Source organism: Ranitomeya variabilis, chromosome 2, assembly GCF_051348905.1.
Source record: "Ranitomeya variabilis isolate aRanVar5 chromosome 2, aRanVar5.hap1, whole genome shotgun sequence".
Taxonomy (NCBI): Eukaryota; Metazoa; Chordata; class Amphibia; order Anura; family Dendrobatidae; genus Ranitomeya; species Ranitomeya variabilis.
This window is the reverse complement of record NC_135233.1, coordinates 688381893-688453981: the sequence shown is the minus strand read 5'-3', so window position 1 is coordinate 688453981 and position 72089 is coordinate 688381893.

The window sequence follows — 72089 nt, the reverse complement described above, 5'->3', positions numbered from 1 at the left end:
TGGATCCTCACTACCATGACAACCTACAAACCCTGATAACACCGCTGAACCGGGATCATAAAATGCAAGAGTTCCAAGACACATTGGTACATTCGATGATGTCCTCATTTTCACCTGAGAGGACTACTTCGAGTGTTTCACATGGCAGCTCAGTGCCTCCAGGATGGGGAGGAAGCCATCCACAGAGCAGGAGCAGCACCTCTGCAGAAGGCCAGTTCAGTCTTGACAAAATGTGGCAAAGTTTTGTTTGCCCGCAAACACGTCATGCACCATCCCATACGGTTCCATTCAGCAGGACACAGCATTACCGTCAGATGGTGGCAGACTACATGTGCAGCCATGCCAGTGTGTCCCAGGATGGTTCTGCCCCCTTTAAGTTTTGGGTCTCCAAGCTTGATATATGGCCAGAGCTTAGCCAGTATGCCTTGGAGGTGATGACCTGCCCCACTGCCAGTGTGTTATCAGTGCGTGTCTTTAGCTCCGCTGGTGGAGTCCTAACAGACCAACGCATGCGCCTATCCACCGATAATGTTGACCACCTAACTTTTATAAAGATGAACCAGGCCTGGATCTCGCAGGAATTTGCCTCTCCTCTTCCTGATTAAATAATTGGGTGACTGTCTACAGTATCCAGGTCTCCTGTTGTGTTCATCTTTCTACCACCTGAACTGTAATTCCTGGGCTCCAACAACGCCAGTTGAGGCTCAGAAGTGCTGTCTGCACAGTCAAAACATACGACCCAGTGTTATTGGGTGTCAGTAACGTCAGCTGATCCCCAGCTGTGTAGTCGGCAATGTGTCCTGCGACCGCCACGCTGACACAACAACTGAAATTTAAGGGAACCTGTCCCCCCCCCAGGCATTTGTTACTGAAAGAGCCACCTTGTGCAGCAGTAATGCTGCACAAGGAAAAGGTAGCTATTTTTGTTTAGCTCCTTGCACACGCAGAACTTAACACTTATAAAATGTGTTCACTGATACCGTAAAACCGTCCCGGAGGTGGGACTTTCCTTCGTAATGTGACGCAGCACAGCCGTCATTCCTACCCCCTTGGTGCCGTGCGCCGCCTCCTCAGCATTGTTTGATTCTGTCCCGGAGCCTGCGCTGTTATGTTATCCCTTGGCCAGGCACACTTAGCGCTGCCCGTCTTCTGACATCATTTGGTGTCAGGCTGACTGCGCCTGTGCGACCGCGCTGGCCAAGATCCCACCTCGCAGTGTCTTCTGATTTAATCATACTGCAGGCCTGGGATCCATGGCCATGCGCAGTGCATATCTTCACCTCAGGCTGTCACTCATCTCCCTCCGCCTTCTTCAGACTGTGCGCCATCAGCTGATCCCTAATAGCATGCCATGGCCGTGACAGCACACAGTCTGAAGAAGCCGGAGGGAGGGGAGTGAGAGGCGAGGATAAGCACTGCGCATGGCCACGGATCCCAGGCCCGCAGTGGGATTACAATAGACGACACTGCGATGCGGGATCTTGGCCAGCGCGGCCGCACAGGCGCAGCCAGCCTGACACCAAATGATGTCAGAAGACGGGCAGCGCTAAGTGCGCCTGGCCAAGGGATAACATAACAGCGCAGGCTCTGGGACAGAATCAAACAACGCTGAGGAGGCGGCGCACGCCACCAAGGGGGTAGGAATGACGGCTGTGCTGCGTCCCATTACGAAGGAAAGTCCCACCTCCGGGACGGTCTAACGGTATCAGGGGACACATTTTAAAAGTGTTTAGTTCTGTGTTTGCAAGGAGCATAATTAAAAGAGCCACCTTTTCCTTTTGCATCCTTTGTGCTGCACAAGCTGGCTCTTTCAGCTACAAATGCCTTGGGGGGGGTTAAAGGTTCCCTTTCGACTTGCTCCAATCAGGCTTCGGCCTACACGGTGTTCCTCTGCTCCTCCTGCTGTCCCTGGGCTGTAACACCACTAGTTGGTGCCTGGAAGTGCTGTCCGCACAGTCAACAGTCCCTCCTCTGTTATTGGGGTTCAGTAATGTCAGCTGCTCCCCAGCTGTGTGTGCGGCAATACCTCCAATCTGCTCCTCCTGCTGTCCCTGGGCTCTAACACCACTAGTTGGTGCCTGGAAGTGCTGTCCGCACAGTCAACAGTTGCTCCTCTGTTATTGGGGTTCAGTAACGTCAGCTGCTCCCCAGCTGTGTGTGCGGCAATACCTCCAATCTGCTCCTTCTGCTGTCCCTGGGCTCTAACACCGCTAGTTGGTGCCTGGAAGTGCTGTCCGCACAGTCAACAGTCGCTCCTCTGTTATTGGGGTTCAGTAACATCAGCTGCTCCCCAGCTGTGTTTGCGGCAACGTGTCATGCGACCACCACGCTGGCACACTAACAGACATTTACATGCCTCCAGTGCAGGCTTCGGCCTACACTCTGCTCTTCCTGCTGTCCCTGGGCTCCAACACTGCTGGTTGTTGCCCGGAAGTGCTGTTTCTACAGAGCCAAACACCTCGCCAATGTTTTAGTGGGATTCAGTAACGTCAGCTGCTCCCCTGCTGTGTATCCGGCAACGTGTCATGCGACTGCCACGCTGGCACACTAACAGACATTTACATGCCTCCAGTGCAGGCTTCGGCCTACACTCTGCTCCTCCTGCTGTCCCTGGGCTCCAACACTGCTGGTTGTTGCCCGGAAGTGCTGTTTGCACAGAGCCAAACACCTCGCCAATGTGTTAGTGGGGTTCAGTAACGTCAGCTGCTCCCCTGCTGTGTATCCGGCAACGTGTCATGCGACCGCCACGCTGACACAACAAAAATTTAAGGGAACCTGTCCCCCCCCCAGGCGTTTGTTACTGAAAGAGCCACCTTGTGCAGCAGTAATGCTGCACAAGGAAAAGGTAGCTCTGTTAGTTTAGCTCCTTGCATACGCAGAACTTAACACTTATAAAATGTGTCCACTGATACCGTAAAACCGTCCCGGAGGTGGGACTTTCCTTTGTAATGTGACGCAGCACAGCCATCATTCCTACCCCCTTGGTGCCATGCGCCGCCTCCTCAGCATTGTTTGATTCTGTCCCGGAGCCTGCGCTGTTATGTTGTCCCTTGGCCATGCACACCTAGCGCTGCCCGTCTTCTGACATCATTTGGTGTCAGGCTGACTGCAGATGTGCGGTGGCGCTGGCCGAGATCCCGCCTCGCAGTGTCTTCTGATTTAATCACACTGCAGGCCTGGGATCCATGGGCATGCGCAGTTCATATCTTCACCTCAGGCTCTCACTCATCTCCCTCTGCCTTCGTCAGACTGTGCGCCGTAAGCTGATCCCTAATAGCATGCCACGTCCGTGACACTGCACAGTCTGAAGAAGCCGGAGGGAGGGGAGTGAGAGGCGAGGATATGCAATGCGCATGCCCATGGTTCCCAGGCCCGCAGTGGGATTACATTAGACAACACTGCGAGGTGGGATCTCGGGCAGCGTGGCCACACAGGCACTGCCAGCCTGATACCTGAATGATGTCAGAAGACGGGCAGCGATAAGTGTGCCTGGACATAACAGCGCAGGCTCCGGGACAGATTCAAACAACGCTGAGGAGGCGGCGCATGCCACCAAGGGGGTAGGAATGACGGCTGAGCTGCATCCCATTACGAAGGAAAGTCCCACCTCCGGGACGGTCTCACGGTATCAGGGGACACATTTTATAAGTGTTTAGTTCTGTGTTTGCAAGGAGCATAATTAAAAGAGCCACCTTTTCCTTTTGCATCCTTAGTGCTGCACAAGATGGCTCTTTCAGCTACAAATGCCTTGGGGGGGTTAAAGGTTCCCTTTCGACTTGCTACAATCAGGCTTTGGCCTACACTGTGTTCCTCTGCTCCTCCTGCTGTCCCTGGGCTCTAACACCGCCAGTTGGTGCCTGGAAGTGCTGGCTGCACAGTTAACACTTGCTGCCATGTTATTGGGTTTCAGTAATGTCAGCTTATTCCCAGCTGTGTATCTGGCAAAACAAATCTGCACCTCCTGCTGTCCCTGGGCTTCAACACCACCAATTGCTGCCCAGAAGTGCTGTCTGCACAGTCAACAGTCGCTCCTCTGTTATTGGGGTTCAGTAACGCTAGCTGCTCCCCTGCTGTGTTGCGGCAATACCTCCAGCCTGCTCCTCCTACTGTCCCTGGGCTCTAACACCGCCAGTTGGCACCCGGAAGTGCTGGCTGCACAGAGAAAAACACCCGCCAATGTGTCAGTGGGGTTAAGCAACGCCAGCTCTTCCCCTGCTGTGTAGTCGTCATCGTGTCCTGCAAACGCCACGCAGACACAAGAACTGAAATTGAGGGGAAACTGTCCCCCCCCCAGGCGTTGGCATGTATAACAGCCACCTTGTACAGCAGTAATGCTGCATTTGTACAAGGTGGCTCATTAAGTTATTCTCCTTGCACACGCCGAATGCAACACGTCTAAAATGTGTCCCCTGATACCAATAAAACGTCCCTGAGGTGTGACTTTCCTTTGTAATGACACGCTGCAACCCCCTTGATAGTGCTGCCCATCTTCTGACATCATTGGTTGGCTGGCTGCGCCTCTGCAGCCGCCCTGCCTGACACAACGCCCCTCGGTGTCGTATTTATTTTGACTGCGAGGCTGTGATTGCTGGGCATGAGCAGTGCATATGTTCACCTGTCACTCATCTCCTTCCGCCTTCTCCAGACTGTGCGGCTTCATGGCCATGGCATGCGATAAGGGATCAGCTGACGCCGCACAGTCTGAAGCAGGTATAAGGACATGAGTGAGAGGCGAACATATTTACTGCGCAAGGCCATGAATCCCAGCCTGGGATTCATGGGCATCGCGAACCGCTCCGGCCGAAATGAAATGATGTCAGAAGACGGGCAGCGCTAACAGCACAGGGCCAAGGGATAACACAACAGCGCTGACTCCTGTACAGCAAAATGCGATGCTCAGGAGGCCGCGCCAAGCACCAAGGTGTTTTTTTTTACAGCTGAGCTGCGTCTCATTAAGAAGGGAACTCACGCCTCCAAGACAGTTTTGACTGTATAAGGGGCTAAATTTTATATGTGTTTCATTCAGCGTGTGCAAGGAACAAAATTAAAAGAGCAACCTTTCACTTAAGCAGCATTACTGTTGCCCAAGGTGTGGCTCTTCTAGTTTGTAACACCTGAGGGGGGGTTAAAGGTTACCTTTAAAATTGGTTCAATTAGGCTTCGGCCTACACTCTGCTCCTCCTGCAGACCCTGGGCTCTAACACCGCCAGTTGGTGCCCGGAAGTGCTGGCTGCACAGAGAAAAACACCCACCAATGTGTCAGTGGGGTTCAGCAACGCCAGCTGTTCCCCTGCTGTGTAGCCGGCAACGTGTCCTGCAAATGCCACGCAGACACAACAGACCTAAAACTGCCGCCAGTGCAGGCTTCGGCCTACACTCTGCTCCCTCTGCTCCTCCTGCTGACCCTGGTTTCTAACACCGCCAGTTGGCACCCGGAAGTGCTGGCTGCACAGAGAAAAACACCCGCCAATGTGTCAGTGGTGTTTAGCAACGCCAGCTGTTCCCCTGCTGTGTAGCCGGCAATGTGTCCTGCAAATGCCACGCAGACACAACAGACCTAAAACTGCCGCCAGTGCAGGCTTCGGCCTACACTCTGCTCCCTCTGCTCCTCCTGCTGACCCTGGGCTCTAACACCGCCAGTTGGTGCCCAGAAGTGCTGGCTGCACAGAGAAAAACACCCGCCAATGTGTCAGTGGGGTTCAGCAACGCCAGCTGTTCCCCTGCTGTGTAGCCGGCAACGTGTCCTGCAAATGCCACGCAGACACAACAGACCTAAAACTGCCACCAGTGCAGGCTTCGGCCTACACTCTGCTCCCTCTGCTCCTCCTGCAGACCCTGGGCTCTAACAACGCCAGTTGGCACCCGGAAGTGTTGGCTGCACAGAGAAAAACACCCGCCAATGTGTCAGTGGGGTTCAGCAACACCAGCTGTTCCCCTGCTGTGTAGCCGGCAACGTGTCCTGCAAACGCCACGCAGACACAACAGACCTCCAAATGCCTCTAGTGCAGGCTTCGGCCTACACTCTGCTCCCCCTGCTGACCCTTTGCTCCAACACCACTAGTTGGGGCTCTAGGAAGACAAGCTTGAATAGGTCCCCATCCTGGTTCCAGTACCATCAGCTGGTTCCGAGTAGAGCCTTTGGCTTAGGTGCCTCCATCTGGGTATCCGAGTTCCACCAACGTCAGGTGGTCCTTGGTAGTGCTTTCAGGCACGGGTACCTCCTGCTTAGTAACCGGGTTCCAGTAACGTCAGCTGGTCCTCGGTAGTTCCATTGGCTCTTGGACCTTCGGCTACCCATCCGGGTTCCAGCACCGTCAGCTGGTTCTCGGCAGTGTCTTTTGCTCTTGTACCTTCTGCTCCCCATCCTGGTTCCAGTACCGTCAGCTGGTTCCGGGCAGAGCCTTTGGCTTAGGTGCCTCCTTCTGGGTATCTGAGTTAAACCAACGTCAGGTGGTCCTTGGTAGTGCTTTCAGGCACGGGTACCTCCTGCTTAGTAACTGGGTTCCAGTAACGTCAGCTGGTCCTCGGTAGTTCCATTGGCTCTTGGACCTTCGGGTAGCCATCCGAGTTCCAGTTCCATCAGCTGTTTCTCTGCATTTTCTCAGCCTTCTTGTACCTTCTGCTACATTTCCAAGTTCAAGACCCTAAAGACGACGACCCGGAAGACCACCCCTAAGATGACGACGACACCAGAGACGACAACCACTGAGATGACGACGACCCTGGAGACGATGACCCTGAAGACCACCCCGATGACGACGACCCCGGAGACGACGACCCTGGAGACGATGACGACATGGGAGACCGAGAAGCAGAAGAACAAGAGGCTGCAGAACAAAGAGCAGAAGAACACTAAGCATAACACTAAATATCAGAGCAAAAGATATTATCTAAATTATAAGCAGAAGAAGACTAAGCAGTGTATGGGGGTGAGTCCGTTCCTCCTCGTGGTGCCCCTGGATAAAGCCTGATGCTGCAGGCCAAACTGAATGCGGACAAATGTAACTCTTTTGTGACAGGCAGAATGGAAGGTGTAATCTTCAAACTTTTATAGATAACTACGGGAATGCCTGTCACAAATAAGAATATGATGAAGAAGTTGAATATGAAGAAGAATGATAGTTAAATAAAAAGAATATGAACAATGTAACAAAAAAAATAATAGGTAGAAGATGAATAAGGTGAAGAAGAAGTTGATGTCAAAGATGCTGATGATGATGAAGAAGAAAGTGTGGGAGAAGTAAAAAAGAGGGTGAAGGGCGTGGAAGTAGTGAAACATCAATATCTGACAAAATAAAAAAAATCTTAACATAGTCAATATCTTTGTAACTCCGAACGTATTAAAAAAAAAAAAAAATCCTGCTATTCTATGTGATTGGGCTAAACCTCTATGCCTTTAATGTCTCCGCCACCTCCCCCAATACATCCTACATTATTCTTAGCTGTTTTCCTTCATGTAGAATGAACCTACAAGGAAAGAAAGGGTTTATTTTAATTCCAATATTTACGTCCCATTGACTTGCATTGGTATCGGGTATCGGTATCGGCAAGATCCGATATTTTGCCGGTATCGGCCGATACTTTCCGATACCGATACTTTCTGATATCAGAAGGTATCGCTCAACACTACCTACTAACTGTGTCTGCCACTCATTACAGTTTTCGTCCACTGAACAAAGCAAAGCCGCCAGTTTAGTCCTGTTACCACATTTGAACTGCATTTAGCCTACTTTATTATTTGGGCCTATATCTGTTTTTTCCTACTCATCCTGCCCATTGCCCAGCCACTGCTAGATGAGTCTGCTGGTACATTGACCCAGACCACTACATTCCCCTTGCACTCTACACAGCCAGAATCTGACCCTGCTGAAAGTCAGGTTCCCCTTTCTGCATACTATACCACCTTACACGGGGACAAAGAGGAAGGTGCAGGTTCCTTCATCAGGTGGGGGGGCATACTCGTTGGCGAAGTCACTGGCACAGGGCCCCTCATAGTATGCAAAAGTGTTTCTGCCAGTGGGAGGTGCCACCCGCCGTCAAACACACCGCCGTACTATGAGGGGCCCTGTGCCAGTGCCAACAAGTGGGCCCCCCTGCTTGCTCAGGATCACAGCACTTGCAAAGTTGAAATACTTACCTCTCCCTGCTCCACCGCCGTGACGTATTCTGCGTTTCCTGGGCCCACGGAAATCTTGAGCCAGCCCTACCCCCCCACAACTTTAGCCAAATGACCCCAATTTCCAATGCCTAACTATTATTATAAAGTAAATTAAGATTGACAAGCTTCAGTAACAAGAATGGATGTTTTTGCCATTAAAATGGGCACTGTAGGTGTTTTCCTGGCCTCCACTCACTGCCGACTGCTTCCCCATTGACTTGCATTGGGTTTCGTGTTTCGGTCGATCCCCGACTTTTGGCAATAATCGGACGATATCACTCGACTCGACTTTTGACAAAGTCGGGTTTCGCAAAACCCGACTCGATCCGAGAAAAGTAAAAGTCGCTCAACTCTAGTAGGGGCTATTGAGACATTTTACATCAAGTGACAAGATTTTAATATCCATCCTTTACCATAGGAAGAAAGCTGAATTTAAACACTTGAACATCAAATGGGGGTTGTTCTTAATTAAAAAAAGAAGGTGAACACATTAAAATGTGCAAATGAAAATAAACTTCATGTCATGCAAGACACAACTAAGCAATACAGAAACAAAGTCCAATAAGAACCTTTTGTTGTGTGTCATAAATGAAAGTTCAGTCCATGGATTAATGGGGGAGAAAAGTTCAACAAACCAGTCAGGAAGGGAAAATTTCAACTTGGAAAATCTGTGGAGAAGAAGATATTACAGCCAGTAAAGGATTTCAGAGCATAGAGTATCTGAACAAGGTGTCAATAGCAAAAAATCCTATTAGATGGAAGAGAGGTTGTTACCGTAGGTGAAGGGCATTGAGAATCAATGTCAGTGTGGATGTTGAGTTGTTGCAGAACTTTCAGTCTATTTCTAGCCAAAAAAGCAGGGCTTGTTTAGCTTACAAAAAAATGCCTGTGGTGATCTCTTTTATGTGTAGAAATACATGTGTGGTCAATACTATGCTCGGATGATTGTTTTACTCAAGTAACGAGTAAATGGGAGTCAATGGGAAATTCGAGAATTTTTCTGACAGACACTACAAGGAGGTCTAGGGGCAGTGTGAAAATGTTGAAATGGATGGGGAAAGTGCTGAATGGAAAGAGAACAGCATTGGGAAGAGCCCTGGAAGCATTTCTGACTCCCAGATTGCTGCTAAGAACAATGGTGTCACACTTTTACTCCACTTTAAAGACTGACAATAAGGCTACTTTCACACTAGCGTCGATTGCAATATGTCGCAATGCGTCGTTTAGGAGAAAAAACGCATCCTGCAAAGATGTGTTTTTTTACCATAGACTTACATTGCCGACGCTTTGCGACTTATCGCCACACGTCGCAACTGTCATGCGACGGTTGCGTCGTGTTTTGGCGGACTGTCGGCACAAAAAACGTTACATGTAACTTTTTTTGTGCGTCGATTTTCCATTTTCGACCACGCATGCGGGGCCGAAACTCGGCCCCTTCCCCCCGGACCTTACAATAGGGCAGCGGAAGCGTCGTAAGACTGATTACGCTGCCCACATCGGGCATTTCTTTCACAACGCGCGTCGGCACAACCCGTGCCGACGCTAGTGTGAAAGCAGCCTAAAACATTCAAAATCGATGAGAAATTGGAGGTTACAGGAAAAAAAAATGTTAAGAAACATTTTTTACTGTATAATGACTTGTATACAAGGCAAAATTTCAAAAGCAATTTAAAAAAACAAATATAATTTAAGTAAAGCTACATTTAATTTTGAATTAAAAATTTTTAACTTGTAGTGTAATTTATGAAAGAAGCAAGAAGTGCCAAAAATTACAGACTCAGATACATCCCATATATATATATATATATATATATATATATATATATATATATATATATATATATATATATATATATATATATATATATATATATATTGTAGCATGGCTAAGGGGTGTGTAGTCGACGGGAGATATGTGTGGAGGTGAAACCCTCCTGAGTGTGTTAAGGCTACGGGACTGAGCCTGGTGGACTGGACACTTTGTATTTCTTTTCCTGAACTAAAGGCTATTTGCTTGCTGTTATTTTGCCATGTGGTTTATGAAGTAATAAACCCTGTGAACTTTTAAAGGAACGTGCCTCCTGAGTGTCAGCCGTCGCACCTGAGTGAGTGAAATCCCTACAATTGGTGGAGAATGCGGACAGCGTTCCCAGCGGAGACGAAAAGTCTGTTATTGAATGTCCTGGGTCAAGTCTGTTGTAAGCCAGCCGGGGAAAATGGAGGAACTGCTGAAACACTTGGTCCAGTTGCAGTCACAGCAGCAAGAGACCAACAGGCAGTCGCAGTCACAGCAGCAAGAGGCTAACAGGCTGTTTATGCAGCAGTTGCAACAGAACCAGCAAGAGACCAACAAGCTGTTGATGCAGCAAATACAACAGAGCCAGCAGGAGCAACGGCAGAGCCAGCAGGAGCAACGGCAGCAGATGCAGCTTCTGGCAACCGCCATCCAGGGCAAGACGAGTGCCCCAACCCCAGGTCTGGTTGATGACACCCACGTCCGGAAGACGGTAAGACGCGCATTGCAGAAGATGACCCCCGGGGATGATTTTGAGGCCTTCCTGACGGTGTTTGAGAGGGTCGTTGAGAGGGAAAAACTCCTGCCAGAGCAGTGGGCAGAGGTACTGGCGCCATACCTGATGGGAGAACCCCAAAAGGCGTACTATGATTTGACCTTGCAGGATGCCAAAGAGTATCACAAATTGAAAGTCGAGATTTTCGCACGTTTGGGGGTGACACTGACTGTCAGGGCACAGCGAGTTCACAGCTGGGCCTATCACCGGGACAAACCGCCGTGCTCTCAAATGTTTGATCTGTTGCACCTGGTCCAGAAATGGCTGCAGCCAGAGTCATGTACACCTGCACAGATGGTGGAGCGAGTGATGATGGATCGGTTTGTGCATTCCCTCCCGAGGTCCATACAGACTTGGGTTGCCCAGGGTGATCCCCAGAATGCCGATGAACTGATCGGACTGGTCGAGAGATACCAAGGGTTGGAAGGCTCCTCTGGGAGACAACCCATGCAGTACTGGGGGTCCCAGAAGGGAGCGGAGTCCCAAAAAGGGGTGGCGCGTCCAAGGTCACAAAGGGCGGGGGAGGTGGTGTCCAAGGTCCCTACGGGTGATATTATTTGTTGGAGGTGCCACGGGCCAGGACATATAGCTGCCCGTTGTTCCCAGACCACTGAGCAGATGGACTGCAGCATGGGACGCCGTTGTTGATACTATGCATATCCAGCCTGCAGTGTGAACTCTCCGCCCAACGAGGGACCTCAAGCGTGTCCCGTAAAGGTGAACGGTCGAGCAGTCACGGCACTGTTAGACTCGGAGAGCCTAGTGACCCTGGTGAGGGCCACTTTTCCTCTCCACCTGCTCCAAGGAAAGAAGGTCGGAGTGCGGTGTGTCATGAATCCCCAATGGCTAGGGATAGCACAGGACAAGCAAAGTATAATAAATATCGGACGAGCTCTAGGGTGATGGAACCTGGGCTGACCGCTGCCCTACGCCTGACAAACGCAACTAGAGATAGCCAGGGAGCGTGCCTACGTTGGTTCTAGACGCCACGCACCAGCCTAAGAGCTAACTAGTACTGCAGAGAAAACAAAGACCTCACTTGCCTCCAGAGGAATTAACCCCAAAGATATAGTTGCCCCCCACATGTATTGACGGTGAAATGAGAGGAAGGCACACACATAGAGATGATGTATATAGCTTTAGCAAATAGAGGCCCGCTGAAAACTAGAAAGCAGAATGACACAAAAGGGGACTGAGCGGTCAGCAAAAAACCCTAATCAAAAAAACCATCCTGAGATTACAAGAACCCATGTGCCAACTCATGGCACATGGGGAGAACCTCAGTCCACTAGAGCAACCAGCTAACAAAGAGACATTCTAAGCAAGCTGGACAAAAAACCAAACAACTGAAAATCAGCACTTAGCTTATCCTGAAAGATCTGGGAGCAGGTAGGCAGGAACCAAACAGAGCACATCTGAACACATTGATAGCCGGCAAGGGAAATGACAGAAAGGCCAGGTAAAATAGGAAACACCCAGCCTCTGATGGACAGATGGAAACCAAAGGCCGCAACCCACCAAAGTCACCCAGTACCAGCAGTAACCACCAGAGGGAGCCCGCAAACAGAATCCACAACAGCGGTGCATACATGGTGATGCAAAGGACTACCCTTTGGCCAGGGTGGACATCGAAACGGCATGTGGCACTGAGTCCCACATTGTCGGCGTCGTGCAGGACTTGTTTCACCCTATAATTATTGGCCGGGATTTCTGTTTGTTTTGGGATTTGTGGGGAAAAGGTTCTGAGCTCCCTAGCAAGAGTAGGGAACCAATGAACCCTGGAAGGTTGTCGCCACACTCAGAGACAGACAGGTTTCCTTTTTGTGTTCTGGTTGGAGATGAGGAGGAAGTGTCCCCTGCATCTGACATTATGGAGTTAGAGGTAACCGGTGAAAATTTTGGGACTGCCAAACATAGGGACCCCACTCCGAGGGAAGCCTTTAATAATGTCACAGTTATTGACGGGGTGGTACAGGAGCCGGGGGCAGACACAAGATTTCCCCATCTTCTGATGAGTGGGGAGTTGTTGTACCAAGTCATGAAAATAAGGGAGGAGTTGGTAGAGCAGTTGGTAGTGCCGGGTCCATATAGACGGAAGGTGTTGGACATGGCCCATTCACACATCTTGGGTGGACACCTAGGGGTGGAAAAAACGCAGGAACGGGCTGTGCAGAGGTTCTATTGGCCTGGGTGTCACCGGGAAATAGTGAACTATTGCAGGTCCTGCCCTACATGTCAGCTAACTGCTCCCACTCCTCATTTCCAGAACCCCCTTGTGCCACTGCCCATTATTGAGGTGCCGTTCGAGAGAATTGCCATGGACTTGGTTGGTCCCTTAGTTAAATCAGCCCGGGGTCATCAGTATATATTAGTCATCCTGGACTATGCCACACGCTATCCTGAGGCAATTCCCTTGAGAAATTCTTCCTCGAAGAGTATAGCCCGCGAGTTGGTCCATGTCTTTTCCCGGACAGGCCTGCCGAAGGAGATCCTGACTGACCAGGGGACACCTTTCATGAGCAAGGTGATGAGGGAGTTATGCAAAGCCCTGAAAATCACCCAGTTGAGGACCTCGGTGTACCATCCCCAGTCAGATGGCCTTGTTGAGAGATTTAACAAGACGCTGAAGAGCATGCTGAGAAAAGCTATAGAGAAAGACGGTAGAGACTGGGATTGTCTCTTACCCTATCTGATGTTTTCCATTTGTGAAGTTCCACAGGCCTCCACAGGGTTCTCACCGTTTGAGCTTCTATATGGCTGACATCCGCGAGGACTCCTGGATATAGCCAAGGAAACCTGGGAAGCCGAAGTCACGCCCCACAGAAGCGTCATTGAGCATGTGGCCCTGATGCAGCAGAGGATTGCAAAGGTGATGCCTATCGTGAAAGAACACCTCCTCCAGGCACAAGAAGCTCAGGCCAGAGTCTACAACCGGTCTGCAAGAGTGAGGCAGTTCAATCCGGGAGACCGTGTTCTTGTGTTAGTTCCGACGGTGGAAAGCAAGTTCTTGGCCAAATGGCAAGGGCCATATGAGGTTGTCGAGAAACTTGGTGAAGTAAATTATAAAATTCACCAACCAGGATGACGGAAACCATTCCAAGTCTACCATGTCAACCTCATCAAGCCGTGGCAAGATAGAGAGCCGACAGTAACTCCATCGTTGTTAAGCAACCCAGAAGGTGAGGTTGGAGCGGTTACTATAGCGGAGACGCTATCGAAGACCCAGAAACAGCAGTGCCGGGAGTTACTCCAGAAAAACAGGGACCTGTTTTCAGAGTTGCCAGGACACACGAAGGTCATAGAGCACGAGGTCCTAACAGAGCCACATGTGCGGGTGAACGTGAAGCCCTATCGTATTCCTGAGGCTCGTCAAGAAGTTATCTCCAAGGAAGTGGAGCGTATGTTGAAGCTTGGAGTCATTGAGGAATCCAAGAGCGGTTGGTCGAGCCCAATTGTCCTGGTCCCAAAACCTGTTGGAGAGTGGAGGTTTTGCAACGACTATCGGAAGTTGAATGAGGTCTCCAAGTTTGATGCTTATCCCATGCCCCGCGTTGATGAGCTCATCGAAAGGCTTGGGCACGCCAGATATATATCCACCTTGGATTTGACCAAGGGGTATTGGCAGATCCCCATGGCACAGGAAGCCAAGGAGAAGACGGCCTTTTCGACACCTAATGGATGCTTCCAGTATGTCCGGATGCCGTTTGGCCTACAGGGAGCTCCGGCGACCTTCCAGAGGGCTATGGATAGAGTCCTTGCACCCCATAAGGCCTACACTGCTTCGTACCTAGATGATATCGTCATCTTTAGCCCGGACTGGGAGAGTCATCTGGAGAAAGTCCAAGTGGTGTTTGATGCTCTAAGAGAGGCGGGGTTTACAATAAACCCGAAGAAGTGTGCCTTGGGTAAGGAAGAAGCTAAATACCTAGGCTATATAGTGGGTCGTGGAGAAATAAAGCCCCAAATCAGGAAAGTGGAGGCAATCCAAACATGGCCGAAACCACTCTCCAAAAAGCAGGAGGTTCATCCAGAACTTCGCCACAGTGGCTGCGCCTCTGACTGATCTGCTAAAGGGGACAAAATCGGTGATGGTTAAATGGTCCGAAGAGACAGAGTCAGCCTTCCAAGAGTTGAAAGGGGCTCAATGTAAGCAGCCCATTCTGATGGCCCTGGACTTCAAGAAAGAATTTATTCTTCAGACAGATGCCTCAGATGTTGGGGTAGGAGCAGTCCTTTCCCAAGAGCTACATGGGGAGGAGCATCCTGTTCTCTATCTGAGTAGAAAGCTGTCCTCATCTGAGAAGAACTACTCAGTCGTAGAAAAAGAGTGTTTGGCCATAAAATGGGCGGTGGACACGTTACGGTACTATCTGCTGGGTTGTAAATTCAGACTAATATCTGACCATGCCCCACTTAGATGGATGAGGGAAACAAAAGGTAGAAATGCTATGGTCACCCGTTGGTTCTTACCCTTGCAGGACTTCAGTTTCCATGTGGAACATAGGGCCGGAAAGCTGCATGGTAATGCAGATGCCCTATCAAGAATCCCTTGTTTAGTGGGGGAAAGTGCCAAGCCCCACGGCTTTAGGCAGAGGGGGGGGGTATGTAGCATGGCTAAAGGGTGTGTAGTTGATGGGAGATATGTGTGGAGGTGAAACCCTCCTGAGTGTGTTAAGGCTACAGGACTGAGCCTGGTGGACTGGACACTTTATTTTTCTTTTCCTGAACTAAAGGCTATTTGCTTGCTGTTATTTTGCCATGTGGTTTATGAAGTAATAAACCCTGTGAACTTTTAAAGGAACGTGCCTCCTGAGTGTCAGCCGTCGCACCTGAGTGAGTGAAATCCCTACAATATATATATATATATATATATATATATATATATGAGTAAATGTGTGTGTGTGTGTGTATCGCTGATGATGTCATAATGGTTGCCATGGCGAGGATTATGTCATAATGGTTGCCATGGCGACGATGATGTCACAATAGGTTGCAATGGTAACGGTGATGTCATAATGGTTGCCATGGTGATGATGTCATAATAGGCTGTAATGGTGATGGTTATGTCATACGATGATACGATGATGTCATAATAAGTTGCCATGGCGACAATGAAGTCAGAATGGTTGCCATGGCGAAGATGATGTCATAATGGGTATATGGGAATGGAACTATGGGATGGAGGATGTGTGATAGGTATATGGGCATGGGACTATGGGATGGAGGATATGTATGATGGGTATATGGGCACGGGACTATGGGATGGAGGATTTGTGATGAGTATATGGGCATGGGACTATGGGATGGAGGATATGTATGATGGGTATATGGACACAGAACTATGGGATGGAGAATGTGTATGATGGGTATATGGGCATGGGACTATGGTATGGACGATGTGTATGATGGGTATATGGGCATGGGACTATGGGATTGAGGACAATCGTTATATTTTTGTTACAACTATTTGTTACTATGCCTGGGCAACTCCGGGCTCTTACGCTAGTTAGACATAAAGGAGGACCTCATTCACATTCTGTTCAATTTGTAATGTAGAGGTACTCCTAGACTCATAAAGGCTATGCACTAACTATGCACTAAGTGCAAACCCTGTCCAACAAGGAGGGTCATCTATACATCATTAAGGGCACCAACTGAACTGCAGTGCCTCATAAAAAAAATTAAGAAAGTGTAGTTGTGAATTGATACTTCTACACTCTGTGCAAAGCCAGAAAAAAATTATAAGTAGGGTCATACCGTCATCCATAGATAATAGAAGGCAACAATTGGTGGGCCTCATTCAAATAATGAGCATTAAATCACTTTATGTGCTGCTGTAATATGGGGTGGTAAAACGTTGTTTCTAATCTAGGCTTTGCTCATTGTTATCAGAGTAAGCCTATCAGCACTTTCTGTTGACAGGCAAAAGCGCCTGTCTTTTATGACTCCCTGGTGACACTAAATACCTGCTCAGACAAGATGCTAGCGGCAGGGCAGCACAACCCTTGCAAGGCATAGAAACACAGCTCATGCCAGGTGTCCATCTTTGAGACAATAAGCTGAAGATCGCAGAGGAATCAGGGAGTATTGTGTTTTTTCAGAGAAATATTGCTTGACTACCTTTAAAACCTTTTCCCTCCTTGTTAAAAATACTTAGTCATCAGGACATAGATGCTGAGAGAGTTTAATGAAATTGTCCCAGGCCTTTGACAGTGTACTTCGGCAGCTGCTGTGTGTCTCCCTCACCTCTCCTCATTGGTTGGCGGAGGAAATTTGCCCCATGCCACTAGCGTTGTCTGATGGGAATATTTTTACCATGTTTTTCACAATGGCCTTCGGATATAGCACCATTTTAGAAGACCTCTCCGCCTAAGGAAGAAGAGATGCAAATTTCTACTTGTAGCATGGGTCTATCAGGACTAATAACCAGTACTCTTTTTTGGCCAAGATGAAAGTGGATCTCGGGAAAGGCAGCAGTACATACAGTCTGCCATATGTGCCAAGGCCCCTACAGCCAACACTTCCCTTTCTCTACCATGATGAATACTCTCCTGTTGTGAATTTGGATTCTGGGCTCCCCCGGTGGCCGCTTGTGGAATTGGACTTGTCATCCTCTTTCCTGTTTCACCTGGTTCCATCAGTAGTGGGTGTCGCTATTTAAGCTCATTTCTCTGGTGGTTTCTTGCCGGTCAACAATGTTATCTGATGCCTCTCAGTGCTTGTTCCTGTTTCTGACAACTACTAGATAAGTTGGACTTTTGTCCATGTTTCTTTTTGCCTATTTGTTCCAGTTCACAGCTGAAGTTTTGTTACTGTGTCTGGAAAGCTCTCGTTGATCAGGGATTGCTACTCTGGCGTTATGAGTTAATGCCAGAGTTTAAGGTAATCTCTGGATGGTGTTTTGTTAGTGTTTTTCTGCTGACCATGAAAGTATACTATCTGTCTTCTGCTATCTAGTAAGCGGACCTCAAATTTGCTAAGACTATTTTCCTGCTGCGTTTGTTGTTTCATCTGAACTCACCGTCATTATATGTGGGGGGCTACTGTCTGCTTTGGAGTATTTCTCTAGAGGTGAGCCAGGTCTTATATTTCCCTCTGCTAGCTATTTAGGTCTTAGGCCAGAGCTGGGCATCTAGCAATAAATAGGAAATGCTACCTGGCTATTTCTAGTTGCGCGGCAGGCTTAGTTCATGGTCAGTGTAGTTCCATCTTCCGAGAGCTTGTCCCTCTATAGGCTTGCTATGATCTCTGCCTGCAGAGATCATGACAGTTTGACCGGCCCATAAAGTGTTAAAGACCCAGGTTGAGAAAGGAGAGTTATAAGAAGTCTGCTGGAATTTTTTTTTTTTTTTTTTTTTTTTTTTTTTTTCCTCCAGTTTGCCTTGCTGCAGTCTTTTTCTCTCTCTCCTCCTAATCTCTGTATTGCTCTGTGTGCACCTGACAATAATGGATCTTCAGAGTGTAACTGCGGGTTTGAATAATCTCATCACGAAAGTACAAAATTTGCAAGATTTTGTGGTACATGCTCCAGTATCTGAGCCGAGAATTCCTTTGCCGGAGTTCTTCACAGGGAATAGAGCTAGCTTCCAGAATTTCCGAAATAATTGTAAGCTTTATTTGTCCCTGAAGTCTCGTTCAGCTGGAGACCCTGCTCAGCAGGTTAGGATTGTGATTTCCTTGCTCAGGGGTGACCCTCAAGATTGGGCCTTCTCATTGCCAGCAGGGGATCCTGCGTTGTGCGATGTGGATGCGTTTTTTCTGGCCTTGGGCTTGCTTTATGAGGAACCTCATTTGGAACTTCAGGCAGAAAAAACTTTGATGGCACTATCTCAGGGGCAAGACGAAGCTGAGGTTTATTGCCAAAAATTCCGTAAATGGTCTGTGCTTACTCAGTGGAATGAGTGCGCCTTGGCGGCAACTTTCAGAGAAGGTCTCTCTGATGCCGTTAAGGATGTTATGGTGGGGTTCCCTGTGCCTGCAGGTCTGAATGAGTCCATGACAATGGCTATTCAGATTGATAGGCGTCTGCGGGAGCGCAAACCGGTGCACCATCTGGCGGTGTCTATGGAAAAGACGCCAGAAAGTATGCAGTGTGATAGAATTCTGTCCAGGAGCGAGCGACAGAATTTTAGACGGAAGAATGGATTGTGCTTCTATTGTGGGGATTCTACTCATGTTATATCAGCATGCTCTAGGCGTACAAAGAAGCTTGATAAGTCTGTTTCCATTGGCACCATTCAGTCTAAGTTTATTTTGTCTGTAACCCTGATTTGCTCTTTGTCATCCATTGCCACGGACGCCTATGTTGACTCTGGCGCCGCTCTGAGTCTTATGGATTGGTCCTTTGCCAATCGTTGTGGTTTTGATTTAGAGCCTTTGGAGACTCTTATTCCTCTGAAGGGGATTGACTCCACCCCATTGGCTAATAATAAACCACAGTACTGGACACAAGTAACCATGCGTATCAATCCGGATCACCAGGAGATTATTCGTTTCCTGGTGCTGTATAATTTACATGACGATTTGGTACTGGGATTGCCATGGTTGCAGTCTCACAATCCAGTCTTGGACTGGAGAGCAATGTCTGTGTTGAGCTGGGGATGTAAGGGTATTCATGGGGACTTACCTTTGGTTTCTATTTCGTCGTCCATTCCCTCTGAAGTCCCTGAGTTCCTCTCTGATTATCAAGACGTCTTTGACGAACCCAAGCTTGGGTCGTTACCTCCGCACCGTGAGTGCGATTGTGCCATAGATTTGATACCGGGTTGCAAATATCCAAAGGGTCGTTTGTTTAATCTGTCTGTGCCGGAACATGCTGCTATGCGGGAATATATAAAGGAGTCTTTGGAAAAGGGACATATTCGTCCATCTTCTTCTCCCTTGGGAGCTGGGTTTTTCTTTGTCTCAAAAAAGGACGGCTCTTTGAGACCATGTATTGATTATCGGCTTCTGAATAAGATCACTGTTAAGTACCAATACCCATTGCCATTGCTTACTGATTTGTTTGCTCGTATAGAGGGTGCTAAGTGGTTCTCTAAAATTGATCTTCGTGGGGCGTATAATTTGGTGCGGATCAGGCAGGGGGATGAGTGGAAGACCGCATTTAATACGCCCGAGGGCCACTTTGAGTATTTGGTCATGCCTTTTGGTCTTTCTAATGCCCCTTCAGTTTTCCAGTCTTTTATGCATGATATTTTCCGCGATTTTCTGGATAAATTTATGATAATATATCTGGATGATATTCTGATTTTTTCTGATGACTGGGACTCTCATGTCCAGCAGGTCAGGAGAGTTTTTCAGGTTCTGCGGTCTAATTCTTTATGTGTGAAGGGGTCTAAGTGCGTTTTTGGGGTCCAGAAAATTTCCTTTTTGGGGTATATTTTTTCTCCCTCTTCCATTGAGATGGATCCCGTCAAGGTGCAAGCTATTTGTGACTGGACTCAGCCCTCCTCTCTTAAGGGTCTTCAGAGATTTTTGGGCTTTGCCAACTTTTACCGCCGATTTATTGCTGGTTTTTCGGATGTCGTTAAACCACTGACTGATTTGACCAGACATGGCGCTGATGTTGCTAATTGGTCCCCTCATGCTGTAGAGGCCTTTCAGGAGCTTAAGCACCGTTTTGCCTCTGCCCCTGTGTTACGTCAGCCTGATGTGAATCTGCCTTTTCAGGTTGAGGTTGACGCTTCGGAGATCGGAGCTGGGGCAGTGTTGTCGCAGAAAGGTTCCGACTGCTCCGTCATTAGGCCTTGTGCTTTCTTTTCTCGCAAATTTTCGCCTGCAGAGCGGAATTATGATGTTGGGAATAGGGAGCTTTTGGCCATGAAGTGGGCGTTTGAGGAGTGGCGCCATTGGCTAGAGGGGGCTAAGCATCAGGTGGTGGTATTGACTGACCACAAAAATTTGATTTATCTTGAGACTGCCAGGCGCCTGAATCCTAGACAGGCGCGCTGGTCTTTATTTTTTTCTCGCTTTAATTTTGTGGTGTCATACCTACCGGGTTCTAAGAATGTTAAGGCAGATGCCCTTTCTAGGAGTTTTGACCCGGACTCTCCTGGTAATGCTGAACCCACAGGTATCCTTAGGGAGGGAGTAATTTTGTCGGCCGTTTCTCCTGATCTGCGGCGGTCCTTGCAAGAGTTTCAGGCGGATAGACCGGATCGTTGTCCGCCTGATAGACTGTTTGTTCCGGAGGATTGGACCAGTAGAGTCATCTCTGAGGTACATTCTTCTGCATTGGCAGGTCATCCCGGAATTTTTGGTACCAGGGATTTGGTGGCAAGATCCTTCTGGTGGCCTTCCCTGTCACGAGATGTGCGAGTCTTTGTGCAGTCATGTGACATTTGTGCTCGGGCCAAGTCTTGTAGTTCTCGGGCTAGCGGACTGCTGTTGCCCTTGCCTATTCCTAAGAGGCCTTGGACACACATCTCGATGGATTTTATTTCAGATCTGCCTGTTTCCCAGAAGATGTCTGTCATCTGGGTGGTCTGTGACCGTTTCTCTAAAATGGTCCATTTGGTTCCTCTGCCCAAGTTGCCTTCTTCTTCTGAGTTGGTTCCTCTGTTTTTTCAGAATGTTGTCCGATTGCACGGTATTCCTGAGAATATTGTTTCTGACAGAGGTACCCAATTTGTGTCTAGATTTTGGCGGGCATTCTGTGCTAGGATGGGCATAGATTTGTCTTTTTCATCTGCTTTTCACCCTCAGACTAATGGCCAGACCGAGCGGACTAATCAGACCCTGGAGACATATCTGAGGTGTTTTGTCTCTGCTGACCAGGATGATTGGGTTGCTTTTTTGCCATTGGCAGAGTTCGCCCTCAATAATCGGGCCAGCTCTTCCACCTTGGTGTCCCCGTTTTTCTGTAATTCGGGGTTTCACCCTCGATTTTCCTCCGGTCAGGTGGAATCCTCGGATTGTCCTGGAGTGGATGCGGTGGTGGAGAGATTGCATCACATCTGGGGGCAGGTTATGGACAATTTGAAGTTGTCCCAGGAGAAGACTCAGCGTTTTGCCAACCGTCATCGTCGTGTTGGTTCTCGGCTTTGTGTTGGAGATTTGGTGTGGTTGTCTTCTCGTTTTGTCCCTATGAGGGTCTCTTCTCCTAAGTTTAAACCTCGGTTCATCGGCCCTTATAGAATATTGGAGATTCTTAATCCTGTTTCTTTCCGTTTGGACCTCCCTGCGTCCTTTTCCATTCATAACGTTTTTCATCGGTCGTTATTGCGCAGGTATGAGGTACCTGTTGTACCTTCAGTTGAGCCTCCTGCTCCGGTGTTGGTTGAGGGTGAGTTGGAGTACGTTGTGGAGAAAATTTTGGACTCTCGTGTTTCCAGACGGAGACTCCAGTATCTGGTCAACTGGAAGGGTTACGGCCAGGAGGATAATTCTTGGGTCAATGCATCTGATGTTCATGCTTCTGATCTTGTTCGTGCCTTCCATAGGGCTCATCCTGGTCGCCCTGGTGGATCTGGTGAGGGTTCGGTGCCCCCTCCTTGAGGGGGGGGTACTGTTGTGAATTTGGATTCTGGGCTCCCCCGGTGGCCGCTTGTGGAATTGGACTTGTCATCCTCTTTCCTGTTTCACCTGGTTCCATCAGTAGTGGGTGTCGCTATTTAAGCTCATTTCTCTGGTGGTTTCTTGCCGGTCAACAATGTTATCTGATGCCTCTCAGTGCTTGTTCCTGTTTCTGACAACTACTAGATAAGTTGGACTTTTGTCCATGTTTCTTTTTGCCTATTTGTTCCAGTTCACAGCTGAAGTTTTGTTACTGTGTCTGGAAAGCTCTCGTTGATCAGGGATTGCTACTCTGGCGTTATGAGTTAATGCCAGAGTTTAAGGTAATCTCTGGATGGTGTTTTGTTAGTGTTTTTCTGCTGACCATGAAAGTATACTATCTGTCTTCTGCTATCTAGTAAGCGGACCTCAAATTTGCTAAGACTATTTTCCTGCTGCGTTTGTTGTTTCATCTGAACTCACCGTCATTATATGTGGGGGGCTACTGTCTGCTTTGGAGTATTTCTCTAGAGGTGAGCCAGGTCTTATATTTCCCTCTGCTAGCTATTTAGGTCTTAGGCCAGAGCTGGGCATCTAGCAATAAATAGGAAATGCTACCTGGCTATTTCTAGTTGCGCGGCAGGCTTAGTTCATGGTCAGTGTAGTTCCATCTTCCGAGAGCTTGTCCCTCTATAGGCTTGCTATGATCTCTGCCTGCAGAGATCATGACACTCTCCATCTCCTCTTCCCTCATCTCTTCTTCCTCATTCCCTTCTTTAACCCATCCACATAGCTGGGACGATGCTGTGTGGGTACTAGCCTTTTTAGCTCTATCAGCCAGCTCCCGTTTCTCTGCCTCTTCTTCTGCCTTCATCTCCTCATTGTTACCAAATCTGCACTGAGCAGATGAAATTTAGTGAGATGAGACTGGGCAATATCTCCCTGTTTCATGTCTTCCTTTGTCTTCACCTGGTTCGCATGCAAAGCTTCATGTTTGTCAACAGCGACTGTTTAAGTACCCACAGTAACAGGATTATTGTGCTAATGATGGCATCAATGCTGCTCACCATGTTTCTGGAGTCCTCAAAGTCTTTGAGAGCAGTACAAATACAAATAACAGATATCTATGCCCACTCTTCAGTTGTTATGTGCGGAGGCTGACCAGAATACTGACGGCTTGTTTCAGCTGGTATTCCACAACTGGCCTCTGCTGCTTGCAAAGCCTTACCAGCATATGCAGTTTTAAGTTCCATGTCACTCACCAGTCAGTGACTGAACACTTGCATGCACTGCTGCAGCACTGCCAGAGCAATGGCAGCTGTAGGCAACTTGAGGAAATTGGAATTGAAGAGGCATACTTTGACCAGTAGCTCTGGAAAATCTGGGTAGGTTTCCAGAAACTGCTGAACTACCAAGTTGAGCACATGGGACAAGCATGGTACGCATGTGAGCCGCCACCAAGTTAAGCTCATTATCACACACAACTATGCTTGGTCCGAGGTTCAGCAACGAGAGTCAGAGATTTGTTTGTTCTGTTATTCCCTTCAATAACTCTGCCGCAGTGTGCAGATTGTCTCTTAAACAAATTGACTTCAGCAAAGCCTGTTGCCGCTTCGCTGAGGCAGTGCTGCAGAGCTTCCGACTGATGTGGATGATGTGCTCTGAGATAGCACATAGGGGATGGAGGATAAGGAGAAGAAGAAGGGGGTGCAAGAACTGGTGTACAAGGTGAAAGAAGCCCTGATAGAATTAGGGACAGCAATCCTAGGCATCGGTAGCACATGTGCCATGCCAGGGTGTTAATTTACCCTGGCCATCACAATGTTCACCCAGTGTGCCCTCAGGGAATGTTTGATATGTTGCACCTGCTCCAGAAAAGGCTGCAGCCAGAGTTATGTACACCTGCACAGATGGTGGAACGAGTGATGATGGATCGGTTTGTGCATTCCCTCCCGAGGTCCATACAGACTTGGGTTGCCCAGGGTGATCCCCAGAATGCAGACGAACTGATCGGACTGGTCGAGATATGCCAAGGGTTGGAAGGCTCCTCCGGGAGACAACCCATGCAGTACTGGGGGTCCCAGAAGGGAGCGGAGTCCCAAAAAGGGGTGGCGCGTCCAAGGTCACAAAGGGCGGGGGAGGTAGTGTCCAAGGTCCCTACGGGTGATATTATTTGTTGGAGGTGCCACGGGCCAGGACATATAGCTGCCCGTTGTTCCCAGACCACTGAGCAGATGGACTGCAGCATGGGACGCCGTTGTTCATACTATGCATATCCAGCCTGCAGTGTGAACTCTCCGCCCAACGAGGGACCTCAAGCGTGTCCCGTAAAGGTGAACGGTCGAGCAGTCACGGCACTGTTAGACTCGGGGAGCCTAGTGACCCTGGTGAGGGCCACTTTTCCTCTCCACCTGCTCCCAGGAAAGAAGGTCGGAGTGCGGTACATACATGGTGATGCAAAGGACTACCCTTTGGCCAGGGTGGACATCGAAACGGCATGTGGCACTGAGTCCCACATTGTCGGCGTCGTGCAGGACTTGTTTCACCCTATAATTATTGGCCGGGATTTCTGTTTGTTTTGGGATTTGTGGGGAAAAGGTTCTGAGCTCCCTAGCAAGAGTAGGGAACCAATGAACCCTGGAAGGTTGTCGCCACACTCAGAGACAGACAGGTTTCCTTTTTGTGTTCTGGTTGGAGATGAGGAGGAAGTGTCCCCTGCATCTGACATTATGGAGTTAGAGGTAACCGGTGAAAATTTTGGGACTGCCAAACATAGGGACCCCACTCCGAGGGAAGCCTTTAATAATGTCACAGTTATTGACGGGGTGGTACAGGAGCCGGGGGCAGACACAAGATTTCCCCATTTTCTGATGAGTGGGGAGTTGTTGTACCGAGTCACGAAAATAAGGGAGGAGTTGGTAGAGCAGTTGGTAGTGCCGGGTCCATATAGATGGAAGGTGTTGGACATGGCCCATTCACACATCTTGGGTGGACACCTAGGGGTGGAAAAAACGCAGGAACGGGTTGTGCAGAGGTTCTATTGGCCTGGGTGTCACCGGGAAATAGTGAACTATTGCAGGTCCTGCCCTACATGTCAGCTAACTGCTCCCACTCCTCATTTCCGGAACCCCCTTGTGCCACTGCCCATTATTGAGGTGCCGTTCGAGAGAATTGCCATGGACTTGGTTGGTCCCTTAGTTAAATAAGCCCGGGGCCATCAGTATATATTAGTCATCCTGGACTATGCCACACGCTATCCTGAGGCAATTCCCTTGAGAAATTCTTCCTCGAAGAGTATAGCCAGCGAGTTGGTCCATGTCTTTTCCCGGACAGGTCTGCCGAAGGAGATCCTGACTGACCAGGGGACACCTTTCATGAGCAAGGTGATGAGGGAGTTATGCAAAGCCCTGAAAATCTCCCAGTTGAGGACCTCGGTGTACCATCCCCAGTCAGATGGCCTTGTTGAGAGATTTAACAAGACACTGAAGAGCATGCTGAGAAAAGCTATAGAGAAAGACGGTAGAGACTGGGATTGTCTCTTACCCTATCTGATGTTTTCCATTTGTGAAGTTCCACAGGCCTCCACAGGGTTCTCACCGTTTGAGCTTCTATATGGCTGACATCCGCGAGGACTCCTGGATATAGCCAAGGAAACCTGGGAAGCCGAAGTCACGCCCCACAGAAGCGTCATTGAGCATGTGGCCCTGATGCAGCAGAGGATTGCAAAGGTGATGCCTATCGTGAAAGAACACCTCCTCCAGGCACAAGAAGCTCAGGCCAGAGTCTACAACCGGTCTGCAAGAGTGAGGCAGTTCAATCCGGGAGACCGTGTTCTTGTGTTAGTTCCGACGGTGGAAAGCAAGTTCTTGGCCAAATGGCAAGGGCCATATGAGGTTGTCGAGAAACTTGGTGAAGTAAATTATAAAATTCACCAACCAGGAAGACGGAAACCATTCCAAGTCTACCATGTCAACCTCATCAAGCCGTGGCAAGATAGAGAGCCGACAGTAACTCCATCGTTGTTAAGCAACCCAGAAGGTGAGGTTGGAGCGGTTACTATAGCGGAGACGCTATCGAAGACCCAGAAACAGCAGTGCCGGGAGTTACTCCAGAAAAACAGGGACCTGTTTTCAGAGTTGCCAGGACACACGAAGGTCATAGAGCACGAGGTCCTAACAGAGCCACATGTGCGGGTGAACGTGAAGCCCTATCGTATTCCTGAGGCTCATCAAGAAGTTATCTCCAAGGAAGTGGAGCGTATGTTGAAGCTTGGAGTCATTGAGGAATCCAAGAGCGGTTGGTCGAGCCCAATTGTCCTGGTCCCAAAACCTGATGGAGAGTGGAGGTTTTGCAATGACTATCGGAAGTTGAATGAGGTCTCCAAGTTTGATGCTTATCCCATGCCCCGCGTTGATGAGCTCATCGAAAGGCTTGGGCACGCCAGATATATATCCACCTTGGATTTGACCAAGGGGTATTGGCAGATCCCCATGGCACAGGAAGCCAAGGAGAAGACGGCCTTTTCGACACCTAATGGATGCTTCCAGTATGTCCGGATGCCGTTTGGCCTACAGGGAGCTCCGGCGACCTTCCAGAGGGCTATGGATAGAGTCCTTGCACCCCATAAGGCCTACACTGCTGCGTACCTAGATGATATCGTCATCTTTAGCCCGGACTGGGAGAGTCATCTGGAGAAAGTCCAAGTGGTGTTTGATGCTCTAAGAGAGGCGGGGTTTACAATAAACCCGAAGAAGTGTGCCTTGGGTAAGGAAGAAGCTAAATACCTAGGCTATATAGTGGGTCGTGGAGAAATAAAGCCCCAAATCAGGAAAGTGGAGGCAATCCAAACATGGCCGAAACCACTCTCCAAAAAGCAGGAGGTTCATCCAGAACTTCGCCACAGTGGCTGCGCCTCTGACTGATCTGCTAAAGGGGACAAAATCGGTGATGGTTAAATGGTCCGAAGAGACAGAGTCAGCCTTCCAAGAGTTGAAAGGGGCTCTATGTAAGCAGCCCATTCTGATGGCCCTGGACTTCAAGAAAGAATTTATTCTTCAGACAGATGCCTCAGATGTTGGGGTAGGAGCAGTCCTTTCCCAAGAGCTACATGGGGAGGAGCATCCTGTTCTCTATCTGAGTAGAAAGCTGTCCTCATCTGAGAAGAACTACTCAGTCGTAGAAAAAGAGTGTTTGGCCATAAAATGTGCGGTGGACACGTTACGGTACTATCTGCTGGGTTGTAAATTCAGACTAATATCTGACCATGCCCCACTTAGATGGATGAGGGAAACAAAAGGTAGAAATGCTAGGGTCACCCGTTGGTTCTTACCCTTGCAGGACTTCAGTTTCCATGTGGAACATAGGGCCGGAAAGCTGCATGGTAATGCAGATGCCCTATCAAGAATCCCTTGTTTAGTGGGGGAAAGTGCCAAGCCCCATGGCTTTAGGCAGAGGGGGGGTATGTAGCATGGCTAAAGGGTGTGTAGTTGATGGGAGATATGTGTGGAGGTGAAACCCTCCTGAGTGTGTTAAGGCTACAGGACTGAGCCTGGTGGACTGGACACTTTGTTTTTCTTTTCCTGAACTAAAGGCTATTTGCTTGCTGTTATTTTGCCATGTTGTTTATGAAGTAATAAACCCTGTGAACTTTTAAAGGAACGTGCCTCCTGAGTGTCAGCCGTCGCACCTGAGTGAGTGAAATCCCTACAATATATATATATATATATATATATATATATATATATATATATATATATATATACACTCACCGGCCACTTTATTAGGTACACCTGTCCAACTTCTTGTTAACACTTAATTTCTAATCAGCCAATCACATGGCGGCAACTCAGTGCATTTAGGCATGTAGACATGGTCAAGACAATCTCCTGCAGTTCAAACCGAGCATCAGTATGGGGAAGAAAGGTGATTTGAGTGCCTTTGAACGTGGCATGGTTGTTGGTGCCAGAAGGGCTGGTCTGAGTATTTCAGAAACTGCTGATCTACTGGGATTTTCACGCACAACCATCTCTAGGGTTTACAGAGAATGGTCCGAAAAAGAAAAAAAATCCAGTGAGCGGCAGTTCTGTGGGCGGAAATGCCTTGTTGATGCCAGAGGTCAGAGGAGAATGGGCAGACTGGTTCGAGCTGATAGAAAGGCAACAGTGACTCAAATCGCCACCCGTTACAACCAAGGTAGGCCTAAGAGCATCTCTGAACGCACAGTGCGTCGAACTTTGAGGCAGATGGGCTACAGCAGCAGAAGACCACACCGGGTACCACTCCTTTCAGCTAAGAACAGGAAACTGAGGCTACAATTTGTACAAGCTCATCGAAATTGGACAGTAGAAGATTGGAAAAACGTTGCTTGGTCTGATGAGTCTCGATTTCTGCTGCGACATTCGGATGGTAGGGTCAGAATTTGGCGTAAACAACATGAAAGCATGGATCCATCCTGCCTTGTATGGAGCATCTTTGGGATGTGCAGCCGACAAATCTGCGGCAACTGTGTGATGCCATCATGTCAATATGGACCAAAATCACTGAGGAATGCTTCCAGCACCTTGTTGAATCTATGCCACGAAGAATTGAGGCAGTTCTGAAGGCAAAAGGGGGTCCAACCCGTTACTAGCATGGTGTACCTAATAAAGTGGCCGGTGAGTGTATATATATATACGAGTAAATGTGTGTGTGTGTGTGTATCGCTGATGATGTCATAATGGTTGCCATGGCGAAGATTATGTCATAATGGTTGCCATGGCGACGATGATGTCACAATAGGTTGCAATGGTAACGGTGATGTCATAATGGTTGCCATGGTGATGATGTCATAATAGGCTGTAATGGTGATGGTTATGTCATACGATGATACGATGATGTCATAATAAGTTGCCATGGCGACAATGAAGTCAGAATGGTTGCCATGGCGAAGATGATGTCATAATGGGTATATGGGAATGGAACTATGGGATGGAGGATGTGTGATAGGTATATGGGCATGGGACTATGGGATGGAGGATATGTATGATGGGTATATGGGCACGGGACTATGGGATGGAGGATTTGTGATGAGTATATGGGCATGGGACTATGGGATGGAGGATATGTATGATGGGTATATGGACACAGAACTATGGGAAGGAGAATGTGTATGATGGGTATATGGGCATGGGACTATGGTATGGACGATGTGTATGATGGGTATATGGGCATGGGACTATGGGATTGAGGACAATCATTATATTTTTGTTACAACTAGCCACAGTTAGTTACTATGCCTGGGCAACTCTGGGCTCTTACGCTAGTTAGACATAAAGGAGGACCTCATTCACATTCTGTTCAATTTGTAATGTAGAGGTACTCCTAGACTCATAAAGGCTATGCACTAACTATGCACTAAGTGCAAACCCTGTCCAACAAGGAGGGTCATCTATACATCATTAAGGGCACCAACTGAACTGCAGTGCCTCATAAAAAAAATTAAGAAAGTGTAGTTGTGAATTGATACTTCTACACTCTGTGCAAAGCCAGAAAAAAATTATAAGTAGGGTCATACCGTCATCCATAGATAATAGAAGGCAACAATTGGTGGGCCTCATTCAAATAATGAGCATTAAATCACTTTATGTGCTGCTGTAATATGGGGTGGTAAAACGTTGTTTCTAATCTAGGCTTTGCTCATTGTTATCAGAGTAAGCCTATCAGCACTTTCTGTTGACAGGCAAAAGCGCCTGTCTTTTATGACTCCCTGGTGACACTAAATACCTGCTCAGACAAGATGCTAGCGGCAGGGCAGCACAACCCTTGCAAGGCATAGAAACACAGCTCATGTCAGGTGTCCATCTTTGAGACAATAAGCTGAAGATCGCAGAGGAATCAGGGAGTATTGTGTTTTTTCAGAGAAATATTGCTTGACTACCTTTAAAACCTTTTCCCTCCTTGTTAAAAATACTTAGTCATCAGGACATAGATGCTGAGAGAGTTTAATGAAATTGTCCCAGGCCTTTGACAGTGTACTTCGGCAGCTGCTGTGTGTCTCCCTCACCTCTCCTCATTGGTTGGCGGAGGAAATTTGCCCCATGCCACTAGCGTTGTCTGATGGGAATATTTTTACCATGTTTTTCACAATGGCCTTCGGATATAGCACCATTTTAGAAGACCTCTCCGCCTAAGGAAGAAGAGATGCAAATTTCTACTTGTAGCATGGGTCTATCAGGATTAATAACCAGTACTCTTTTTTGGCCAAGATGAAAGTGGATCTCGGGAAAGGCAGCAGTACATACAGTCTGCCATATGTGCCAAGGCCCCTACAGCCAACACTTCCCTTTCTCTACCATGATGAATACTCTCCATCTCCTCTTCCCTCATCTCTTCTTCCTCATTCCCTTCTTTAACCCATCCACGTAGCTGGGACAATGCTGTGTGGGTACTAGCCTTTTTTGCTCTATCAGCCAGCTCCCGTTTCTCTGCCTCTTCTTCTGCCTTCATCTCCTCATTGTTACCAAATCTGCACTGAGCAGATGAAATTTAGTGAGATGAGACTGGGCAATATCTCCCTGTTTCATGTCTTCCTTTGTCTTCACCTGGTTCGCATGCAAAGCTTCATGTTTGTCAACAGCGACTGTTTAAGTACCCACAGTAACAGGATTATTGTGCTAATGATGGCATCAATGCTGCTCACCATCTTTCTGGAGTCCTCAAAGTCTTTGAGAGCAGTACAAATACAAATAACAGATATCTATGCCCACTCTTCAGTTGTTATGTGCGGAGGCTGACCAGAATACTGACGGCTTGTTTCAGCTGGTATTCCACAACTGGCCTCTGCTGCTTGCAAAGCCTTACCAGCATATGCAGTTTTAAGTTCCATGTCACTCACCAGTCAGTGACTGAACACTTGCATGCACTGCTGCAGCACTGCCAGAGCAATGGCAGCTGTAGGCAACTTGAGGAAATTGGCATTGAAGAGGCATACTTTGACCAGTAGCTCTGGAAAATCTGGGTAGGTTTCCAGAAACTGCTGAACTACCAAGTTGAGCACATGGGACAAGCATGGTACGCATGTGAGCCGCCACCAAGTTAAGCTCATTATCACACACAACTATGCTTGGTCCGAGGTTCAGCAACGAGAGTCAGAGATTTGTTTGTTCTGTTATTCCCTTCAATAACTCTGCCGCAGTGTGCAGATTGTCTCTTAAACAAATTGACTTCAGCAAAGCCTGTTGCCGCTTCGCTGAGGCAGTGCTGCAGAGCTTCCGACTGATGTGGATGATGTGCTCTGAGATAGCACATAGGGGATGGAGGATAAGGAGAAGAAGAAGGGGATGCAAGAACTGGTGTACAAGGTGAAAGAAGCCCTGATAGAATTAGGGACAGCAATCCTAGGCATCGGTAGCACATGTGCCATGCCAGGGTGTGAATTTACCCTGGCCATCACAATGTTCACCCAGTGTGCCCTCAGGGAAATGTAGTGTCCCTGGCCATAAGCATGGGTAATATTCCTGGACATGTGCTGGTGCAAGGTGGGGATGCCACAATGGAAGAAATAGTGGCAGCTGGGGATCGAACACCGAGACATCAAATTTGTACACCTTTTTGAAAAATAGTCCCAAAGACATTCTTCCTACAAAATTATCATGCATGAAGTAGCATTAATGCTGAATTGCATATTATAAAGAGCAGAGCGACTCAAATATATATAATAATACAGGAGAAAAGACGAGTCAGAAGCTCATGATATACAAACGTACACAAAACTTTTATTAAATATCCATATACATAAAACTAGAACTGTTAGTGTGCAAGTGCATACAGTTCTTGGAGCAATCAGTAATGTTTATAACAATATTATTATTATTATTATTATTATTATTATTTATTTATATAGCACCATTAATTCCATGGTGCTGTACATCAGAAGGGGTTACATCAAAATACAAATATCACTTACAGTAAACAAAACTAACAACGACAAACTGGTACAGAGGGAAGAGGACCCTGCCCTTGCGGGCTTACATTCTACAGGATTATGGGGAAGGAGACAGTAGGTCGAGGGTTGCAGTAGCTCCAATGGTGTTGAGGTGGCCGTGTGGTCTTTACAGGCTGTAAGCTTCTTTGAAGAGATGGGTTTTCAGGTTTCTTTTGAAGGATCCAAAAGTAGTGGATAACCGGATGTGTTGGGGCACTGAATTCCAGAGGATGGGTGATATTCAGGAGAAGTCTTTGATGCGATTGGGTGAGGAGCGAATAAACGTGGAGGAGAGGAGGAGGTCTTGGGAGGACCGGAGATTACGTGAGGGAAGATATTGAGAGATTAGTGTGGAAATATACGGAGGAGAAAGATTGTGGATGGCTTTGTAGGTCAGTAATTTAAACTGGATATGCTGAGAAACTGTGAGCCAGTGAAGGGATTTTCAAAGAGGGGAAGCAGGAGTGTAGCGAGGAGAGAGATTAATTAGTCGGGCAGCAGAGTTAAGGATGGACTGGAGGGGTGCGAGAGTGTTAGAAGGTAGGCCACAGAGGAGTATGTTGCAGTAGTCGAGGCGGGAGATGACTAGGGCATGCACGAGCATTTTGGTAAAGTGTGGGTTGAGGAAAGGACGGATTCTGGAAATATTTTTGAGCTGGAGGCGACAGGAGGTGGCGAGAGCTTGGATGTGCGGTTTGAAGGACAGGGCAGAGTCAAGGGTTACTCCGAGGCAGCGGATTTTGGGGACAGGGGAAAGTGTGATTTCATTTATTTTGATAGATAGATCAGGTAGGGAAGATATGCGAGATGGAGGAAAGATAATTAGTTCAGATTTGTCCACATTGAGCTTGAGGAAGCGAGAGGAGAAGAAGGAGGATATGGCTGATAGACACTCAGGGATTCTGGAGATCAGAGAGGTGACATCTGGGCCAGAGAGGTAGATCTGAGTGTCATCGGCATATAGATGGTACTGGAAGCCATAGGACCTTATGAGTTGTCCCAGGCCAAGTGTACATATTGAGAAGAGTAAGGGTCCTAGGACAGAGCCTTGAGGGACACCAACAGAGAGGGGGCGAGATGAAGAGGTAGTATGGGAGAAGGAAACGCTAAATGTGCGGTTGGCAAGGTATGAGGAGATCCAAGATAGTGCAATGTCTTTGACCCCAAAGGAAGAGAGGATCTTTAGTAGGAGGCAATATGAGGTACATATTCATTGAGACCGTGGGGGGACATTGTGCCCAAGATGGTAATCCATCTGCATTCTTTTTGGGCAAGTAGGCGTTTAATGTCCCCACCACGGATCCCCAGTTGGATGTGCTGAATCCCTCTGACCAGAAAGGATTTCGGGTCACATTGGTGGAAATTTCGAAAGTGCCTAGGTATGGTCTTTAGCAAAGTATGGTCAGTGACCGATGCCACTGCAAGTATGTCACCAATGTGATCCGAAATCCTTTCTGGTCAGAGGGATTCAGCACATCCAACTGGGGATCCGTGGTGGGGACATTAAACGCCTACTTGCCCAAAAAGAATGCAGATGGATTACCATCTTGGGCACAATGTCTCCCCACGGTCTCAATGAATCACAGGGGTTTGCTTCATTCCTCTGACAATTACTTACATGCGCTTTATGAGATATTGGTTGTCTTTTTATGTTCTCCCTGAGATTATCCTGCCTTCTGCTGTTGTATGTCTTTTAATGGCTTCTTGGCTTTTTTTAATATTTTTATTATGTTTTGACATTTATGTTTTTTATTTTTATTTCTTTAGTGATCAATCATATATAGCATATATGTTCCAACATCTGTTACATGCCCTTTTCAAGATGTATCCCCATACCCGGCAGATTACCTGGACTTTGATGGATATGAAGAGTGGTCCCTGAATACATCTAGCCTAATATCTATCAGGATGCTTTGAACTTCGATATGGACTTTATTTAACCACTTCTCTGATATTCTAAAGTATTGATGATCAGCATTTTGTCAACTGAAGTGTATCTAGTGATATTGCTGCGTTGTCCCTTTCTTTTTTTGGGGGGGGATATTTCAGCATATTTATTACTATGGCTTTCTATACAATGGTGATCAAAAAAGAAAGGTATATTTTTGTATTATTCACGGCTCATTGTACTCCCTCCGTCTGCCCTGCTTGATTTGGTGCATGGTGGCGGTTTGGCGCCAGCCACTTCATGTGACCTGTCTTGCGTTGCAGACGGATGTGTGGGCATGTTTTTATCTGTTATGTCTGGCATTTGCCTGACACTGGGCTCTCCTTGTGCCTTTTGGCACTGATCTCATTGTATGGTTGCTTCTATTCATGCATATACGGTACTTTGCTGCACTGATCTCATTGTATGGTTGCTTCTATTCATGTATATATGGTATGGTTGCTTCTATTCATGCATATATGGTACTTTGCTGCATTGATCTCTGTATGGTTGCTTCTATTCATGCATATACGGTACTTTGCTGCACCTATGCTGAGTGCTTGCATTGATGCGATCACTACGATTGGATCGCTTGTACCATGTGACCACACATGCCGGGTATTTAGGGTGGGATGAGTTGCCTCCAAAGCCACGCCCCCTGAAGAAGGTGGACTCGCACCAAAATGTGCGTTGGGGAGTGAGTCCCGGGACACCTGCCTATCACGCTATGGGTAAATATCACATTTAACTGCAGTGCCACTGTTTTATCAAGTCTGGTATGTGCACATGCTGAACTATCTGGGAGTAGGTGGGAGTGGTTGGAGTCCACAGGGACATATGGTATCCTTTAACTGCTCTATTGCTCTCAGCTTTTTCAGCATGCTATGCAGGCTCTTTTAGGAGCTAATGGGAGTGGTTGGCATTCACAGGGATGTATAATGTGCTTCCAAATTTAACCCTTTGTGCTACCAGCATACAGATAGGCTTTAAATTTATTTCTACTGTTGTGATATTTTTATAAATTTACTATGGCACTTTGACTTGGTATGTTTACTATATTGTGCTGGCCCAATTGTGTAGGCGGGACCTACCAGCACTCACTTATTTGGAATTTTTGTCATGTACCTCATATTGTTATAAACATTACTGATTGCTCCAAGAACTGTATGCACTTGCACACTAACAGTTCTAGTTTTATGTATATGGATATTTAATAAAAGTTTTGTGTACGTTTGTATATCATGAGCTTCTGACTCGTCTTTTCTCCTGTATTATTAAATTTCTACACCTCTAGCAGAAAAAATTTTGTTTGCTTTTTTTTTTCAAACCAATAAAATTTCACACAAACCAAGTTCTAGAGTATTAGTAACAATAGTCAATTTTTGAACAACCAAATTTGTACACCTGCAGGAGGCCAATTTTATTTTTTATTTCAAACCAATGACATTTCAAGCAAACCAAATTGTACAGTGCACAGTGGGGAATATATGTATTTAATAAACTGCAGATTTTACAAGTTTTCCCACCTACAAAAAATGGAGAGGTCTGTCATTTTTATTGTGGGTACACTTCAACTGTGAGAGAGCGAATATAAAAAAAAATCCCAAAAATCACATTTTATGATTTTTACATTATTTATTTGTATTTTATTGTATAAAATAAGTATTTGATACAATAGAAAGTGAGAACTTAATATTTGATATAGAAACATTCATTTCCAATTACAGAGCTCAGACTTTTCCTGTAGTTCTTGACCAAGTTAGCACACACTGCAGCTGGGATATTGGCCCATGTCATGATATGTACTTTTGCCCTGTCCTGTATTTGAATAATATGCCATTTGATGTATGTAACTGTTCTCTGGTTTCTATTAGCTGTAGTATATGTATTTTCTTGTGCTGGAGAGTTTACCTGTAACAATGTCTCCTTCCCCCAATACTTGCAGCCCTAAGCTATAATGTACTTAAGCTTTGTAAACACCACTAGTGCAGAATAGCCATTTTTCCTCACAGCAGGTGGCTAGTCAAATGTACATACTACTTAGACTAAAGGTACCTTCACACGAAGCGACGCTGCAGCGATAGCGACAACGATGTCGATCGCTGCAGCGTCGCTGTTTGGTCGCTGGAGAGCTGTCACACAGACCGCTCTCCAGCGATCAACTATGCCGAGGTCCCCTGGTAACCAGGGTAAACATCGGGTAACTAAGCGCAGGGCCGCGCTTAGTAACCCGATGTTTACCCTGGTTACCAGCGTAAAATCTAAAAAAAACAAACAGCACATACTTACATTCACGTCCCCCTGCGTCCACTTCCTGACTGACTGAGCGCCGTACAGTGAGAGCAGAGCGGTGACGTCACCGCTGTGCTGCTTTCACTTTCACTTTGCGGCGCTGAGTCAGAGGAGGAAGCAGACTGCAGGGGACGCAATGTGAGTATGTGCTGTTTGTTTTTTTTACATTTTACGCTAGTAACCAGGGTAAACATCGGGTAACTAAGCGCGGCCCTGCGCTTAGTAACCCGATGTTTACCCTGGTTACCAGTGTAAAATATCGCTGGTATCGTTGCTTTTGCTTTCAAACACAACGATACACAGCGATCGGACGACCAAATAAAGTTCTGGACTTTATTCAGCGACCAGCGACATCACAGCAGGATCCTGATCGCTGCTGCGTGTCAAACGAAACGATATCGCTAGCGAGGACGCTGCAACGTCACGGATTGCTAGCGATATCGTTATAATGTCGTTTCGTGTGAAGGTACCTTTAGGGTACCGTCACACATTGAAATTTCCATCGCTACGACGTTACGATTCGTGACGTTCTAGCGATATCGTTACGATATCGCTGTGTCTGACACGCTACTGCGATCAGACACCCTGCTGAGAATCGTACGTCGTAGCAGATCGTTTGGAACTTTCTTTCGTCGCTTGATCACCCGCTGACATCGCTGGATCGTTGTGTGTGACAGCGATCCAGCGATGTCTTCGCTTGTAACCAGGGTAAACATCGGGTAACTAAGCGCAGGGCCGCGCTTAGTAACCCGATGTTTACCCTGGTTACAAGCGTAAACGTAAAAAAACAAACCGTGCATACTCACCCGTCGGTGTCCTTCAGGTCCCTTGCCGTCTGCTTCCTGCTCTGAGTGCCGGCCGGAAAGTGAGAGCAGAGCGCAGCGGTGCTGCGATCTGCTCTCACTGAACGGCTGCACTCAGAGCAGGAAGCAGACGGCAAGGGACCTGAAGGACACCAACGGGTGAGTATGTACTGTTTGTTTTTTTACGTTTACGCTGGTAACCAGGGTAAACATCGGGTTACTAAGCGCGGCCCTGCGCTTAGTTACCCGATGTTTACCCTGGTTACCCGGGGACTTCGGCATCGCTCCAGCGCCGTGATTGCAACGTGTGACCGCAGTCTACGACGCTGGAACGATACTTATACGACGCTGCAACGTCACAAATCGTACCGTCGTAGCGATGAAAATGGCACTGTGTGACGGTACCCTAAGTGGAGCCCACTAGTCTAGAATCTTCTGGTGAACCCAACCATTGAATAGAAGGTGTGACCCCTACCCTGTTCATGGGCGGATCCCAGGAGCTCAGACAAGCCATTCTTATTTTTGAGATCAGATGTGAGTTGATCTTGGAAGGAGAAGGAGTGGGAATTCTTAGCTGAGGCAAGACCCCATGTCCATCTGTGACTGTGGAAGCAAACGGGGCGAGACTTGAGCTGAGGACTAGGGTTGAGCGAAACGGGTCGTTCATTTTCAAAAGTCGCCGACTTTTGGCAAAGTCGGCGTCTCATGAAACCGAGCTGATCCCAGCGTTGCATCGGCCATGCGGTACGCGACTTTCGCGCCAAAGTCGCGTTTCAATGACGCGAAAAGCGCCATTTCTCAGCCAATGAAGGTGAACGCAGAGTGTGGGCAGCGTGATGACATAGGTCCTGGTCCCCACCATCTTAGAGAAGGGCATTGCAGTGATTGGCTTGCTGTCTGCGGCGTCACAGGGGCTATAAAGGGGCGTTCCCGCCGACCGCCATCTCACTGCTGCTGATCTGAGCTTAGGGAGAGGTTGCTGCCGCTTCGTCAGAAGCAGGGATAGCGTTAGGCAGGGTCCACTAACCACCAAACCGCTTGTGCTGTAGCGATTTCCACTGTCCAACACCACCTTCGGTGTGCAGGGACAGTGGAAGCTACATTTTTTTTTTTTCTCTCAGCGCTGTAGCTCATTGGGCTGCCCTAGAAGGCTCCCTAATAGCTGTATTGCTGTGTGTACGCCACTGTGGAAACCAACTGCTTTTTTCAAAGCACATATCCTCTTGTTCCTTCCTTTCTGCACAGCTATCTTTTTTGTTTGTCCACACTTTTTATTTAATTTGTGCATCAGTCCACTCCTTATTGCTGCCTGCCATACCTGGCTGAGATTACTGCAGGGAGATAGTAATTGTAGGACAGTCCCTGTTTGTTTTTTTTTTTTTTGTTTTTTTGTGGGAGATTAAGATTGGCATTTCTGCTAGAGTGCCATCCCTGTGTGTGCCATCTCTCACTGAGTGGGCCATAGAAAGCCTATTTATTTTTTTCCTTGATTTGGGTTATAAAATCTACCTTAAAAAAAAACACTACATCAATCAGTGGGAGAAAAATATCGGCCTCAGTCAGGGCTTGTGTGCCACTCCTGACTCCTGTGTGTGCCATCTCTCACTCAGTGGGCCATAGAAAGCCTTTTTTTTTTTTTTTTTTTTTTTTAATTATTTGGTTTCTAAAGTCTCCCTGAAAAAAAAAAATAAATAAATAAAAAAACAGTGGGAGAGTAATATTGCCCTTTCAGCTTGTGTGCCAGTCTTGACTCCTGGGTGTGCCACCTCTCTCCCTCAAATTGTGGGCCATAGAAAGCCTACTTATTTTTTTCCTTGATTTGGGTTCTAAAATCTACCTTAACAAAAAAACACTACATCAATCAGTGGGAGAAAAATATTGGCCTCAGTCAGGGCTTGTGTGCCACTCCTGTGTGTGCCATCTCTCATTCAGTGGGCCATAGAAAGCCTATTTATTTTTTTTATTATTTGGTTTCTAAAGTCTCCCTGAGAAAAAAAAAAAATAGGTGGGAGATTAATATTGACATTTGTGCTTGAGTGACAGTCCTGCGTGTGTGCGATCTGTGATTTGGTGCCACAGAAAACAGAGTGTGTAACATTGTGCCTGATTTTCCTTGTGGTCTCACCAACCTGTTAAGGGATATTGAAATCATACTGAAGTTATAGCTCACCGTGTAAGTTGTTTGACAGCAACAAATAAAGTTACTTTGGTTAAGTTTTTAAAACAATGAGGAAGTCTGGTGCAAGAGGTCGTGGCCGTGGGCGTTCATTGTCAGCTGGTAATGGTGGTAGTGGAGCATCAGGTGGTCGTGGGGATAAAAATATTCCACCTAAGTCTGGAGCTGTGGAGGCTGTTTCGTCGTCTCGCTACACAAGGCCTCGAAAGCTTTCTTTTCTGGGAGTAGGAAAACCGCTTTTAAAGCCGGAGCAGCAACAGCAAGTTTTGGCTTACATTGCAGACTCAGCCTCTAGCTCTTTTGCCTCTTCTTCTGAAACTGGTAAATGTAAAAGCAGCGCGTCGCTTGTGGATGTTCACGGTCAGGGACAAGTCGCTTCCTTGTCGTCCTCAGCAAAAACAACAACAAGAGAGAAGGATGCAGCAGGCGACACAACGGGTTACTCCATGGAGCTCTTTACACATACCGTCCCTGGCTTAGAAAGTGAAACACTTAACAGGCCATGCCCATTACAAGTAGATTCTGACATGGAGTGCACTGATGCACAGCCACAGCCAGAGTACTATGCTGCTCCTTTGACTGAGACCACAACATTGCCCTCTCAGGGTACTGATCCGCAATCAGACCCTGATGAGACTATGTTGCCCCGCCACGAACGCTATACCACCGACCGACACAGTGACACAGACGAAGTTGCACACGAGCTCGAAGAGGAGGTAATAGATGACCCAGTTGTTGACCCCGATTGGCAGCCATTGGGGGAACAGGGTGCAGGCGGCAGTAGTTCAGAAGCGGAGGTGGAGGAGGGGCCGCAGCAGGCATCAACATCGCAACAGGTTCCATCCGCCGGGCCCGTATCTGGCCCAAAACGCGTGTCAAAGCCAAAACCTGTTGGAGGACAGCGTGGCCATCCGGTTAAAGCTCAGTCTGCAATCCCTGAAAAGGGATCCGATGCTAGGAAGAGTGCAGTCTGGCATTTTTTTTAAACAACATCCAATTGATCAGCGCAAAGTCATCTGTCAAAAATGTTCAACTAGCTTAAGCAGAGGTCAGAATCTGAAAAGTCTCAATACTAGTTGCATGCATAGACACTTAACCACCATGCATTTTCAAGCCTGGACTAACTGCCAAACGTCCCTTAAGGTTGTAGCACCCTCGGCCAATGAAGCTAGTCAGCAATGCAACATCCCTTCCGTCACTGTAAGGCCACCATTTTCCGCACCACCAGCAGTATCTGTGCAGGTTTCTTTGACAGCCAAAAGCAGTCAGGGTCAGGGAATCACCAGTTTTATAGGAGGAAATATTGCATCTAGGGCACCGGCGGAAACAATACCGTCTCCAACCGTCTCTCAGTCTGCCATGTCCACCGGCACACCCGCAAGTTCCACGATCTCCATCTCTCCAGTTCAGCTCACACTACATGAGACTCTGGTTAGAAAAAGGAAGTACTTATCCTCGCATCCGCGTACACAGGGTTTTAACGCCCACATAGCTAGACTAATCTCGTTAGAGATGATGCCCTACCGGTTAGTTGAAAGCGAAGCTTTCAAAGCCCTGATGGAGTACGCTGAACCACGATACGAGCTACCCAGTCGACACTTTTTTTCAAGAAAAGCCATCCCAGCCCTGCACCAGCATGTTAAACAGCGCATCGTCCATGCACTCAGGCAATCTGTGAGTACAAAGGTGCACCTGACTACAGATGCATGGACCAGTAGGCATGGCCAGGGACGTTATGTGTCCATCATGGCACACTGGGTGAATGTGGTGGATGCAGGGTCCACAGGGGACATCAATTTCGGGACAGTTGTGCCTAGCCCACGGTCTAGGAAACAGTTGGCTGTAGGCGTTCGCACCCCCTCCTCCTCCTCCTCCTCGTCCTCCTGCAGAAGCTACAGCTCTTCCACAGACCGCAGTTGGCCAACCACTCCATTGGCAGATGACACTGTTGCACACCAGTTGTCCCATTATGGGCCAGCTACTGGCAAGCGTCAGCAGGCTGTATTGGCTATGAAGTGTTTGGGCGACAACAGACACACCGCGGAAGTTCTGTCCGAGTTCTTGCAACAAGAAACGCAGTCGTGGCTGGGCACAGTAGATCTTGAGGCAGGCAAGGTAGTGAGTGATAACGGAAGGAATTTCATGGCTGCCATCTCCCTTTCCCAACTGAAACACATTCCTTGCCTGGCTCACACCTTAAACCTGGTGGTGCAGTGCTTATTGAAAACTTATCCTGGGTTCTCCGACCTGCTCCTCAAAGTGCGTGGACTTTGCTCACATATCCGATGTTCGCCTGTACACGCCAGCCGTATGCAGACCTATCAGCGGTCTTTGAACCTTCCCCAGCATCGCCTAATCATAGACGTTGCAACAAGGTGGAACTCAACACTGCACATACTTCAGAGACTGTGCCAACAGAGGCGGGCTGTTATGTTTTTCTGGGAGGATACACATACACGGGCAGGCAGTAGGATGGCAGACATGGAGTTGTCAGGTGTGCAGTGGTCCAAGATACAAGACATGTGTCAAGTCCTTCAGTGTTTTGAGGAATGCACACGGCTGGTTAGTGCAGACAACGCCGTAATAAGCATGAGCATCCCCCTAATGCGTCTGCTGATGCAAAGTTTGACGCACATAAAGGGGCAGGCGTCTGCACCAGAGGAAGAGGAAAGCCTTGATGACAGTCAGCCATTGTCTGGTCAGGGCAGTGTACAGGACGAGGTAGCGGGCGAAGAGGAGGTGGAGGATGAGGAGGATGATGGGGATGAGTATATTTTTAATGCAGAAGCTTTCCCGGGGGCACTGGAAATTGGTTGCATGGCAAGGCCGAGTTCTGGTTTTTTGAGGGACACATGTGACGTAGATTTGCCTGAAACTGCCCCTCAACCAATCACAACTGGAGATTTGACAACTGGAACTTTGGCCCACATGGCAGATTATGCCTTATGTATCCTAAAAAGGGACACACGCATTACGAAAATGATGAACGATGACGATTACTGGTTGGCCTGCCTCCTTGATCCACGCTATAAAGGCAAATTGCAAAATATTATGCCACATGAGAACTTGGAACTAATATTAGCAACCAAACAATCAACTCTTGTTGACCGTTTGCTTCAGGCATTCCCAGCACACAGCGCACGTGATCGTTCTCACACGAGCTCCAGGGGGCAGCAGACTAGGAGTGTTAGGGATGCACACATCAGAAGTGGCGTTGGACAGAGGGGTTTTCTGACCAGGTTGTGGAGTAATTTTGCTATGACCGCAGACAGGACAGGTACTGCTGCATCAATTGAAAGTGACAGGAGACAACATTTGTCCAGTATGGTTACTAACTATTTTTCATCCCTTATCGATGTTCTCCCTCAACCGTCATTCCCATTTGATTACTGGGCATCAAAATTAGACACCTGGCCAGAATTGGCAGAATATGCATTGGAGGAGCTTGCTTGCCCGGCAGCAAGTGTCTTATCAGAAAGAGTATTCAGTGCTGCAGGTTCAATATTAACCGAAAAAAGGACTCGTCTGGCTACCCAAAATGTTGACGATCTAACATTCATTAAAATGAACCACAACTGGATTTCGAAATCTTTTGCCCCACCTTGCCCGGCCGACACCTAGCTTTCCTATGAAAAGCTATTGCCTGTGGACTACTGTGAATTACTTTTCTAATGTATAATTTGCTGCAGCTGATTGTCCAGCATACGACATGTTTACACCTCCCTAAATGGCCAAACTCCCCACACGGGGCCGTGGTATCGCGACTTGGCGCAAGCACCCGTGAGACTGCTGTTTGTCTGAAGAGGTGGGTGTGCCCGCTTTTGGTCGACGGCACTGCCACTGGGTCCCTCATAGTACAATGTAGTGTCTCTGGCGGTGGTGGTGCGCACCCAACGTCAGACACACCGTTGTAACATGAGGGGCCCTGGGGCGGTCCCGCCGGCCACAAGAGAGTTCCCCCCTCCCCCAGCTCAAACTGTGCTCTACCACGTGCAAAATTATGTCGCACAGCTCCACCAATGTTTAGTCTATTCGCTGACATCATTCAATGTCTGGCACTGACAATACAAATTTGTAGACATCTATGATGCAACTTAAAGTAGTCTGTGTCTGTGTCCTATATTGGCACCATTAAATAGTTACTGCCAAATTACTATGTCAGAAACTCAGCAGATGAGCCCACCCCTGTACCTAAGTATGCCACCTTTTTTTTTTTTTTGTTGGTTGTTTTGCGAGACATTAACATCTATTTATATTTTGGGAGTACTGGGACAGACACTCCTTGCAATCCTCCTCCACTGACCACAATGCTGCCTGCCTGTGTATCCATGTAAACGATGTAAAACTGCCATGAGCCTATTGTTTGTTATTTTAGGCCTTTGATAGCCTGTCTGCGGTCCCTACTTTAAATACTCCTCCACTGACAACAATGCTGCCTGTGTATCCATGTAACCGACGTAAAACTGCCATGAGCCTATGTTTTGTTATTTTAGGCCTTTGATAGCCTGTCTGCGGTCCCTACTTTAAATACTCCTCCACTGACCACCAAGCTGCCTGTGTATCCATGTAACCGATGTAAAACTGCCATGAGCCTATTGTTTGTTATTTTAGGCCTTTGATAGCCTGTCTGCGGTCCCTACTTTAAATACTCCTCCACTGACCACCAAGCTGCCTGTGTATCCATGTAACCGATGTAAAACTGCCATGAGCCTATTGTTTGTTATTTTAGGCCTTTGATAGCATGTCTGCGGTCCCTACTTTAAATACTCCTCCACTGACCACCAAGCTGCCTGTGTATCCATGTAACCGATGTAAAACTGCCATGAGCCTATGTTTTGTTATTTTAGGCCTTTGATAGCCTGTCTGCGGTCCCTACTTTAAATACTCCTCCACTGACCACCAAGCTGCCTGTGTATCCATGTAACCGATGTAAAACTGCCATGAGCCTATTGTTTGTTATTTTAGGCCTTTGATAGCCTGTCTGCGGTCCCTACTTTAAATACTCCTCCACTGACAACAATGCTGCCTGTGTATCCATGTAACCGACATAAAACTGCCATGAGCCTATGTTTTGTTATTTTAGGACTTTGATAGCCTGTCTGCGGTCCCTACTTTAAATACTCCTCCACTGACCACCAAGCTGCCTGTGTATCCATGTAACCGATGTAAAACTGCCTTTAGCCTATTTTTAGGTATTTTAGGCCTAGGAAGCCTGTCTGCAGTCCCTAATTCAAGTTGTCCTCAAATGAATGAAGCTGAGCTTCTACCTTCTGCCTCTCATTAACTGCTGTTTTTTTTAAAAAAAATGGTGTTTAGGGCCTACTAACGGTTTCTGCCCCTCCCTGGTGTTGCCCTCAACTGAATACAGCTGAGCTTCAACCTTCTGCCTCTCATTAACTGGTGTTTTGTTTAAAAAACAAAATGGTGTTTAGGGCCTACTAACGGTTTCTGCCCCTCCCTGGTGTTGTCCTCAACTGTATAAAGCTGAGCTTCAGTCTTTAGGCTTTTGGCCTATAGTAGCAGATATTAAACTGCATTTGGCCTACTAGTGTGGTTGGGCCCTTAAAACAGTGTCTGCTGCTCCTGGGTTTGCTACTCCACTGAACAAAGCAATGCCGCCTGTTTAGTCCTGTTACCAATTTTGAACTGCATTTAGCCCACTTTATTCTTTGGGCCCATATCTGTTTCCCCCTCATCCTGCCCATTGCCCAGCCAGTGATAGATGAGTCTGCTGGTACATTGACCCATAATGCAACATTCCCCGTGCACGCTACACTGCAAGATTGTGACCCTGCTGAAAGTCAGGTCCCCCTTCCCGCATAAAATACCACCTTACACGGGGACAAAGAGGAAGGTGCAGATGAAGGTGCAGGTTCCTTCATCAGGTGGGGGGAGGAATACTCGTTGGCGACGTCACTGCCACAGGGCCCCTCATAGTACGCAAAAGTGTTGCTACCGGTGGGAGGCGCCCCCGCCGTGCAAACACACCGCTGTACTTTGATCGGTGACTACCCAGATAACGGTGCAGCTACGACACTTAAGTAAGCCCACCACGAAGTCCATCCCGACCATCTCCCAGGGCCTGTCTGCCACTGGCAGGGGGTAAAGTAGCCCAGCCGGCCGTTGCCGAGTAGACCGATTCTTGGCGCAGGAGACACATGCCCGAATATTATCCCCGACGTCACGAGCCATAAGCGGCCACCAGTATGTTCTCGCCAGAAGCTCAAATGTCCTCTTGATCCCGAAATGTGTACCCTCCTTGGACAAAGGAGCCCAACAGAGAAACTCTGGTCGCAAATTTGATGGTACAAAAGTCTTGCCCAGGTGAACAGACTCTAGTGAATCCGGAGCCACGGTTCTCAGGCTCTCAGAAGGGACAATAAGCCAAGGCTCCTCCTCCTCTGATGACACTACAGAGCGGGAGAGGGCGTCGGCACGAATGTTCTTCAACCTGGAGAAAAAAGTTTGGGTGAAATGGAACCGGGAGAAGAACAGGGACCATCTGGCCTGGCGAGCATTTTGACGCTGGGCTGTCTGTTAGTACACAAAATTTTTTTGGTCTGTAACAACTTTAGGAGGTGTCTCCACTCTGAGAAAGCCAACTTCATGGCTAGCAACTCCCTGTCCATGATGGAATAATTCCTCTCCGCTGGTGAGAAGGTCTTGTAGAAGAAGCAAGGATGCTTCCGACCTTGAGCATCCTTTTGGAAGAGGACTGCTCCAGCACCAACGGATGAGGCATCCACCTCTATTATAAATGGCTTATCTACATCGGGGCGATGTAGGATGGGAGCGCTAGCGAAGTGTTACTTAATAGTGAGTAGGGCCTTGGAGACCTCCTCCGACCACAACTTGGGATTTGCTCCCTTCTTGGTGAGGGCAACCAAGGGAGCTACCAAAGATGAGAAGTGTGGGATGAACTGGCGATAGTAATTAATGAACCCCATAAAGCGCTGCACTGCTTTAAGAGAATGGGGTTCTTGCCAGTCCATTACAGCCTGTAGCTTGGCAGGATCCATAGCCAATCCCTGGTCAGAGATGATATAGCCAAGGAAAGGCAAAGACTCCTGCTCAAACACACACTTCAGTTTGCCCGTAAGAGGTCAAAAACTTTGCAAACATCTCTCTGATTGGAGTCAATATCTGGAGAGTAGATGAGAATATCATGCAGATAGACTACGACCGATGGTGGTGAGCATCACCCGGAAGATGTCGTTCACAAAGTCTTGGAAAACGGCTGGGGCATTACAGAGTCTATCAAAGAGCTCAGATATCAAGGGCAAAGGATACTTATTCTTAAGTAATGGCGTTAAGACCCCAGTAGTCTATGCATGGACGTAGTTCTCCCCATATTGACAGCAGCATCAGAGGGGCTAAACGCCCACGATCAATGCTAGCAGGGCGTCACCTCTCATATTAAGTTGACACCCACATTTGATCGTGACGGTGCTTTGTGTGAGCTCATATGATCCCACAGCACTGTACATATATGGCGCATGTTGGGAAGGGGTTAAGAAAGAAGTGTGTAAAAACAGAAGACACAACCTTCAAAGAAATCATGCATTTTGGAAATTAAGAAAAGTAAACACTGAATCAGAAGGCAAACATTTTAATAAAATTCACAATACTAATAACAATACCACACACAATACAATACAACCACTCACCGATTCATCAAACCTACATACTAAAGATGACCTGCTAATAGTTGTTATAACATTTTACTGTCTTTATAAGTATAACAGCAGCTCTAGAATGTTGTCTTTATGTTTTTTTTATCTATTTTGAAACACTACTGCTTTTGACAGAACAAACTTGACATTTCAGTCTGTCTTAAAATATTGTGCACAGGGCAACAAGCTCAGAGTACAAAACCAGCACTAAAACTACATATAAATTATGCAAAAGGAATCAATGAAGAAAGTAATGCAATAAAAGGAACAAATAATGTCATGTCAAATGCATACAGGTTGCTGGGGAGAGGATGTATGCCTACAAAAAAGTGCTGAATGATTGCCCACTGTCCTTAAAAGGTGATGATACCTATGGTGATAATTACAATCAGTTCCTTCTATAAAATCTTGCAATGGCTTTAAAATATAACACATTAAGTAGCAATGAAGAAAGTGTTTAAGTAGGAAAGATGGATATGCTTCTTAGACCAGCTAATTTTCCTTACTGCTCAGTTCACAGATCTGGGGGTATGACCTAGAATAATGGCCCAACAGACGGAACTTGATAACATTTCACCTGAGAAGAGCTGACAAGTGTCCATTCAGTTTTTAGTATATATAACAGTAAAGGCATAACAATCATTTCCAAACCATGAAATCTTTGAGATCTCTTAGAGCCACAATTACAAAAAATATATAATGTGACTCATTAGAAACACATATATAAGACACTTTATAAGCGTGTCCCGAGGAACACTCCGGTATAAAACATCAGAAAATATAAAAAGAAGTATTTTGCTTATAAAAAAGAAAATACTGGAGAGATATCAAATGCAGACATTTTAACATTAAAAACAAAAACACATACAACAAAAAACTGGTACAGTACAAAAATTGGCCACCAGCTACAAAAACTTTCTCCTGCAAGTAGTTAACTGAAAGGTTTTTTTCCGTTGAAAACACAGATATGGCATCCACCGAGTGTTGTCCTGTCGCGTCTTCTTTATATTATTGCCAAGAAGCTGCAACTGAATAAAACTGTGCTTCAACCTTATGGCTTTCGGCCTATAGTATCAGATATTAACCCTCCGTCAGGCGCAATATAGATTCTCGTCAGTTCAGGCGCAATGTGCCTGACAAGCACAGGTCAGAAAACCACCTATAGTAGCTACATATTTCAATTTCAGGACTATAGAAGTAGTCAGTGACCTTCATAGGAATGTATTAAAAGAGATTACACCAAATCAGATGCAAAAAAACCCATTTATTAACCATAAACTTATTAAAACTAAAAGTACCACTTTTCGGTAGTAACGCCAAATAGGCTCCAGTTATCTTTACTTAACTATTGCTTAAATATTAAATTATGGCAAAAAACTTAAAGGATATTCCACTTAGATGTTACTTAATTATTTTCTACTCATCTTCAGTGGTTTCAATTGCAGCAGAAGCAGCACATGTACACTTAGAAAAGCAAGGCTGGCAGACGAAAGTTGCATGGGAAAGGCAGATTGATTCTTTACATATTTTGCAGTCATATTTAGAAAGCCTTCTGAAACCAGATACAAATGAGCAGGTAGTACAACTGCGTCTTTTAGAAGGTGGTAGAGTCGGTGTTTGTCCTGGAATGTCCGTGGGACGATATCTCTTCAAACGGTGTTGCAGGGCAAGGGGCATTCCAACCGTCTTTGTACTTCTTAGGCTTAGCTCTCCACTCACCAGTTCATTAGCCAATTGTTTTAGTTACATTCTTCTGCGCATTTGTTTAAGTTCATTACCGAGGTAAATTACTTGTGAGTTGATGCCACCCACATTCAGCATTGTAAAGAAGATTACCATCGGCCAGCGTTTGGTATTTCGACTTACATTGAAATTGCCACACATTTGGTCAGCAGTGTCAACGCCGCTTTTGGTCAAATTATAAAAAGTTATGATTTCTGGTTTCCTTAGCTCCCCAGACTCTGGATCAATGGTTTAATCATTATGTAATGAAGAGACCAAAATCACATTTTTCCTCTCGCGTGGGATGTAAGAAACTAAAATCTTTCCATTACTGAACCCAAACATAGTGCTATACTGTGGTTTGCCTTTTGTATATAGAAAATCTGGCGGCAACTGCCTTTTGTTTTTTCTAACTGTTCCCACATATGACAGCTTTTTCGTTTTTAAAAAATCAATCAGATCAAAGTCAGTAAACCAGTTGTCAGCAGTGATATTTCGACCAGATCCAAACATTGGCTCAGCAATTCTCTTTACCACATCACTAGGCTTGTTGCTCACATTGAAAGGACCTGGTGGCTGTCTTCCACAATAAACTTCCATGTTCATAGTGTACATCATCCTTGCATCAACCATGGCAAAAATTTTAATTCCATATTTGTTTGGCTTCGATGGTATATATTGCCGAAAACCACATCTTCCACGGAAACCTGGAAGCATCTCATCAATAGTGAGGTTTTGCCCCGGGCAATAGCTTTTTTGAAAATTCATAATAAATTGTTGAAATATGTCCCGAATTGGTGCAAGCCGGTCATAACCTTTTTGTTCTGTCCGGGTACTTCGATCATCGAAACGGAGGCAACGGATCAGGACTTTGAATCGTTTCAGATTCATCACAAGGCTGAATTTTTCGATGCCATCACCGTCTGTCCCCCACAGCTCCGCCACACTTTGCCTATTTGCTGTGAAAGCACCAGCTAGGTATAACAAGCCAATAAATGCCTTGAGTTCAATCACATCAGTGTTTTTGATGTCCCTCTCTCTGGAGAATTGCTCTTTGATTGTGTCAATATACTGGTTAATGAACCGAACAATAGTTTCCAACATGCTATCTGTAATTAGATTACTCCAACATTCCACTGCAGTTTTAGCTTTTCTAGCACTTCCAATAACTCCAGGAAGGTGTGTAATAATATTGTGGGATTCTCTGCGCTGTTTGTTCTTGGGTGCCTTTTTGTTCCACTTTGTATTTTTATCTTTGCCCAAATAATAAGCTAGATCTGTGTCTGTTTCCTCTGTATCAGTGTCATCACCATCCTGCTCTGTTCCAGAATCAGTGTTACATTCTGCTACCTCATCTTCAGATGAAATGTCACTAGATTCCTCTAAATCCTCAGTTACTGCTGGTTCTTCCTCATCATCTTCTAACAAAAAAATCTTCATTTCTTCTAAATGAAGGGGTTTAGATGAATCATACTGTTTTCTGGCCATTGCAGCAGAAAATCTGAAGCAAGAGAGAAAGAGTATGTGTTAGGGCGCAATGTGCCTAAGGGTACCGTCACACAGTGCAATTTTGATCGCTACGACGGTACGATCCGTGACGTTCTAGCGATATCGTTACGATATCGCAGTGTCTGACACGCAGCAGCGATCAGGGATCCTGCTGAGAATCGTACGTCGTAGCAGATCGTTTGGAACTTTCTTTCGTCGCTTGATCACCCGCTGACATCGCTGGATCGTTGTGTGTGACAGCGATCCAGCGATGCGTTCGCTGGTAACCAGGGTAAACATCGGGTAACTAAGCGCAGGGCTGCGCTTAGTAACCCGATGTTTACTGTGGTTACCAGCGTAAAAGTAAAAAAAAAAAAACCGTACATGCTCACCATCTGATGTCCGTCCGGTCCCTTGCCGTCCGCTTCCCGCTCTGACTGTCTGCCGGCCGGAAAGTGAGAGCAGATCACAGCGGTGACGTCACCGCTGCACTCTGCTCTCACTGTACGGCCGGATCTGTCAGAGCAGGAAGCGGACGGCAAGGGACCGGACGGACATCAGATGGTGAGCATGTACGGTTTGTTTTTTTTTACTTTTACGCTGGTAACCACGGTAAACATCGGGTTACTAAGCGCGGCCCTGCGCTTAGTTACCCGATGTTTACCCTGGTTACCCGGGGACTTCGGCATCGCTCCAGCGCCGTGATTGCAACGTGTGACCGCAGTCTACGACGCTGGAGCGATAATCATACGATCGCTGCGACGTCACGGATCGTGCCGTCGTAGCGATCAAAATTGCACTGTGTGACGGTACCCTTAGAAGCCACCCTCCTTTTGTCTAAGAAAACAGTACTTATGTACACTAACTTAGCATTAATCCTTCATAAAACAAGCTAAATACACAATCGTGATGAATAAAAAAAGAAAATACTAACCTTTCAATTTGTGTTAAAATCAGGCGCAATGTGCCTGAGAAGCCAAAGTGTTGATATCTGCTCACTAGAAGGTCTGCTGAGTCACTGTGATATCAGGTTTCACAGAGCCTGTAGAGTCAGGAGATAACTAGGATGGGTGGGGTTTTCTGATAAGTGGGCAAGGAGAGAGAAGTGAAACTAATTACTGTGTGCCTGTCAGATGTATTGCGCGTGACGGAGGGTTAAACTGCATTTGGCCTTCAACTTTGGTTACGGCCTACTAACGGTGTCTGCCCCTCCCTGGTGTTGTACTCAACTGAATAAAGCTGTGCTTCAACCTTCTGTTCCAAATTACGATTTTTAAAAATGAACTTGGCTGTTCCGGCCTACTAAAGGTGTCTGCCCCTGCCTGGTGTTGTCCTCAACTGAATAAAGCTGTGCTTCTACCTTCTGCCTCTTATTAACTGCTGTTTTTTTTAAAAATTGGCTGTTCCGGCCTACTAACGGTGTCTGCCCCTCCCTGGTGTTGTCCTCAACTGAATAAAGCTGTGCTTCAACCTTCTGTTCCAAATTACGATTTTTAAAAATGAACTTGGCTGTTCCGGCCTACTAAAGGTGTCTGCCCCTGCCTGGTGTTGTCCTCAACTGAATAAAGCTGTGCTTCAACCTTCTGTTCCAAATTATGATTTTTAAAAATGAACTTGGCTGTTCCGGCCTACTAAAGGTGTCTGCCCCTGCCTGGTGTTGTCCTCAACTGAATAAAGCTGTGCTTCTACCTTCTGCCTCTTATTAACTGCTGTTTTTTTAAAAAATTGGCTGTTCCGGCCTACTAAAGGTGTCTGCCCCTGCCTGGTGTTGTCCTCAACTGAATAAAGCTGAGCTTCCACCTTCTGGCTCTTATTAACTGCTGTTTTTTTAAAAAATTGGCTGTTCCGGCCTACTAACGGTGTCTGCCCCTCCCTGGTGTTGTCCTCAACTGAATAAAGCTGTGCTTCAACCTTCTGTTCCAAATTACGATTTTTAAAAATGAACTTGGCTGTTCCGGCCTACTAAAGGTGTCTGCCCCTGCCTGGTGTTGTCCTCAACTGAATAAAGCTGTGCTTCAACCTTCTGTTCCAAATTACGATTTTTAAAAATGAACTTGGCTGTTCCGGCCTACTAAAGGTGTCTGCCCCTGCCTGGTGTTGTCCTCAACTGAATAAAGCTGTGCTTCTACCTTCTGCCTCTTATGAACTGCTGTTTTTTTAAAAAATTGGCTGTTCCGGCCTACTAAAGGTGTCTGCCCCTGCCTGGTGTTGTCCTCAACTGAATAAAGCTGTGCTTCAACCTTCTGTTCCAAATTTCGATTTTTAAAAATGAACTTGGCTGTTCTGGCCTACTAAAGGTGTCTGCCCCTGCCTGGTGTTGTCCTCAACTGAATAAAGCTGAGCTTCTACCTTCTGCCTCTTATTAACTGCTGTTTTTTTAAAAAATTGGCTGTTCCGGCCTACTAAAGGTGTCTGCCCCTGCCTGGTGTTGTCCTCAACTGAATAAAGCTGTGCTTCAACCTTCTGTTCCAAATTACGATTTTTAAAAATGAACTTGGCTGTTCCGGCCTACTAAAGGTGTCTGCCCCTGCCTGGTGTTGTCCTCAACTGAATAAAGCTGTGCTTCTACCTTCTGCCTCTTATTAACTGCTGTTTTTTTTTTAAATTGGCTGTTCCGGCCTACTAAAGGTGTCTGCCCCTGCCTGGTGTTGTCCTCAACTGAATAAAGCTGAGCTTCTACCTTCTGCCTCTTATTAACTGCTGTTTTTTTAAAAAATTGGCTGTTCCGGCCTACTAAAGGTGTCTGCCCCTCCCTGGTGTTGTCCTCAACTGAATAAAGCTGTGCTTCAACCTTCTGTTCCAAATTACGATTTTTAAAAATGAACTTGGCTGTTCCGGCCTACTAAAGGTGTCTGCCCCTGCCTGGTGTTGTCCTCAACTGAATAAAGCTGTGCTTCAACCTTCTGTTCCAAATTACGATTTTTAAAAATGAGCTTGGCTGTTCCGGCCTACTAAAGGTGTCTGCCCCTGCCTGGTGTTGTCCTCAACTGAATAAAGCTGTGCTTCAACCTTCTGTTCCAAATTACGATTTTTAAAAATGAACTTGGCTGTTCCGGCCTACTAAAGGTGTCTGCCCCTGCCTGGTGTTGTCCTCAACTGAATAAAGCTGTGCTTCTACCTTCTGCCTCTTATTAACTGCTGTTTTTTAAAAAAATTGGCTGTTCCGGCCTACTAAAGGTGTCTGCCCCTGCCTGGTGTTGTCCTCAACTGAATAAAGCTGAACTTCTACCTTCTGGCTCTTATTAACTGCTGTTTTTTAAAAAAATTGGCTGTTCCGGCCTACTAACGGTGTCTGCCCCTCCCTGGTGTTGTCCTCAATTGAATAAAGCTGTGCTTTAACCTTCTGTTCCAAATTACGATTTTTAAAAATGAACTTGGCTGTTCCGGCCTACTAAAGGTGTCTGCCCCTCCCTGGTGTTGTCCTCAAATGAACAAAGCTGAGCTTCCACATTCTGGCTTTCGGCCTATACTATCAGATATTAAACTGCATTTGGCCTACTAGTGTGGTTAGGCCCTTGAAACAGTGTCTGCTGCTCTTGGGTTTGCTACTCCACTGAACAAAGCAATGCCGCCTGTTTAGTCCTGTTACCAATTTTGAACTGCATTTAGCCTACTTTATTCTTTGGCCCTATATCTGTTTCCTCCTCATCCTGCCCATTGCCTAGCCACTGCTAGATGAGTCTGCTGGTACATTGACCTAGACCACTACATTACCCTTGTACTCTACACAGCCAGAATCTGACCCTGCTGAAAGTAAGATTCCCCTTCCCGCATGTTATACCACCTTACACAGGGACAAAGAGGAAGGTGCAGATGAAAGTGCAGGTTCCTTCATCAGGTGGGGGGGCATACTCGTTGGCGACGTCACTGGCACAGGGCCCCTCAGAGTACGCAAAAGTGTCGCTGCTGGTGGGAGGCGCCCCCGCCATGCAAACACACCGCCGTACTTTGAGGGGCCCTGTGCCAGTGCCAATGCGAACGAGTGGGCCCCCCCTGCTTGCTCAGGATCACAGCACTTGCAACATTGAAATACTTACCTCTCCCTGCAACACCGCCGTGACGTAGTCCGCATTTCCTGGGCCCACGAAAAACTTGAGCCAGCCCTACTCCCCCCACAACTTTTGCCAAATGACCCCCAATTTCCTATGCCCAACTATTATTATAAAGTTAATTAAGATTGACAAGCTTCAGAAACAAGAATGGATGTTTTTGGCATTAAAATGGGCACTGTAGGTGTTTTCCTGGCCTCCACTCACTGCCGACTTTGCTTCCCCATTGACTTGCATTGGGTTTCGCGTTTCGGTCGATCCCCGACTTTTAGCGATAATCGGCCGACTGCACTCGACTCGACTCTGGACAAAGTCGGGTTTCACAAAACCCGACTCGATCTTAAAAAAATGAAAGTCGCTCAACCCTACTGAGGACATATCTCGTCGTTCGTGAGATTGTTTTGGGATCCTTTGGACTCGTGTGGACTATTGCTTTGTTAGCTGGCACAAGAATTATCGGGAGGTGCCCCGAACCTGTTCCGTTGGACTAATTGTGGACTCTGTAGATCTACCTGCATGTGTTGTTCCAGCGTTCTTGATAATAAATCTGTGGAATCATCCCTTGGCCTGTTGTCCCTTCTTGCTCTGCCGTACACCCGGTCACAAACTGGTGGCAAGCAGCGGGATCAGAGCAGAAGGAATGGAGGACAATGGCCCAACATCGGGAACCAGCACCGCAGAGTACAAGAACTGGACTTTGGGGAGCCTACAATCAAAGGCCCGTGAAGTAGGAGTCCGTTTTAAAGGACTCTCCAAGGAGCAGCTAATTGAGGCTTTGGAAGGAGTTTGCCTGCAAGATGACGCTGAGGAAGGATCCTCACAGCAAATGGAGGAAAGACTGCAGCCGGAGGTAAATACCCAAAAAAGTCAGTGGGTTGTGTGGTACGAGGAGGAGTTGGCATTGCTGGGAGAAGAGGCCACCATAGACGATAAGAGGGAGGCCATTCACAGAGCTCAGGAGAGGGAGGCCATTCACAGAGCTCAGGAGATGGCATTGCTGGAGAGGCAGATCGCTTTGGAAACAGCTAGAAGCTCCAGACAGACTGTAACCCCAGCACCCACCATGAGGGAACTCCCCAGAGTGTCCCGCAAAGACTTCAAGCCCTTTAATGAGGCTGCAGGCGACATTGAGGGCTTCTTCCAGGACTTTGAGCATCAGTGTCGATTAATGGAAGTCCCGGAAAGGGAGCGAGTCCGACATCTGGTGGGGCTCTTAGAGGGTGGAGCTGCCGAAGCCTATAGAGCTATGGGCCCTCGGGAGAACTGTGAGTATGCGGAGATTAAACAGACTATTCTAGAACATTATGCTGTGACGCCAGACACTTACAGGACTCAGTTCCGTACTTTAGCCTGTGATGGGGAAGTGTCTTTTAAGATATATGCTCATAGACTCAAACAAATATGTCATTGCTGGCTGGAGGCAGAGGAGGCCTTAACCTGGGAGACCTTCCTCCAGGTTATCCTAAAAGAGCAGTTTTTCTTCAAGTGCCCTGCTGAGATCCGGGAATGGGTGCGTGAGAGGAGACCAGCGACAGTGGAAGAAGCTGCATCTCTCGCTGATGAGGCTCTCACCATCAAGCCTCAGTGGAGGGTTCTGTTGGAGGATGGAGAGAGGCCTACCAGCTCCACAACACCGGTGACCCCAGGTCTTCTGTCCCCATTGTTCCCCGTTCCTCTAAGCCACCACCTCATGCTGATACCCATGTAAATGTGCCTCCAGTTGCTTCTACTGCGTTTTCTGGAATACGACGAGGAGAGGAAGTAGCAGAGCGCAGGTGTTATGGTTGTGGGCATCTGGGGCATCTGCAGGCCTCATGCCCAGCCAGCCCATGGAGGAGTCGTCCTCAAACCCCTACAGCACCTTCAGGTGGGAGCCTGTTATGATCCCAATGGCAGAGGATCTCTGATATTCCGGCAAGATAGCAAAAATGTAAATACTGCTCTAGGGAGGTGGAAACTGGGCTAACCGCATACCTGATCCTGACACAAACAACTAAAAGTAGCCGGTGAACGTGCCTACGTTGGTTCTAGATGTCTCGAGCCAGCCGGAGAACTGACTACCCCTAGAGGGAAAAAATAAGACCTCGCTTGCCTCCAGAGAAATTGAACCCCAAAGATATAGAAATCCCCCAACAAATAATAACGGTGAGGCAAGAGGAAAACACAAACGTAGAGATGAACTAGATTCAGCAAAGTGAGGCCCAATAGTCTAGATAGCAGAAAATAGATAGTGGACTATGCGGTTAGCAGAAAACCCTACAAAACATCCACGCTGAACATTCAAGAACCCCCACACCGACTGACGGTGTGGAGGGAGAATATCAGCCCCCTAGAGCATCCAGCGAGTCAAAAATCAAATGTAAAGCAAGCTGGACAAAAACACTGAATAATGCAAACGATCCAAATTGTACAAAACAGACTTAGCTTTTCTTGCATGAGGCAGACTGAAAGGAATCCGGAGGAGACCAAATAGGTCTGGATACAACGATGCCAGGCAAGAGACTGAGTCCAGAGGAGACTCAAATAGGAAACACCTGCTGCTTAACGACACAGCTGGAGCTCAGGCCTGCAACAAGACATACCTAACACAATACCGTTAGTGACCACCAGAGGGAGCCCAGAAACACAGTTCACAACAGGAGCCAGCCTCCAGGTTCCCTTACCCCTTGCCCAAGAGGACGCCTTGGATGGAGTGAGACCCAGCACAGATGCTATCGATGTGGGCAGCCGGGGCATCTGCAAGCCTCCTGCCCAGCTGTTCAAATGAGGATTGATCCTGTACCCAGTCGTATTATTAATTACGTACAGCCAAGTGCCATGGAGGAAGACGTGTCACCACTATGTGAGGACTGGCCTAGTGCCTCACCCACCCATGTTGCACCACTAGGAGTTTATGGTGTGCGACCTGCAGCTATGACTTCTGCTCATCGAGGTAAGCACTTGCAGGAGGTCGTGCTGGATGGACAGAGACTTATTGGATTTTGTGACTCAGGGGCTTTCCTCACAGTGGCTGATCCCAGAGTGGTTCGGCCTGAGGCAATTCATAGAGGACCTGGGATTGTCATTAAACTGGCTGGTGGGCAATGGAGGACTATTCCCACAGCCACTGTGGATCTGAACTTTGGTTTTGGGGTCAGGCGATGTGTGGTTGGGGTGATGGGTGGTCTGCCTGCAGATGTTCTCCTGGGCAATGATTTGGGAGAGCTACGATGCTAATTCGTGGCTGCATGAAGCCACATGTAAGTTACGCTCTGCCTGTGTGTACTTAACCAGCGACCTGTAGAGGTCCCTAGTACGTACACAAATTGGGAGGGGAAGGGATTGTCATGATATGTACTTTTGCCCTGTCCTGTATTTGAATATTATGCCATTTGATGTATGTAACTGTTCTCTGGTTTCTATTAGCTGTAATATATGTATTTTCTTGTGCTGGAGAGTTTACCTGTAACAATGTCTCCTTCCCCCAATACTTGCAGCACTAAGCTATAATGTACTTAAGCTTTGTAAACACCACTAGTGCAGAATAGCCATTCTTCCTCACAGCAGGTGGCTAGTCAAATGTACATACTACTTAGACTATGTGGAGCCCACTAGTCTAGAATCTTCTGGTGAACCCAACCATTGAATAGAAGGTGTGACCCCTACCCCCTTCATGGGCGGATCCCAGGAGCTCAGACAAGCCATTCTTATTTTTGAGATCAGATGTGAGTTGATCTTGGAAGGAGAAGGAGTGGGGATTCTTAGCTGAGGTAAGACCCCATGTCCATCTGTGACTGCGGAAGCGAACGGGGCGAGACTTGAGCTGAGGACATATCTCGTCGTTCGTGAGATTGTTTTGGGATCCTTTGGACTCGTGTGGACTATTGCTTTGTTAGCTGGCACAAGGATTATCGGGAGGTGCCCCGAACCTGTTCCGTTGGACTAATTGTGGACTCTGTAGATCTACCTGCATGTGTTGTTCCAGCGTTCTTGATAATAAATCTGTGGAATCATTCCTTGGCCTGTTGTCCCTTCTTGCTCTGCCATACACCCCGTCACAGCCCACTCCTCCATACAGATCTTCTACAGATCTTTCATATTTCGGCACTGTCACTGGCCAATATTGAGTTTCAGTTCCCTCCAAAGTTTGGATTCAGATCTGTAGACTGGCTGGGCCACTCCAGGACCTTGAAATGCTTCTTATGGAGCCTCTCCTTAGTTGTCCTGGTTGTGTGTTTTGGGTCCTTGTCATTCTGGAAGACCATGACTAGTGTGGAGCATTCTGATACTACAAATATCGGGTATCCGCCGATATTCGCTGTATCGGAATTCCGATACCGAGTTCCGATATTTTTGTGATATCGGAATCGGAAGTTCCCAGTGTATGGTTCCCAGGGTCTGGAGGAGAGGAGACTCTCCTTCAGGCCCTGGGATCCATATTCATGTAAAAAATAAAGAATAAAAATAAAAAATATGGATACACTCACCCCTCCGGCGTACCCTGGACCTTAGCGGTGTAACCGGCAGCCTCCGTTCCTAAGAATGCAGTGAGTGTAGGACCTGCGATGACGTTCCGGCTTGTGATTGGTCGCGTGAGCGGTCACGCGACCAATCACAAGCTGCGACGTCATCGAAGGTCCTTCACTCTGCATTCTTAGGAACGGAGGCAGACGCTTGCAGCGGTGACAGCCAGGCCTCGTCCGAGGGTGAGTATATCCATATTTTCCTTTCCTTCCGATATTTGTGTCCCATTGACTTGTATTGGTATCGGTATCGGTGAGATCCGATATTTTGCCGGTATCGGCCGATCCAATCCGATACCGATACTTTCGAATATCGGAAGGTATCGCTCAACACTAACCATGACCCATTTTCAATGCTATTACCGATATTGGAAGTTATTGGCCAAAATTTCAGGATACATGACCCCATCAATCCTCCTTTCAATATGATGCAGTTGTCTTGTCCCCTTTGTAGAAAAGCAACAAACGTATGATTTTTCTCCCACCATGCTTCATCATTGTTGGGATGATGTTCTTGGGGCTGTACTCATCTTTCTTCTTCCTCCAAACATGGTGAGTGGAGTTGATATCTGAACACATGACTTTCTCCCATGCCTCCTCTGGATCATCCAGATGGTCATTGGTGAACTTCAAACATGCCTTGACATGTGCTGGTGTGAGCAGGTGGACCTTGCCCTGCATGAATTTAATCCATGTTGGTGTAGTGTGTTACTAGGGCTGGAGTCACACACAACATATAAAACATCGGTCCGTTTTACACAGCCAAGAATTGCATAAATGTTCCCTGAGCAGTGATCCGTATGTCATCCGTGTGCAGTGCGAAGATGCGATTTTTCTAGCATGTAAGCATCCGTGTGACATCCGAGCGACATCTGTATGGCAAGATTTTCTTGCCGGCTTGCAAAATGGACATACACTGTGTGCAGAATTATTAGGCAAGTTGTATTTTAGAGGAGAACCCAAAAGACTCATAAATATCAAAGCTTAATATTTTTGGAAGTTGGAGTGGAGTTTTTTTAGATTTGGCTATCTTAGGAGGAGATCTGTTTGTGCAGGTAACTATTAGGGTGCCGTCACACTAGCAGTATTTGATCAGTATTTTACATCAGTATTTGTAAGCCAAAACCTGGAGTGGAACAATTAGAGGAAAAGTATAATAGAAATGTATGCACCACTTCTGCATTTATTACCCATTCCTGGTTTTGGCTTACAAATACTGATGTAAAATACTGACCAAATACTGCTAGTGTGACGGCAGTCTTAATGTGCAGAATTATTTGGCAACTTAATAAAAACCAAATATATTTCCACCTCACTTGTTTATATTCACCAGATTAACCAATATTACTGCACAATATTTAGAAATAAACATTTCTGACATGCAAAAACAAAACCCCCAAAATTAGTGACCAATATAGCCACCTTTCTTTATGATGACACTCAACAACCTTCCATCCATAGATTTTGTCAGTTGCTTGATCCACGTTACATGCAGCAGCCACCACAGCCTCCCAGACACTGTTCTGAGAGGTGGACTGTTTTCCCTCCCTGTTGATCTCACATTTTATGAAGGACCACAGGTTCTCTATGTGGTTCAGATCAGGTGAACAAGGGGGCCATGTCATTATTTTTTCTTCTTTGAGACCTTTACTGGCCAGCCACGCTGTGGAGTAGTTGGAGGCATGTGATGGAGCATTGTCCTGCATGAAAATCATGTTTTTCTTGAACGATGCTGACTTCTTCCTGTACCACTGCTGGAAGAAGTTGTCTTCCAGAAACGGGCAGTAGGTCTGGGAGTTGAGCGTCACTCCATCCTCAACCCAAAAATGTCCCACAGGTTCATCTTTGATGATACCAGCCCATACCAGTACCCCACCTCCACCTTGCTGGCATCTGAGTCGGAGTGGAGCTCTCTGCCCTTTACTGATCCAGTCTCTGGCCCATCCATCTGACCCATCAAGAGTCAATGTTAAAACTCCCTATTGCCTGTTTACCCAGAGCGGTGCCACCAAGATCTGTATGGCTCCCTTCAGGCACCAGTGGTTACCTACTATTTTTTTAACCTATGCTTGTTGTTATCAATAAAATGTTTCATTTTTTTCAAATATATGTTTTTTGTCTATATGCTTTTCTCTATCTAACGTAGAACTACATATATATATATATATATATATAACTAGTCCTGTATTTTGGATGCAGTTAGCTTCCTAATTTGATTCTATGAATAGATTTTGTACCACCTTTGGTTGCATTCATTAAGGATACTTATTTGATGCTATCATAGGTCTCAATACAGTATAATGCACTCCCCATAGGCCTCCATGTAGTATAGTGCACTCCCCATAAGCCTCACTATAGCATAGTGCACATCTTATAGGCCTCCATATGGTATAATTCACTCCCCATAAGCCACTATACAGTGTAATGCACTTCCCATAGTACTTCCTATAGTATAGTGCACTCCGTATAGACCTTTATATAGTATAATGCACTCCCTATAAGCCTCTATATAGTATTATGCTCTCCCCATAGGCCATTATATAGTATAGTGCACTCCCCATATGCGTCTATCTAGTATAAAGAACTCCCTGTAGGCCTCCATATAGTATAATGCACTCCCCATAGGCCTGCATATAGTATCATGCACTCCCCACAGGCCTGTAAACAGAACAATGTTCTCCCCATAGGCCTCTATACAGTATCATGCACACTCCAAAGGCCTCCATACAGAATAATGCACTCCCCGCCAGATCCGTCACTGTGCGCTTTTTCGCCGGACAGAAAAACCATTCCTCTCTATGTGTTTTCCGGGTAATAAGGGGTTAATGTCACCTTGCTATTGTAAGGTGACATTAAGCCGGGTTAATAACGGAGAGGCATCAATAAGACGCCTACCATTATTAATCCAATACTAGTAAAGGGTTAATAAAACACACACACATTAGGAAAAAAGTATTTTAGTATTCTTCATTTAACCATACTTACCATACTTCAGCGCCTGCAAAAAACGTAAAATAATAAACCGTATACTACCTGTCCACCGTAGTCCAATTAATAACGAGTGTCCCATGACGGTCTCCCCTATAGAAAAGTGACATCTGGTGATGTCACTGCTCTATAGGACCTTCAGTGACACACTGACAGGAGACAATGGCTCCTGCAGTTTGTCACTGAACTATAGTAACCTCTCAGAGTGTCACTTTATGGCAATTGCTGCGTGGGAAAATTTCTCACACAGCAATGCCAAAAGTGAGACTAGGAACTATTTTTTTACAGCGGCGGAGGAATACAGTGCGGAAGGATACCTTCCTCCCGTCATTGTGTTCCTGGAGCCCCTGGAGAGCGGTCGCATCAGCTGATGCTGCCGTTCTGCACGGGAGATCGTTGTGGGACACTCGTGGATTTCTGTGGACAGGGAGTATATAGGTTGTTTGTTATTTTAATCTTTTTTACAGATGACACTGGCTTCGGGGATCAAAATGACAAGTAATTGTGAGTATGTAATCTATGTTTAATGTAGTGTGTGTATGTGTGTGGGTTTTTTTTAAATTCAACACATTAGCCGGATGATGGGACTACTACTGTCCCATCATTGGCTAATGTGTCAATCACTGTCATTGTAGCAAGCATCGTCCGATGGGACTTGCAGTCCCATCGGACGATGCCTGCACACACGCACAGACCCCGGCAGCCCACACAGATGCCCGGCAGCCCGCACAGACGCACTGGCAGGCACGCACAGACCCCCGGCAGCCCGCACAGACACCCGGCAAGCACGCATAGTTGCCTTGATAATCGTATTGTTCTCTTCAGTGATGCTTTCTTTGGGAGAAGTGCTACAACATTAAAATGGGCTCCTGAAATGACTTCTGTGAGAATCTGTTGTGGTGCCTCCTGTGTTGTCCTTGCCCTGGCGACCGCCTTATTGGCAAGTCGGATTGTTTGAGGTCTTGCTGCTTGTGCTACGTGGTTGTGGGGATTGGTTAATTTCACCACTTCACCAGATGCTTCATTGGTCCAAACACGTCCCTTGCAAGTCGACCGTTTTTCACACACCCAGATGGAATGGACATCGTCAGCCGTTCATTTGGAAAATACGTAAATGTGATTCTCGTAAACCAACTTCTTCTTCCCACGTTTGGATAGAACTGAATTCATACTTTTAGAAAGTGAATTGCTGTGGAAGCTGACTAATTTTTTATGCTAGTACACCTCTCTCTTTGTAGAGATTTTAGACACTGCCATATTCTGATGTAAAGATGGAATAAGAGCTAGTTAATGTAACTTGCAGTACACCTGACATGAAATTGTTACATCTGCAAAAAAACTTGCACACAAGCAGGTCAGTGCTGGGACAGGTAAAAGTTCACAAAATGTTTTGATTTTAGAGTGGTTTACATTCCCCACCTAAATCAGACCCAATTCACACTACATTTTTTTAATTTGTTTATTTTTTTCGTGTTATATTTTTGTATCACAAAAACATTTAAGAAAAGTTTTGGAAAATGTCTTGTTAAATTTGTGGGCAAAATGCTCTGACACTATAATGTAATCAGTTGTGAGGTTAACAGATGGAAACAGTTGATTTAACATGTCACAAAAGTGCAGCACTCTGCACAGTACTTGTGGCATGTGGATTGACGACAGATGGGAATTCATGAACCACAAGGACAAACTGGCGAAACATCAAAACACAAAATTCTGGGGGCAAAACAGGGTACAAACATCCGAGGGCGAACTGCTGGGGGCCAACTGCTGAGGGCGAAACATTGATGACGGATGGGAATTCATGAACCACAAAGGTACAAACATCCAGGGGAGAACTGCTGGGGGCGAAACATTGATGACGGATGTGAATTCATGAACCACAAGGGTACAAACATCCGGGGCGAACTGCTGGGGGTGAACTGCTGGGGGCGAAATATTGATGATGGACGGGAATTCATGAACCACAAGAGTACAAACATCCAGGGGTGACTTGCTGGGGGTGAAACATTGATGACGGACAGGAATTCATGAACCACAAGGGTACAAACTTCCGGGGGCGAACTGCTGGGGGTGAAACATTGATGATGGACCGGAATTCATGAACCACAAGGGTACAAACTTCCGGGGGCGAACTGCTGGGGGTGAAACATTGATGATGGACCGGAATTCATGAACCATAAGGGTACAAACATCCGGGTTCGAACTGCCGGGGGTAAAATATTGATGATGGACTGGAATTCATGAACCACAAGAGTATAAACATCTGGGGCGAACTGCCGGGTGCAAAACATCCAGGGGCAAACTGCTGGGCACGAAACATCCTGGGGCCAAATGCTGGGGACGAAATGTGCGGGGGCGAAATGTACCCAGGGGCGAACTGCTGGGGGTGAACTGCTGGGTGTGGAATGTGTGTGGGTGAAATGTGCGGGTGCGAAACATCCTGGGGGCCAAATGCTGGGTGCGAAATGTGCGGGGGCGAAATGTTCCCATTGGCGAACTGCTGGGGGCAAACTGCTGGAGGCGACCTGCTGGGTGCGAAATGTGTGGGGGTGAAATGTACGGTGCGAAACATCCTGGGGCCAAATGCTGGGGACAAAATGTGCAGGGGCGAAATGTACCCATGGGCCAACTGCTGGGTGCGAAATGTGCGTGGGTGAAATGTGCGGGGGCAAAACATCCTGGGGCCAAATGCTGGGGGTGAAATGTGCGGGGGCGAAATGTACCCATTGGCGAACTGCTGGGGCGAACTGCTGGGGGCAAACTGCTGTGGGCGAAACATCCAAATCCCCTTCCAAAGTGTGTGTAGCAGTAGCATATCCTTTCTGAAAGAGTAATGAAAAGTTGGCGTACCTTTACCCAATTAGGCCTCTTTCACACTTGCGTCGTGTCTGCTCCGTCGCAATCCATCCTTTTGGGGAAAAAAATGCATCCTGCAAATGTGCCTGCAGGATGCGTTTTTTTTGCCATAGACGGATCGCGACATATGGACATACGTCGCGTCCGTCGTGCACTGGATCCGCCGTGTTTTGGCAGACCGTTCAAGGGAACGTTTTTTCATACGTCGGATCCGCCATTTCCTACCGCGCATGCGTGGCTGGAACTCCACCCCCTCCTCCCCGGACTTTACAATGGGCAGCGGATGCGTTGAAAAACTGCATCCGCTGCCCACGTTGTGCAGAAATTTCACAACGTGCGTCGGTACGGCACGGCGACGCTTAGCGATGGACCTGTACCAACGCAAGTGTGAAAGTAGCACTAATGCTATTCCACGTCTAACTAGAGTAATACATAGAGACATAGAGGTACAGTGTTTGGTCAGGTGGAACCATGCAACAAAAGATATACCATTACTAGGATGCATGTACAGAGGAAGGGAACATCATATGTGCAGCGCCCCAGAGTTCTGGTCGTTGCAGTGCTGTGGCTTCGCCGCTAAGGGGAGCCATGGTACGTTCGATGGCACCGAAGGAGTTCCTCCAATCAGGTATCACAGACACCAATATGTTTCACAGCTGGGCCTCCGGGGGGAGCTAAGGGTGCTATTCATTAGGCCACTCCCCACCATAGTGGGTAAACTGGGGGTCAGGCAGGAAGTTAGAAGAGAACGCTGACGGGATTGAACGGAGCAACACCCTGTGGCAGGGGGTGTTGTGAAGGGAGAGACTGTAGGGTCTCTGCCAGGGGTGGGATCCTGGCAGAGGCTTGGCATTGAAAGAACGTAACGGGTCCGCGCAGGCTCCTGGAAGCGGCGGGACTCAAGAAAGGACTAGAAGCGAGATAGATTGTGCTGAGTGAGAAACGAGATCAAGCAGAAGGAGAATACCAGCAGGGGTTGTGCTGAAAGAGGCAGCACCCTGCTGAGGCGCAATACCGGTGGCCGGAACGCCGAGGGAGTGGATTAGAATACAGCTTCAAGCCATACTCCAAACAGCGGCAGGACAGTCGGTCTCAGGCGGGCTGTCTACCACATATCACCTATGAAGTCTTGGGGGGCAATTGCGGGAGAGGGGCGACTCTAGGGTCCCGGAAGAACTCCAGGCCTACCTGACAAACGGGTGCCATTCCAACCTGAATACAGGGAAGGGGTGGATTACAGAGGAACATCAAATCGAGTTGTGAGGGAACTTAAGAAACAGACACAACCGTTGTGGGGTTACTTTCCGTGAGCACAGCAGGGAAGGACTACAACACATAGCGCTAGAAGGAAGGCACAGATTTCCACCTGAGAGGAGAACTCTGGAGGTGCCATTGGACCGGCCAGACTTGCGTAGCCTGGTGAACCGTGTTCCGGACTGAGGACTCAGAGATCTCCAGGAAAAGAGGTAAAGAGACTGCAACCTGGTGTCCTCGTTATTTACCGCGACTTACACCCCACAACCGTACCGCTCCATCGCTACCATTACTACCACTTATTGCACCGGACGTCCCCCACTGACGGACAGGGCCACGGACCGGGTCTAGCCACCGTGACAACCCCAGGACTGAGACCTAGAGGCCCGGCTCCGGGTACCCCTCGGCCCTGCGGCGGTGTGGGGGCGCTCCAAACTTGGCGTCACGAACAGGATCTACTTAAGCCTGAAGAATCAGGTCATGTGTGCCTAGAGACTGTGATTTGTTGTGCTTGGACTGTACTTTATTACAAAGACTGTGCTGTGCCATTTGCCGCCAAAATCCGCCGCCATTGCAGCGCTGAGGAGAGCGCAGGAAGAGAAGAGGGGCGTGGAGTGGGCGTAGACGAGCTGGAGAGCGCGAAGGATAATGGCCGCCCAGTCTAAATATTTCTGTGCAGTGAGGACGTGTCCGTCAGCAGCAGAGATCCGCCTCCTAATCCTTAATGGGGGGCGGAGGCAGAGAAAACGAAACTGCTCACGCAGGAGAGAGCGGGAAAAAGACCAGGAAGCGACCCACGTGGAGGACGCTATGGCCAGCAACTCCGAACCTGACAGCGGGGTTGAAGTGGAAGTCTCCCCTGGCTACCCGGATGAGCCCAGCAGCCTGTCCTCCGTGGATAACACCAAATTCCTGAGAGCCGAGATGGAGGATTTATATAACCAGCTCCTCCAACTGCACGTAAGAGTCCAGGCCCCGCATCAGGTGGGACCGGCAGTGGATTCCCGGACATCGGAAGAACCAGCAGGACCTATTGCGGGAAGTGGAATCGTACCAGTGGGTGAGTCCGCCGATCCTGCCCCACCAACAGAGGGTGTGTTAGTGGGTCCCGTAGCAGCACCACCTCTCCCGGGGACCCATAGACTTCAGCGCCTGTTACCATGGGAGGAAGCCACGGGCATGGAACACCGGATGCGAGCCCCAATCACCCCTACTCCCTTGCCGTGTGAGGTCAGCGCGGAGCGCACGGTGTGCCACTGGGTGAACCCTGGATCCAATCTCATGGGGTTCCCCGGGGTGGAGACCCAGAAGGGAGAAATGGTACAGGCCCTAAGCTGGGAAGAATACCAGATCCAGCTAGAACAGCGGTGGCGAGAGGAAGAGGAAGCACATCAGGCTAAACGGGAGGCCTACCATCAAAAAGATTTGGCGGTCAAGGACCGGGCCCGTAAGGACCCCACCACTCACCAGGCCCCGCGCAGGCAGGGCATCATCACCGTCTTTAAACTCCAAGGAGGCTGGGGCTTCATTAAAGAACCGGGGCTATATGCGGAGGTCTTTGTCAACCGACGGGATGTCGAGTCACACCTTAGAGAGGGTCACCCCGATCGAGACCTCTATCCGGGAGACAGTGTTACTTACACCCGGCATCTTGGGGAAAAGGGGTGGTTCGCTCTGAACGTCTACAAGAAAGAGAAACCAGCCCCTGTGGCCAAGGTGCCGCCGTGTGACCGATCTGTAACCACCCTGGTCGGCCCCACCTGCCTGACCACAGAACTTGCGATCTGCCACCCGATCGCCGCCACCACCGTCGTGCCTAAGGAGGTGCCCCATCGAGTGACCGATGTTCCGGATGTACCAGCACAGAGAGAAGTGGGGACACAGACCTTGATTGCCGCGCACGACCTGGTTGTGCAACAGACCCGAACCCATGGGGTGTATCTGGCAGTGGGAGTGGACCTGAAACCTGAATTGCAGGGGTCCGCCCGCCAGGTGGCGCCTCATGGAAACTTCTGAAAGAAGAGTAAAGGTACCTTCACACGAAACGACTCTACAACGAGAACGACAACGATCTGATCGCTGCAGCGTCGCTGTTTACATCGCTGTAGAGATGTCAAACACAGCAGCTCCAGAACGACGCAGGAGCGATCCTGTGACGTAGCGGTGACGCACTTATCGTTCTCACAGGTCGTTAGCTCCATGTTTAACATTGCTGGCATCGTTGCTTTTGCTGTCAAACACGACGATACACGCCGATCTGACGACCAAATAAAGTTCTGGACTTCTAGCTCCGACCAGCGATATCACAGCAGGATCCAGATCGCTGCTGCGTGTCAAACACAACGATATCGCTATCCAGGACGCTGCAACGTCACGGATCGTTGTCGTTCTCGTTGTAAAGTCGTTTCGTGTGAAGGTACCTTAAGATTTCGCTTTGTGAAAATGTAAATAGTTACTGTTTGTTCATTTAAAGTTGCTGCTAAACCTGTCCAGGGTTAATGGATCCCTTTGTTGACCCGGGATCCCCTTTGTTTGTTTTTCTTTTTCTTGAAGTTTTTGCACCAAGTTACACAAACTGCAGAAATCATGGACTGTGCATGATTCGAACTTTCTTTTGTAAATAGTTTGCACCTTCTTAAAGGTGCTCCCTACTGGTTTTAGCCAAAGACACTTTGCGAAGATATTTGCCCTATTGGTTTGAGCCAAAGACACTTTGTGAAGATACCTTTCCTACCGGTTCTAGTTAAAGACACTTTGCGAAGATACCATACCGGAACCTTTGCATGGGCTGGTAGGCTGAGAAGACGAGCTACCTCGGAAAGACTTGGTCCCCTCTTAAAGGGGATGTGAGAAACTGAACTTGAGAGATACTGTTGCAGAACAGTAATGCCATAATGATGCCTTGAAAAGAAATGTAACTGTTTTACATGCTAAGTTATATGTGTTGAACTTGTTGAAATGTGAAATCTAAATAATGTTTTGCAGAAAGAAAAGATGCAGAGAGCCCGTAGGGGTAGATGTAGAGGTCTGCATAGTTGAAAGTAAGGAAGTAATGATGAAGGTGAGGATAGAAGGTCAACCCTGCGTCCCCATAGAAAGTTACTTTGTTACTAAGGACAGAAGGCGAACCCGTAGGGGTTAGAGAGTGAGTCCTTAAAGGAGCCGAGTAGAGCGGGCTCAGAGTTCTTTAAACGAAAGGAATGTTATGTCTATACTATGTATAGTAGCGAAAGGCAGTAGGCCCTGGCTGAACGGGGCGGTCCTGTAAAAGAAAGGAGAGGCAGTAGGTCTGGTGCCATAGGGACAGGCGGTCCTGCAGGTTCAAAGTAGGAGAATGTGAAGTTACCTTACCCTGTAATGTGATTATAGGAAGGCCTTTGGTAAACTAAGAGTGTATGTTTCTTAAAGGCAATGTTAATTTATTGTTCCAGAATTTGCACTAAGTAGAATACCCGGTTGGGTAACAGGAGTTATGTATAGCCTGTAATTTATAATGTTGACCATGTTTGTAACGTTAAAAGTGTTCTCACCTCCCATAAAGGGAAGCTTGTTCAAGTATACTTATCGTTTTGCACTCAACAAAATTGTATGTCTTTTTGCTAATCTGTATTGTTGTTTTTCTTCCCAGTCCCGGAGTACTGTGTTTAACCAGGGGGGAGTGCAGCGCCCCAGAGTTCTGGTCGTTGCAGTGCTGTGGCTTCGCCGCTAAGGGGAGCCATGGTACGTTCGATGGCACCGAAGGATTTCCTCCAATCAGGTATCACAGACACCAATATGTTTCACAGCTGGGCCTCCGGGGGGAGCTAAGGGTGCTATTCATTAGGCCACTCCCCACCATAGTGGGTAAACTGGGGGTCAGGCAGGAAGTTAGAAGAGAACGCTGACGGGATTGAACGGAGCAACACCCTGTGGCAGGGGGTGTTGTGAAGGGAGAGACTGTAGGGTCTCTGCCAGGGGTGGGATCCTGGCAGAGGCTTGGCATTGAAAGAACGTAACGGGTCCGCGCAGGCTCCTGGAAGCGGCGGGACTCAAGAAAGGACTAGAAGCGAGATAGATTGTGCTGAGTGAGAAACGAGATCAAGCAGAAGGAGAATACCAGCAGGGGTTGTGCTGAAAGAGGCAGCACCCTGCTGAGGCGCAATACCGGTGGCCGGAACGCCGAGGGAGTGGATTAGAATACAGCTTCAAGCCATACTCCAAACAGCGGCAGGACAGTCGGTCTCAGGCGGGCTGTCTACCACATATCACCTATGAAGTCTTGGGGGGCAATTGCGGGAGAGGGGCGACTCTAGGGTCCCGGAAGAACTCCAGGCCTACCTGACAAACGGGTGCCATTCCAACCTGAATACAGGGAAGGGGTGGATTACAGAGGAACATCAAATCGAGTTGTGAGGGAACTTAAGAAACAGACACAACCGTTGTGGGGTTACTTTCCGTGAGCACAGCAGGGAAGGACTACAACACATAGCGCTAGAAGGAAGGCACAGATTTCCACCTGAGAGGAGAACTCTGGAGGTGCCATTGGACCGGCCGGACTTGCGTAGCCTGGTGAACCGTGTTCCGGACTGAGGACTCAGAGATCTCCAGTAAAGAGGTAAAGAGACTGCAACCTGGTGTCCTCGTTATTTACCGCGACTTACACCCCACAACCGTACCGCTCCATCGCTACCATTACTACCACTTATTGCACCGGACGTCCCCCACTGACGGACAGGGCCACGGACCGGGTCTAGCCACCGTGACAACCCCAGGACTGAGACCTAGAGGCCCGGCTCCGGGTACCCCTCGGCCCTGCGGCGGTGTGGGGGCGCTCCATATGCACCAATATAAATTTAGGCTGAAGACAACCCATTAATTATTAAATAGGATTTAGACCATAGTTTGGTAATTATTTTTGTTTATTACCAGATACTGACCTTTTTCCGTTGTTGCAGCTGTTTTTGCCAGCATACATATTTAGTAATAGTCATACTCACTTTCTGAAAAGTGAATTCTAAAGTGACAGCAAATATGAAAATATAAGGTGCAATTGTAACAATATGAAATCCTATATTCTCCACTTATTTCCCCTGCTGATCCAGTATTGTTACTCCAGTGCTTCCAGTCTTTAGAAGTGGCCAGCATTTGCGTGCAATGATCACCATACTAGAACTGATGATGGGAGCCATGATGCCAGCAGTTCAGTGCCGCTCTGCATATGTAACGTATATATTGAATGCTTGTTACAAGGTGTACACGTGATTAAATACATTACGTGTTTTGCATTGCAATTGCTACTAGAGTTTATTGCAAGTAACAGTTGATGAGAATTTTTTTTACATAGACAGCATTTATCTACATACATGTGATTAAATACAAAATACGTAGTGTATTTAATCACATGTACACCCTACAACACTCAGTATGTATGATGTAATTGTGATCCATTAAAACAACACATAAACAAGATATTTGTCTGAATCAATGAATAATAGATATATAATTCTGGCTGTATAATGTCATTGTACAGAGGTTCATGCAGTTAGCACCAAGGTCTTATGCAAAAGTCAGATGGCCGTATAACAACGCAATGCTTGGACTGGCCATCGGCTTTCCCGACCCGAATGTGACAGCCAGTATATTTCTATAAACCTCACTGAAAGAGAAAAAGCAGCCATACGTGCAATTCAATGTCCAGACACAATGTCCTCATTATCTTGCGAGTACCCGCAATAAATTTAAAAACAATTCACAGAAAAAAGGACTAAAAATCAACACCCTATGCAGCCTGTGTGCAATTAGACTAGCAGCCACCCCACAGATGTTTGGTGGGTTAGTAAGTGGTTTTATTAGTATTTTGCCCCTCTGCTGCCCCCGCCTTTATCATTGGGGTCCTGCTGCATCTGTTGTGCATTTGTGTTTGGACATGGTATTGCTATTATGGCTGTTTTTTCTTTCAGTGATATTTTTATTGATTTTTATTCTTTTTTTTTCTTTAAGTGAATTCTTTTTAAATTTAGTGCAGGTACTCTCCACATAATGAGGACCCTTTTCGTGGGTTGCGAGCTTGTGTATTTTGGCCAGAATATCGACCAATACCTCATGCATCATATACATCTTTTTTTGCACGTTTTTTATGTAGGGTGCAGTCCGGGTCCCTCCAGTGGTGGCTGGATAATGTGGGGTGTCTGGCCTGTG